Source organism: Salvia splendens, chromosome 16 (assembly GCF_004379255.2).
Source record: "Salvia splendens isolate huo1 chromosome 16, SspV2, whole genome shotgun sequence".
Taxonomy (NCBI): domain Eukaryota; kingdom Viridiplantae; phylum Streptophyta; class Magnoliopsida; order Lamiales; family Lamiaceae; genus Salvia; species Salvia splendens.
The window spans coordinates 11822902-11893557 of NC_056047.1; the positions used below are offsets into that span (position 1 = coordinate 11822902).

General features: G+C 38.4%; 6 protein-coding genes and 2 long non-coding RNA genes across 15 annotated transcripts in view; 7 read left to right on the forward strand and 1 right to left on the reverse strand.

Annotated features, from left to right (window-relative positions):
• Positions 1 to 4807: 4807 nt before the first annotated feature.
• Positions 4808 to 5505, forward strand: LOC121770185 (CASP-like protein 4D1). The gene is made up of 2 exons (XM_042166966.1): positions 4808 to 5164; positions 5251 to 5505. Exons 1-2 carry the CDS (start codon positions 4808 to 4810, stop codon positions 5503 to 5505), a joined length of 612 nt encoding a protein of 203 aa, XP_042022900.1.
• A 2491-nt stretch (positions 5506 to 7996) lies between these two features.
• Positions 7997 to 10028, forward strand: LOC121771826 (protein BASIC PENTACYSTEINE2-like). The gene is made up of 2 exons (XM_042168718.1): positions 7997 to 8119; positions 8857 to 10028. The coding sequence occupies exon 2, from the start codon at positions 8862 to 8864 to the stop codon at positions 9741 to 9743; it is 882 nt and encodes a 293-aa protein (XP_042024652.1). The 5' UTR covers positions 7997 to 8119; positions 8857 to 8861; the 3' UTR covers positions 9744 to 10028.
• A 1325-nt stretch (positions 10029 to 11353) lies between these two features.
• On the forward strand, positions 11354 to 11948 carry LOC121769865. The gene is made up of 2 exons (XR_006043711.1): positions 11354 to 11693; positions 11791 to 11948. It is a non-coding gene; the product is annotated as an uncharacterized LOC121769865 (long non-coding RNA).
• Positions 11949 to 12447: 499 nt separating this feature from the next.
• On the reverse strand, positions 12448 to 18073 carry LOC121769864 (IAA-alanine resistance protein 1-like). Its single transcript, XM_042166629.1, has 11 exons — positions 17472 to 18073; positions 16999 to 17082; positions 16847 to 16896; positions 16212 to 16263; positions 15029 to 15145; positions 13947 to 14200; positions 13458 to 13601; positions 13230 to 13337; positions 12940 to 13041; positions 12817 to 12861; positions 12448 to 12741 (listed from the first exon to the last, which is right to left on the reverse strand). Exons 1-11 carry the CDS (start codon positions 17776 to 17778, stop codon positions 12589 to 12591), a joined length of 1416 nt encoding a protein of 471 aa, XP_042022563.1. The 5' UTR covers positions 17779 to 18073; the 3' UTR covers positions 12448 to 12588.
• Positions 18074 to 23899: 5826 nt separating this feature from the next.
• LOC121771560 lies at positions 23900 to 25786 on the forward strand. 2 transcript variants are annotated; one of them, XR_006044081.1, is made up of 3 exons: positions 23900 to 24266; positions 25243 to 25293; positions 25449 to 25786. It is a non-coding gene; the product is annotated as an uncharacterized LOC121771560 (long non-coding RNA). The 2 variants fall into 2 exon arrangements; XR_006044082.1 differs by having other exon boundaries at positions 25243 to 25786.
• Positions 25787 to 48548: 22762 nt separating this feature from the next.
• LOC121770186 lies at positions 48549 to 50457 on the forward strand. The gene is made up of 6 exons (XM_042166967.1): positions 48549 to 48711; positions 48847 to 48927; positions 49191 to 49322; positions 49534 to 49752; positions 49822 to 49944; positions 50041 to 50457. The coding sequence occupies exons 1-6, from the start codon at positions 48549 to 48551 to the stop codon at positions 50241 to 50243; spliced, it is 921 nt and encodes a 306-aa protein (XP_042022901.1). The 3' UTR covers positions 50244 to 50457.
• Positions 50458 to 51152: 695 nt separating this feature from the next.
• On the forward strand, positions 51153 to 59955 carry LOC121771559 (sodium/hydrogen exchanger 7-like). 2 transcript variants are annotated; one of them, XM_042168373.1, is made up of 10 exons: positions 51163 to 51779; positions 53028 to 53212; positions 54318 to 54365; positions 55065 to 55172; positions 56026 to 56257; positions 56874 to 57010; positions 57099 to 57317; positions 57417 to 57593; positions 57840 to 58101; positions 59504 to 59955. In XM_042168373.1, exons 2-10 carry the CDS (start codon positions 53111 to 53113, stop codon positions 59563 to 59565), a joined length of 1347 nt encoding a protein of 448 aa, XP_042024307.1. In that variant the 5' UTR covers positions 51163 to 51779; positions 53028 to 53110; the 3' UTR covers positions 59566 to 59955. The 2 variants fall into 2 exon arrangements, with proteins under 2 accessions (XP_042024308.1, XP_042024307.1); XM_042168374.1 differs by lacking the exon at positions 59504 to 59955 and having other exon boundaries at positions 51153 to 51779; positions 57417 to 57589; positions 57840 to 58085.
• Positions 59956 to 61614: 1659 nt separating this feature from the next.
• Positions 61615 to 70656, forward strand: part of LOC121770600 (sodium/hydrogen exchanger 8-like) — a 14897-nt gene continuing 5855 nt past the window's right edge. For 3 of the 6 annotated variants that reach the window (XM_042167351.1, XM_042167354.1, XM_042167353.1), the window contains exons 1-12: positions 61796 to 62186; positions 63287 to 63337; positions 63490 to 63581; positions 65400 to 65477; positions 65547 to 65704; positions 65846 to 65947; positions 66026 to 66143; positions 67634 to 67686; positions 67762 to 67827; positions 68492 to 68536; positions 69087 to 69142; positions 69877 to 70061. In XM_042167351.1, the coding sequence (XP_042023285.1) occupies positions 61979 to 62186; positions 63287 to 63337; positions 63490 to 63581; positions 65400 to 65477; positions 65547 to 65704; positions 65846 to 65947; positions 66026 to 66143; positions 67634 to 67686; positions 67762 to 67827; positions 68492 to 68536; positions 69087 to 69142; positions 69877 to 70061 (1212 nt within the window). In that variant the 5' untranslated portion in view covers positions 61796 to 61978. Of the gene's footprint in view, positions 61761 to 61795; positions 62187 to 63286; positions 63338 to 63489; positions 63582 to 65386; positions 65478 to 65546; positions 65705 to 65845; positions 65948 to 66025; positions 66144 to 67633; positions 67687 to 67761; positions 67828 to 68491; positions 68537 to 69086; positions 69143 to 69876; positions 70062 to 70656 lie in introns of those variants that run through there. The other 3 variants (XM_042167352.1, XM_042167355.1, XM_042167356.1) reach the window with 3 other exon arrangements.

Below are 70656 nucleotides of genomic sequence, written 5' to 3' on the forward strand. Positions count from 1 at the left end.
CGCCTCTACTCCCGCCGGTCTCCCTCCGTGCCGCCTCCAAATCCTCCTGCATGCTCAAGAGCAATGTTTGAAGCAAACTCTTCTCCACGGGGTCCACCGCCGCCCACCATTCGGCCATCGTCTTGACCATCTGATTGCGCGTTTGTTGACGCGCGAAGAATTTGAGATCCGCTGTGGATTGGCCAAGGGAGGATGCCGACTGGACCTCCTGTGAACCCTCGGCTACCCCCCCCCGGCCTCCCGTTGAGCCCGCTTGTGCCCAACCGGGCGAGTTCGGCGAGCGAACGAACGAGGGGTCGGGACCTCCTGGGCCGTCTCGGGGAGGTCGTGGGAACCACCGCTGCTGTCGCTGAAATCACCGGATAGTTCAGTCATTGCTTCTTCGGCCAGCCAGCGTCAACACCTACTCGGAACTTCTTGGAGTCGTTCAGCACAAGATAGCAGTTCCAGTAGGTGAAGTCCTGATACAACCCGGGCTAGGGGAAGGCTTTCTCCGCTATCCTCCTGCAGTCTTCCTCCGTTTGGCCACTGCTCTGCATGCGGAGGGCGTTGGCATACAAAGCAGAAAATCGGGAGACGGCAGCCCTGATTCGGTCCCACCCCTTCCAGCAATCCTCCCCGTTGCGTCGCCTCCCCTCCGGGCAAAATCTCTGGTAGGCTGCTTCTATCTTGCCCCACAAGTTGACGAACCTCTGGTTGTTAGAAACGAGAGGATCGTCGCAAACAATCACCCACGCCTTGGACAGCGCAACGTTCTCCGCATTCGTCCACCTTCTCCGTACCGAGCCGTCGTCCTCACCCGGCTGCGATGACTCCCCGACCTTCTTCCCCTTGCCCTTCTTCTTTGGGGCACCACGACCCTGCACTGCTCCCCCCGTTTGAATGGGAGTATCCGGAACTCTGAGAATATCAAACCCCAACTCCTCTAAGGAAAAAGCATCAAATTGTGTGAACTGCGCATCCGTTGGGGTCGATGTGTGCGAAGAAGCAGTCGAAAAATCAAAACTAGGGCGATAGACGTCCCACTCCCCCGGTGTCCCCTGCGTCGCCGGTACCCCCCTGTCGGGGGCTGTGTCGTCGTCCCCCCTCCCCCCGCGGCATCATCTGCATCCCGGGCACCCCGCGGCATCATCTGCATCCCGGGCACCCCCCGGCATTCTCTGCATCTCGGGCGCCCACCCCGGCATCATCTGCATACCGGGTTGCATCCCCGGTACCCCCTGCCACGCCGGCATACTCTGCATCCCAGGCACCCCCCGGCATCATCTGCATCCCGGGCGCCCACCCCCCGGCATCATCTGCATCCCGGGCGCCCACCCTTTCCTCACCCGGCTGCGACGACTCCCCGACCTTCTTCCCCTTGCCCTTCTTCTTTGGGGCGCCACGACTCTGCACTGCTCCCCCCGTTTGAATGGGAGTATCCGGAACTCTGAGAATATCAAACCCCAACTCCTCTAAGGAAAAAGCATCAAATTGCGTGGACTGCGCATCCGTTGGGGTCGATGTGTGCGAAGAAGCAGTCGAAAAATCAAAACTAGGGTGATAGACGTCCCCCTCCCCCGGTGTCCCCTGCGTCGCCGGTACCCCCCCTGTCGGGGGCTGCGTCGTCGTCCCCCCTCTCCCCCCTGCGGCATCATCTGCATCCCGGGCGCCCACCCTGGCATTATCTGCATACCGGGTTGCATCCCCGGTACCCCCTGCCACGCCGACATACTCCCCCCAGCTGCCATCCCGGGCATATTCCCCCCGGCTGCCATTCCGGGCATCATCCCCTGCCACGGGTACATGTTGTAGTACCCTGGCATCGGACCCCATCCACCTCCCACGGGTACCGGGGGAGTTTGAGACCCTCTCGTCACTGGAGTACCTTCGTTGGTGTTCTCCATTTCTCGGTGTTGATTTTGTACAGAAATTAAGATAGAGAAAGTACTCGTTAAAACAAGTGGTGCGAATGAAAATGACGTGCAAACCGCGTATATATAGTGTTTCGAAAATAAAAAAAATAAAAAATTTCGCTCGGCCGTGCGCTAGGCGATCCGGGGGCTGCAATAGCGCCGAGCGGATCGCCTAGCGCCACGAAATCGCCGAGCGCTCGGCGGTTTTTAATTCTGAAATCCGCTGGGCGGTTGCAATGGATCGCCTGGCGGACCGCCTGGCGCCGGCGCTCGGCTAGACGGTGCGCTAGGCGCCATTGCGGATGGCCTTAGTGAGAGATCGAAAATCACTTGTAAGAGCATCCACAATAGCGCCCAGCGCACCGCCTAGCCGAGCGCCGGCGCTAGGCGATCTATTGCAGCCGCCTAGCGGATTTCGCGAAAAAAAACCGCCTAGCTCTCGGCGGTTCCGCGGCGCTAGGCGGTGCTCTAGGCGATCCGCTAGGCGCTATTGCAGCGTCCGGATCGCCTAGCGCACCGCCTAGAGCGAATTTTTAATTTTTTTTGTTTCCGAAACACGGAGGAGACGTCGACGGCGACGAGGAGTGAATTATTGTACTTTTTTCAAAATTGTTGTAATTTTTTTTTAATTATTATACATTTTTTAAATTATTGTACTTTTTAAAATTTTAATAGTATTATTAATGTTTCCCGTATATGTCTCGTAAATTAAATTTCGTATATTGTGTGATTGTTAATTATTTCATTTTGTATATATTTGTTAATAGTGATGTGGATATTATGTGGCTAGGCTATGGTTGGGCTATTGCTGGGCTATTTGCTTATTTTGATGATGTGGCAGGAGGATTTTTAGTGCTGATGATGTGGCAGTGGCTAGGCTATGGCTGGGCTAGTGTAAAGCTATGCCTACTATTGTGGATGGTCTATAAAGGATACAAATATATTCCGACCTTTGGGCTTTGAGCACTTTTGTGTATGAATTGAGTCAAAATCGTGACACTTTTCATTCAAGGAAATACTAATAAACATGATCCTACAAAACCTAGTTTTTTAGGTTTGTGCAAACAACAATAAATCGTTATAAATATTCCCTTTCTGTGGCTGACGTACAAGAAAACCACGGGCGGATGTCTGTGGTGGAGAGTAGACCCTTTGAGCCCCCAACAATTTTGAATTTTTTAAAAATGTTTTAACATTTTAATTTTTAGTTAAAATTATACTAGTAATTTATAAATATATCTTAGTGTTAGTTAAGTATTTAAATTCAAACTCATGAATTTGTTTCATGTCGTAGTTTTAATATGAATAATTCATATTTATATCTTTTGTTATTCTTCGTTTTACTACTCCATAAAATTACCATGCATCAAGAAATTATAATCAATTATAACTTTCAAAGAAATATAGATGGAAAGTACACAGCCTTTGGAAACATCAACATTGATTTGACAAAAGTGCAGAGCTAATGTATGCAAAAGTGTAGTTGTATAGAGTAGGCCTGCAATAAAGGGTAATATGACTGAAATACCTGCAAGGCATAATGGTCTTTTAGTCCAAAAATTGGCTACAAAAACATGATATGTGATTATGTTTAAGGTCAGAGTCTTGTAGCGATATTTTTTTGTCAGGGGCCTGCAGTGTAACAAATGGAAACGTCAGAGACTTTTTATGTAGTTTACTCTTAATTTAATGTATGTTTTCTTACAATTATATATTTATCTTTTTATTAAACAACTAGCGTGTGCTTCGTCGAAATTCGACAAATAACTGCTTTATGTCATGATTTATAATCAATTCGACGGATAATCAGTTTGCGTCATGATTTATAAGCGATTTACTTAATTTTTTACCTTCATAATATGTGAATATGTGTAAATTTAGGAAAATAAAATAATTTGAAGTCTGCCATTTTACTACTCTATCCTCATAAAAGATCTTTTTTATCCACTAAAAATGTTATATTTTCATTTCTGAGAAAAATTCTCTATCATATTAGTATAAAATTTATTTTATCTTTTCACTTAACACATAAAACAAAACTTCCTAAAATCTAATATCTATCTCATAAATAGGGGAGTATCATATCATATGGTTACCAGATCATTCTCAGTACCATCATCTCATCTGTAGGTTGGAATTAATATCACAATTTGTGATAATTAACTATCTCATCAAGAGTTTGCAAAGTCCGAATTAATTTTTGAGCATTATCAAGTTAGAAATACCATGTCGAATTATATAGGATTGTATTCAAATCCTTTTTCCATATTTTCTCCTATTTCCTTCTTGATCTCAGCCCCACGATTTTGTCATCCGACGGTTAGATTGATGTCACGTGTCATTTAATAATGCAGATTTTCAGTTAAATAATGCACACCGACTAATAATGCACCGTTATAGTGTAATAATGCAGATTTTCAGTTGAATAATGCACACCGACTAATAATGCACCATTATAGTGTAATAATGCAGATCATCTGGACCGTTGATGAATGAGATCTAACGGTCCAGATTAAGAAGGAACTTAAATCTAAGGGGAGAAAAGGAGTTTAACACTACCCTATATATATGCATCATTCTGTCTGGTGTTTTAATTTTGTAAATGAATTAGAAGCCTAAAAAATAATTTAAAAAATATAAGTATATTACAACAGTTCATGGGCTAAATTAGTTTGACAGTCCATCTCAAAAAATATTGTCTGGATCTCTAAAGGTGTATACGATATCATCAAATATGGTTGGCCTAAGATTCCTCAAAAGAAAGTATTCTTGTAACTGTTACAAGGAGATGATATTTCCAAACTCCCAAAATCCAATAATCATAGATTCACATGTCAAAAATCAACTCTATATATGAGGTGTAACTAGCAATCACATACATATACATCATCAGTGTAATTTAATTAGCAAACATGGCTCGTGTAACGGTCCGAACCGTAGACGAGGCTGCTCAACCACCTGAAGCCGCTCCACCGCCACCACTCCTATCGATTGCTCGAATAGCGATGATTGTTCGGATCATCACATTAATTTCTCTCATATTTTCAATCAGCCTCCTATGTTCCAATTCGACCACCATCACACTCAACAACTCCACCTTCCTTTTCAACCTCAACGACGTCTACGCCTACAAGTACGCTTTAAGCACTGCCGTCACAGCATCGTCCTACACCATATATCGCCTTCGTTATTCGGTCAAGCAACTCAAATCAGGCACATTCCATGTCACCAATCCCAAAAATCTTTTCTACGAGTTCCTTGGTGATAAGGTGAATTAATTAATTGTACTACATATTAATTACATCAAATAAATTTTGTAGTACTACTACTATTTAATGATGTATAAATGTGATAGGTGGTTGTGATAATAGTAGCAACGGGTGTGGGTGCTGCATTTGCTGCGACGGTGGAGCTGAAGTCGAAGGTTCATGAATTGGAAGATGCAGTTGAAGTGTATCTAGACACGACCTTATTTGCCTCGAACGTCCCAAAATTCGATTATTTTTTTAACAAGGCTTATTTGCCGAATATATTCCTCCTCATTGCTCTTTTTACCGTTGGAATTTCATCACTTCTCTCATCCTTGGCTCTTATGAACAAGACCACTTAATTAGCTTTTAACAGTGTAGTTCCTAACTAATTTATTAACGACCATTTTCTGTCCATTTGCACGATGAAGTACGTAGTCATTACAGAGTAAATAGAGATTCATTATTGATGACTTTTTAGGAAAAAAAGAAGACATGATTTCCTTCCACAAAATAAACTATTGGTACTAATTTATAAATTATTGAAAAACACAATCTAGAAATGGATTGTTGTAGTACGTGATCAAATCATTCAAGATTTGGTCATTCGAATATAAGTGACATTAATTGGTAGTATATCAATTGTCGATCTTCATCTCCTTTTTATTTTTCGATTTCTCATTTTGAGATTATCTTCTTTGTTTTTCAGTAACAACAAGATAATTTCAAAAGTGTCCATTCTCTTAACTTGTACCAGCCCAAAGGCCCAATAAACTCTGTGAAGAGAGCCCATTTAAAAACATGATCGACTACAACCGAATAAGGAATTCCCTCTTTCGTTTTTAGGTAACAAAAAGCGGGCAAAACCCGAATACAAAGGCAAAATCAACTAATATAAGCAACACATAGTCTGTCATGCAAGATCAATTCACTAGCTGAAAACGCATGAAATAGAAATTGTTCAAATTTTTCAAATTATTTTACATTAATTGTGTGGTGAATTTTAAATCCGAGTTTACAATTATTATAGATATAACATATATATGTTGTTATTAAAATTTATGGCCAAAAAAAGTTGACAATGTATTATTGGAAGTTCATTTGATAACATTGTCTTTTTCTACAACAGCACAGCATTCACATTCAATAAATTAGTATTCGGCGTCATTCATCGGCTTTAGTTAGCTGAAAATTTTCAAATTAAATTATAAAGTCAACAATGAATATATGTAGAAGTTATATTTATAATAGGAACATTCATTAAAACAGCCTTGACTTATGTATACCCATTAGTAAATTGTTTTGTCTGAATTTATAATAATGACAAAAATAAATTGGAGTACTTATCTTCATTAATCATCATTCATTTTATAGCTCGTGTTAAAATTCCGTCCCATTCATACAAAATACTTTTCTTTTATAATTTTTAATTAACAATATCGATATATGATGTATTATTATTTTAACTTACTGTCAATTCAGCTTTTCTAATTGAATATAGTAGTGTCCGTTGATCGCAATTTAGTTAAAGCTATAAAACGAAGAACATAGAGAAATATAAATTGTATTTGTAATTAAGTATACATTCAAGATAAATATAGATCGTATTTTTTTATAAGTAAACATTCAAACTAAAAAATAACCATGGATCAAAGTTAGAGATAACACGAAAAAATATTATTGATAAATATCAATCTTTTTTCACCTAAATGAGGTATTTATATTGACAAAAAAATATTATTAAAATATAAGAAAATTAAAATTAAAAGGAAATCTTAATTGCTAAGAGGAAAGACTATCATAATCAATTACGCAAGATTTTTATCTGTTTATTCTTCTAACTAGGAAAACAAATTACTACCAAAACAACTTGAAAGCTTCCAAAAAGACAATTTTTATTTTTTTAATGATGCCCTAATTTCATTGGATTTTGATTTTCACCAAACATGTATATCTTCTTCAAATTGTGATCCACTTGCATAGAATTAAGTTATTGCAACTTTGGGCTACTCAAATCATCATATCCATTGACCCTCTTAAGTAATTCCTGAGTCCAACATTGTGAACAAATGATGATATACATCTTTGAACTTTTTGGCTCCATCTCTTGTAATCGATCCAACATGCATTTCACTAAGTCTTGAATTGTTGATCTTTGTTATTCTTGTTTTAGTCTAGGTTATTCACAAACGTATTTTTCAAATCATTCATGGATCTCAGAACATTTTTTACCATATTCTTTATTTTAGAAACAACACTTACAATTCACCGTTCATTTCTTTAACTATTCATGGATCTCATAATTTTTTTATTTTTAATCACTTTCTTAATCAATTTATTTATTACATGTTCTATTCAAATTATTTAAGAAAAAAAATTAAAATAACCAGCAAAACAAATTGTTGGGAAGTGGTTCCACTCGATATGGTTGGATGCCCACTACTGCGAATGCCCTTATAATAAGGGTCTTATATGAGGCGCGATGGACTTAAATATGGTTCCTCAATAAACTCTCGTACAAATAGTCAAATACGGAAAACATACTATACGTTTGAAAATTGTAAGTGTAGGTTAATGCAGTGGTCTATTCATTATTTCTGTATATTGGATATAATTACTTCTTTCTCATAGTATAAAAGTATGGAGACTGAAGAATAATGGGTTTCCATTAAATGTGACAAATTTATTCTCCCATATAGATTATAGTAGAACATTATAGCCTTACGTGGAATATTCAATTTTGAAAATGGATAAAAACATTATTTATGGCATAGCTGTATTAATCGAGTTTAATTAGCATATTTTTAATTCATAGTAATGTTTTTTAATATTAAATGCCCGAAACCTATTTGATGAAAACTCAATTTTGAGTGCCTCTCTCTGTCTCTCTCTGGTTTCTATCTTCTCTCTCATCTCACCGAATTCTCTCTCCTCTCTCCAGAAGGGAAAAAACCTAAAAGAGCTGTTTACCCACAAGTAAGTTCTCTCTCTCTCTCTCCCCCCCGTCTCTCTCCCTCCCTCTCTCTATATATCTTTCAAAATATATTATCTGGGCCTTTTCTCTTTCCGCCTTCCTCTATATCTATTGGAATATTTAATGTGCTTAAACTTTTAATTTGGAAAATCTATAGGCGATTCTTGTTCTGATTTGCGTTGATGCATTAATTGTTATTGTAGATCTGTTGTTGTGCGACTTTGTGTTCAGATCTGTGCAAAATGTCAAAGATTGAATCTTTTTTATTAGGGTTCCCGATTTTTCACGGGTTGTGTTTTCTTTGTGGTTTCTTTTATGGTAATTGTTGATTTGGAGGATCTATTTGAATACACATTTTCTGAATTTTAAATTAATTTTATTCAATTAGACGAAGAATAGTTGTTTTGCCCTTTGCTTGTATGTTCAAACGCTTTTGCATTTCTTGTTCGATCGCCCCAAAAAATGGTAGAGTTTTAGGTGGAATACAGTTGAAAGGTGCACAATTTGAATTTTGGATTGAATAGATTTTGATTAGTTCAATTCTGCATATGGATGTTGTTTTGCTCTTGTTGTATGACATGTTCAGGCATTTTAAAGTTTGCTGCTTTTATATTGATCACATTTGCTCAGCCGATTTGTTGATCTTTTTGGTTGCCATATTAGAAAATGCATCTACGGTGATAAAATGGAATATTTGGGACTTAAATTAATGTGTATTGTTACTTGCGTGGATCTGTAGATTATATGGACGACGACAGTCTAAGGAATTGGGGTTATTATGAACCTCCCCTTAAAGGGCTCGGTCTCCAGCTCATGTCGTCTCTGACAGAGCGAGACACGAAGCCTTTCCTAACCGGGCGTGACAATCCTGTAATGGTTTCAGCGAATGGCTCCTTCCATCCCCGGGATTGTGTTGTTACTGAACCATCGGTCACACACATGGACTATGTTAGGGATAGCTGGATAAACCACAGGGAGAAGTTCTTGCATATGTTCCCGGGGAACCCTTACAGTTCTGTTCTTCCTGAGTCTTCCGTTGGCCACCATCAGATGCAGATGGTGCAGCAGCCGCCTCCCCAGCAGCAACCAGAAACAGCCAAAGAGACGAGGGCAAGCATTGAAGAGCCAGCCGTGAAGAAGGAGGGCGGCCCTGCCAAAAAGAGGGCGGCTGCTGCAACCCCCAAAACCCCGAAAGCAAAGAAGACTAAGAAAAACCCTGCCCCCAAGGAAAATGGTAATGGTAATGGTAATGGTAATGGTAATCCTTCTGCTCAACGTGCCAAAACAGCTAAGAAGAATGTTGAAGTTGTTATCAATGGAATGGATATGGATATTACTGGGATACCGATTCCTGTTTGCTCTTGCACCGGCAGTCCACAGCAGTGTTATAGATGGGGATGTGGGGGCTGGCAGTCGGCATGCTGCACCACAACTATATCAATGTATCCATTGCCAATGAGCCAGAAAAGGCGTGGAGCCAGGATTGCTGGACGGAAGATGAGTCAGGGCGCGTTCAAGAAGGTTTTGGAAAAACTTGCTACTGATGGCTATAACTTTGCTAACCCCATTGACCTGAGGACTTACTGGGCAAAACATGGCACCAACAAGTTTGTGATAATCAGATAGAGCGAAGTATCGGCATGGCCTCAACCGCATGTGGTCCGCTTTTCATGTATATATTCTGTGGCCTCTTGCTGTTATTTCGTTGGTATTTTGTAGGCCTTGAATTTTCATATTCATGATACATGTTTGAAATCCTTGACTGTGCAACATGTTTCCTCACAAACAAGTTAATTAATTCCTCCTATGTTTACTTGAAAGGCTAGCAACATTTTTCTGGCCTTCCCAGGATAGGATAATGGATTATTTCTTTTGTTCCATTTTCAGATTAATATCACTACTTTCCCTCTACTATTGGCTTTCTCATCTGTCTTATTTGCTACCTATGCTTACTCATTTTTACATTATAGACCATCAAACATTCCTATAGAATGTCTGTTTGATTCTTAGATTTTTGACAGTGAAACTTGGCCTTCTCTATTTCTCAAACTCCTATATAGTAGGAGTATACTAAGTCAAAAAATGTAATGTACTGTACTAACTTATTGATAAATTAGAAGTTAAAAAAAGTGAGATGCATTCTCGAAAATGTAATCGATTTTGTAGATTTTCGAAAATTAGAAGTAAAAATATAGAAAGTGTTGAGAGATGCATTCTCTCTCCTATGCCTAGTAGTCTAGTAGACTAGTACTGATGATTCATGCTCTGATGTACGATTATGACTTATCGCTGTGGCCTAGAAATAGAGGACCCCACCATTATTATTTCCTTTTTATGATAAAGTGTGACTGACCTGAATTACATTTCAATATGTTAGATGTCGCTGTCAATATCAGTAATTTTTTTTGATTTTTAAATAAATACTCACTTGGTCCAAATATAGATTAAAAAAAAAGGAAGAGAAAAAAAAGCAAGTGAAAATAAAAAAAGGATTAAATATGAGGAAAAGTTATTATTTTTGAAATGCGACTCTTTTTAGGTAACATTCTGAAATGATAAAATATGATTATTTATAAATGAGTATATAAAAATGAGTATGTAAAGTATGAGAAAAAGTTGATAAAATAGGACTATTTTAACTACGTTTAAGGTGGGGGTAAAAACATATAGTCATCCTTTCCACTCAAAGTGACTATATTCTTGAGTGACACAAAATTTTAGGAAGAGTTGTTAGGTATTTTTTTTAATGAGGAGAGAAGAGAGTCAGATATATTTATTTCCAAAAATAGAAAGTGAATATCTTGAGTGATACAAATTACTCCCTCCGTCTCAGTTTAAGAGTCCTGTTTTGGCATTTTCGTCCGTCCCAATTTAAGAGTTTCATTTACCATTTATCATATTTGGACATAAAATTTAACCTCATTATTGATGAAATTTACACTCAAATGTCGGTAATTTCATAAAAATAAAACAAAAGAAACAACTTTTACATACAAAAATTCAAAAGGGTCTCACTTTCCACTACCTCACTTCAATTATTACACACTCCAACAACCAATAGCGCACCTTAATTATTACATACTCCAACAATTTTTTAAAACTTGTGCATAAACTAAATTGCACTCATAAACTAGGACGGATGAAGTAAAAAGGAAATGTGGACATCCTGTGTAGGGAGTACTATATATTTATTGAATTCTCTTCTCGTCCTAGGTCGATAAATTGGTGATCTTCATTCCACTATAAATGAGTGGATAGCCCTCCCCCACCCAACACACACACACATAGGCCCTATAAATGGTGAGTCACCCCATTTACAACATGGTATTAGATCGGGACTGAGTCGGTGATGAGTTTCTTTATTGCAAGTGTGGGAGTCCGATGATGATCTTGGCATATACATTGGGGGGGCGTATTGAACTCCCTTCTTGTCAGTGGCTCATTTCTAAACGTATGCACCTCCTCTCCTTTATGGTAACAAGCAAAGCCGAACCAAACCATCGAAATTGCACTCCGGTCCCATAAGGGTGTCCAAGGCTCGCTTCCATAGCCTCATTTTCCATTGCGGTGACGATGGTATGCTTGATTTCCTTTTTTAATTTTATCCCTAGGTGGGAAGTTAGCTATTTTGCATCTTTGATTGTTCTTGTTTGGTTATTTTTTCGTTTTTTAGTTTGGAAATTGTAAACGGAGTTGGAGAGGAGAGGTGGACCGACTTCTGCAGTTGGGGAGTATGCACATACCCTCGACCAATTGTGCCATATATTTTTGTCCATCTATCAAAATAGTTTTATTTTTTCATTTTGAACAGTCCATTAAAATTAATTTTTATCTTCTTTTTAAGTTACTTTTGCTAATGAGGCCGGAGTTATTTTTCATTAAAAATATTCCAATCATTTTTTTTTCTCTCTAATTTTATGAACTTTGTCGTCCCCAAGTATTTATTTGTTCATAAGCCATTAAAGTTTGATCCACCTAGTATAGATGTAACACAAATATTATCCCCCCACACTCCACACATACAACTCATAAAAAAAGGAAAAAACATATTGAAACACAAAATATTACTTACTCCGTAATTGACAAGACTTTTCGTGAGGTTATGATGTTGCTTGTTAGAAAAAAGTTGTAGACTAGTTTTTAATGGCATTTGAAACATTATCATGTACACGAGGTGCATGCCATGTTTGTTGAAAAAACTATCTAGAGAATTAAATTAGTTGGCAAGTCTATATAGGTTGAAAACACACAAATATATAGAGTAATTTAGTATGCAACGTTGCATGCTTTCATTTGTGTCCCATCTCAACATGGACTACAATCAATATCATTTCGATCAAGGTAAATAGCATAAATCGAGCGCAACATTTTGTCCAGATGTGTATTCTTGTATACAAGTTGTGATAATTGAAGGAATAATTCATATTTTTGACATTCTACATTCCTCAAGAAGAAAAAACTATAATCTCTATCATTCTACAAGTGATATACAAAGGGCTACAGCCATACCCATTACCAACGATACTAATTGTATCGCTGTGTTCCTCAAAGCTGTTGTGCCGTTGTTCATCTCAGCCAAAACACCGGCGAGGGCAATATATATAAAACCACCAGCGGTAAAACCCTGCATTTTTCACAATAACACGAGATTAGAGAGTTGAATATGCAGCGTGTAGTTGCTTGGCCGAGGAACTATTACCTCCATCAAAGATGACTGCCCAGGATCTTTTCCCCACATCAAAGCCTGTAAAACAGCGACCCTCAAATTAGTAAAATACCATCTTAGGTTTTGTTATAAACAGAGGTATACGAGACTACAAACCAGAGCAGTTCCTGCCAGTGCCGCCAGTGCAGACAGAAAGTTAAAGAAGAGGGCTTTGGAGACGGTAAAACCAGATCTCACCAAAATTCCAAAATCACCTATCTGCAAAACGAAGAAACGCTAAGTATACATATATATGAGATCACCACAGAGATGCCCACTTGTCTTCCTTGGGCTATGATATAGTACCAAAACCCAAATACAAGACATGTCACCTATAAAATGGTGCTATACTCATTGAACCTATGGAAAACGAAAGGAAACTGCACGGCAAATTCAGAAAATCAAACCTCTTGAGGAAGCTCATGGGCAAGCAGAAACAGAGTTCTTGACCAGCCACCAACTGATCCATAGAGGAGGAAAGCACTTCCCAAAGCCATCCCATCGGTAAAATTATGCTGAGAAAGGTAAAGTGTCATGTGAAAATACATACACATTTTGTCCTAAATAAACTGACATAAATTCAGTTGCTGCAGAGTAACAGGCAACCAAGAAGACCTAGTTTTGAAATGACTTACCACTCCATCTGAAAAGAGGTTCAGGTAGCCAAACACCAAACTTGATTGTGACTTGATGGGTGTTTTTTTCTCAACGGAGTCAAGATTACCATTGGGGACTTTTTCAGCAAGTGTGTCTTCGGTAGCATTAGTACCAGTAGTTCTCTAGAAGGGACAGAATAATGGAGAAAATTTCAGCACGAAGAAGCATCTCTCAGTTATTCTTTACTTCACATACTTGACAGACTATCCACATTTCTCTGAAAAGCTCATCTCAATTCACTAATATATTTCACTGGAGAATTGAGATTTAATGTATTGTTTCAAGTTGCGATAAGGAAATGAGCATATTGCATCAAGTAAAAAGGGAACCAGCAAGTTGTATTTTTTTTTCAAAATATAAGGAAATGGGCAAATATACTTTCTGCAGATCATTATCTCAAGGGAGCATTAAGGAGGACCCTAACTGATTATACACGTTAATTATCATGGATAAACTTTTTACCCTACCTTTCGCAGAGAATCTTTTTCACTAGTTTTACCACTGCGAGCTTTTTTAGCAGGCTTATCCAATTCCTTTCCTTCAGATGATTTCTCATCATGTGACTGTGCCTGATGGTTTTCATCTACATGATCATCATCTTTCAATTTGTTAGAGTGTTTATGGTGGTGGTGGTGACCAGTATTCCAATCATTTTCTCCGCCAGAATATTCTTCAACGTACCTCACAACTTTCTCAACAATAAGAAACACCACAATTCCAGCTGTTACAAAAGAGTATGATTACAATGTACTCCACTGAATAAGTTGAGGGAAATAAGATGCATGAGGGAATTCAAATATCAAGATGAGCATCCTATGTGGTTCGTAGTGATGAAATTCTATTTAACTTCTTGACACACATAACAAGCATTGAGAAAAAAACAGTTCTCAAGAGAGCAAGGCTGTTAAGTGACAAAACTATCTTCAGTAAATGGATACATAAAATCACCTAATAGAACCATCCATGCAATACTGTATTCTCTTTAAAGAAACTTGCATTTTATACTATTAGGAGTAATAATTATATTAAAGACCGAGGAACATGTTAGTTTACCATTCCAACAGAAGTATCAGATTAGTACGTAGTTTCACATTTATAGCCATCAAGTTAAATCCACATATAATTAGACAAGCTGGGACAAATTTATTAATAGCGATGTGAATTTGATGATTCATCTGACAATGACTGATTTAACAGAAAATCCACAATTTAGTCAAATAAGAATTTCTAAAACCAACATAATTGATTGCCGAAAGCTAAGAAAAATAATTGAATTGTCAAAAGTCATCATGACATACATATTTATTGAAAAAATACTAGCCCTCCCTAAATTTAACATTACTATGTTAGACGTAAATGACTTCACTTTCACAAGGAAATCAATGCAAAATTATACTATAATTACTATTACAACTACGCTATAAAATATTAATAAAGGAAATGAAGAGAAAAACTAAACAAGCCCTATGTTTATCAGAATTTCAAAATTTAAGCATGCTTCCGCAGCAAAGCAAAATGCTTGCAGTAAATGTAAAAGCAAGTTACCCACCCAAAATTGACAAACCAATAGAAAGATCCTTCAATGAATGAGAATGTGAATGTGACTGTCCAGAATGCTCATGATGATGGTCGTCGTGGTGATCATGTGAATTGGCGTGCTCGCCTCCTGAAAACATAAAATTAAATGCACAAAAGTGAGAACAAAAGGTAGTACTTAACAACAGCATCACAGATAACGAGTACTGGTCTCAAGTTGGCTATGGTTAATTGTTAAACAAGCAAAGGCAGCAAAAAAAAAGGAAAAAGAAAGGACATTCGCATAACTAATACCCCCCCCCCCCATCCACGAAAAATGGTCACAATTTCCTGTTGGTCCGTAAAAAAAATTGCCTCTTTCCATCTATAGTGGCAGGATCCACACAGCTCACAACACCCACCGCACATTTACAGTGGGACCTTTACTCCAGTCACACACCAGCAACTATTTGATTGAAATTCGTGCCATCTACAATATGACAATTTTTTGTGGATGGAGGAAGTAGTTTGCTACTTTACCTAGTACATTTAAAACTTAGCACTAGATAATAAAAACATGGAAACGAAATCTAATCATAACATCACAAATGGACTCAGACAAGTTTATTTGCAAAGTTGGTGTCACTTTCTGCAGATCATTATCTCACTTTGGGTGTTCTGAATGAATGTGAGGATACCAACTTTTCTCCAAAGGTTACATCTCTCTTGTAATGCCCACATGGAAGAACAACTTTGGTTTCTTACTAAGACATGGACAAGAATCTTTGACCAGTGTTTCCAAGAGCTAAGATTAATGGAAATATGGCAACTGAAGCTGACAGATGCACAAATTTTGGTGAAGGAACACATGTTGGCAATGCCCCAAAACATAATGTCCATTCGCTAAAAATAGACAAAGGAAATCTTCCAAGCAATTTCTCTTCTAGATAACTGATCTATGATAAGCATGCAAAGGTCTTGCCAGCCAAAGAAATATGATCATCATAAAAAAAACTTTAGCTTACAATTTCAAAACCTAGTCCAGCCTCAATTTCCAGGAAAAAAATTATTCTAAAAGACAGCTGAAAATGCTAAAAAGAAACAACAAAGAAAAAGGGAATAGGGGGGAGAGAGAGAAAGATGGATCACGAGCAATAGACAAAGTCCCAAAATAACCACAAAAGCTCTCTTTCATTCCTTTCAAAGGGTATACATACCGAAAGCATGTGGCAACTGATGAAGAAAAGCATCACCTAGCATAGCTCCCGCCTGCATAAGAGATGTTCATATAAATAAAGATAGGACAACTACTGATAATTTTGTATTCTAGCTTTTAGCAGCCAAACAAACAAAGTCACTATTTTTCTTAGATATATTGGTATGCTGCAAAACCAAATAGCATGAAAGCACTCAACAAATTAGCTTATTCTTATTTATGAGGTAGGAATACAGTTAATCTGCAGAACACCCAAAGTGACAACATATGACCTTAAAGTAGCAATTCTCAGGATAATATATCAATATTAACCCCTCCCCTAACGGTAAACACACTATACGGTAGCATTTTAGAAATCATAATTAATCTGATTTCCCAGCAACCTAATGAAAATTTATATATAATCTACTCTTATGCTGAATTTTACCAAATTTTTAATCTTCTCTTAGACTAACATTAATAAATTATTCTTTCTTTGAACAGAAGATATATTAGCATAATACAAGCTACCAAAAATAAAGCAGTAGCTTTTCAAGCCAAAGAAAACAATGTAATTCACTATAATCCTAAATAAAGTAACAAACTTTTGACAGTGAATGTGTTAAGAAAGAGTGGACAGAGAAACAAGAAACTGACCCCAAATAATGCTAGAGAATCAACAAAAACCTTTGATGGCTTCCCCTGTACTGCAGGAAAATTAAATCCGACCTTTGTTAGCTAGCTGTAAGCATATTGATATCTTTCCGAAAGCTATAAAAAGAGCATGCAAGGATATTTAGAGTACTTACTAAATATGAAAGGCAACATAATGAGGCAAATAAGAGAAGCCAAGCTAACCAACAGAGAGCAACCCATGGCATTGATCCAGAGACCTGCCAAATCGAATAACCCAATTAGTACTGCACTAACCATGACTCTAAAATCTTCTTGCGTGTCATTTTTCTGAAATGCTTCTACAACATTAAGACCAAGAACTCTTGTAATCATACTAGGTTAGACACTGCAGCAATGTCTAATTGATTGAGTTATTCCAACAGAACCATATAGAAACTAAAGATATTGCTATTCATAGCAACAAAATGCAGTAACATTGACAGCCTTATCAGCAGAAAGTGAATCCCATTACTGTAAATTACATTAACCACTTCAACACAGGGCCTCACAAACAAAAACATTTTTTAGTGGCAAAAATGAAGGAATAAGAAAGGCAAATTAAATTGAATATGAGTACAACAAATTAAATGAACAATAAATTATTTACCAAGCCCAGCAAGCTCCACATCGCCATCATGCTCATGATGCCCGTGCCCACAATCATGATGATCATCATCATTGCCCCACATCATCTTCAGATCTTCCTCTTCCGCAATTTCCTCGGGAAGAAGCGTCTGCCGCCCCTGATTCTTCTCTATCAACCCCACATGATCGTCATCATGTACATGGTGGTGGTGGTGGTGTTCGTGGCTGCACTGGTGAGCCGCCGCCGCAGACAATCCAAACCCTGCCACCGCCAAAACACCCAACATACAGTAGTAGATCTGCCGCCGGCTAACTGAAACGGGCCCCATTTCCCCCAACTAAAGGCGCGTTTGGATTGGAGTAAGACGAGAGACAGAGTGAGGGTTTAAGAGTGGGCGCTTCTTCGCTTGCAGGTGCCTTCGATTGTGATAAAACAAACGGCGCAAAAAAAGAGGATTATGATACCCACGATGATCCCGAACGTTATTACATCCATTTTACGGTTTCTACATTTAATTTTTTTTTAAATAATTTTGGATTTTCTTATTGTGAAATGGAGAAATGAAACTGGGCTGGGGAATTGAATAGGAATAGGAATAGGAATAGGAATAGGAGTATAAATTATGACTATATCAGGAAAAAAGAAGAAAGAATAGGATAAGGAATTCCATGATTATTTTATTTTTATCTGCATACTTTAATTTAATAAACTAAATTTATGAATTTGTACCCATTCATAGTTGAATGTTGACTATGATATTTTTGCTTACTGTGTACTTAGTTTGATGCCTGTGGTGTGAAATTAATATGTTATCTCACCAAAAACATCTACTATAAATCGTAATTTAATCTCTAGTTTTGATGTTGTGTTATCCTTAAGTAAGCATAAAAATGATAATGGTGTTGGGGTAGATGAAAAGCTAACAAGTAGAGCATAAGTTATCTTATCTATGTGTCCTCCAAAAAAGAAAAATTATGGTTCTTCACTGTCTTCTAGCTTGTGTTGTCTGTCATTTGCTTTTCTTTCCCACTTGGGATTGGACTTTGCATCTGCTTATCAATCTTTTTGTCAAAAGTGAAACAATACAAAGTGCATGGTGGTCTAGTGAAGAATGTGTTACCAGGAAGCTAAGCCTCTTGCTCTTGCTCTTGCACAGTGTTCATTTACAAGAATTACATATGTTGCTAGTTTTCAATCTCTTTGTGATGTGTATGCTTTTGGAACCCCATATAAATTTCCTTGAATAATGAGTGGTAAATTTTGAATCCAGCAATATTCAATGCCCTGAAAAAAATAGGAGACTTGCAATGAGATTCTATACATCAGTTATTATTGTCCTGTGGCTTTTTATCCAAAAATTCCAGGAAAAATACTCCATATCATTTTTACGTGCATGGTGTGTGAATAAATAAAATGGTAAATTTATCAAATAAATCACCAAATTTTATCGAATTTTGGTGAGAACTTTATCTTTTTTTAAGAATGAAACTATCAATTGAAAATTTCGCAATTATCTCATATTTATAATTTGAGCATAATCGATGTTAATGTCTCAATTGAAAATTTGAAAATATGATATGTGAATAAAACGATACTGTCAATTATCACTTTTCCAAATACTCCCAAATCACTAAGTTTAGTTAACTTATAATTGACCACACTCTTTAGTCCATCAGTAACGTTGTCTATTATCCGTCTCTTAACCGTCTTATCTCTTCACTATTTATGAGCTCCACTGTACTTTTCATCCCATCTCTTAACTAAGAGACATCACCTGCAACCCTCAATCTATTAACCATCTCATCCCTTAACTATTCATTCAATTTCATTTTTTATTTTTATTTCCAACAAATTCAATTAATAAAAACACACTTCATTAAATAACATAAAATTACAACTCAAAATAAAAAAAACACATAATTAAAATCCTAAAAAATAAAAATTACATAATTTAAAATATAATTTTATAGAAATTATAAAAACTACTCCGCCGGCAAATCATCCCCCGAAGGTGGTGGCGGTGCATTCAAGCTACCTAGAGGCGGAATACCAATTTGTCTTGCCATAAACTCAATTCCGGCAAGATGGACTTGATATTGGGGAGGCGTCATGCGGGAAGTGTCAGCCATCGTGGCAGTCAAGTACATGGACAATAGGGTGTTCGAGCCGGAGCCCGTCTGGCTTGATTCGCCTCGGCCCCTCCTCCCTCTAGCCGCCTTGGTCCCTTGCGGCCGACGGCGCCCACGGGAGGATCCCCTGCATCGGTGGCCGTGCCCTCAACCTCTTGTGAGACAAACTCTTGTGAGGCGTTGCCTGACCCGCCCACACTAGACGAGTAATGGCCACCCGCTGTGTGCTTCGTGCGTTTCGAGCCCGTGCCAGACTAGACACCGCCAGCCCACCTTTCAACGTCTCTGGCTGCCTCCCAAACATCGATATGTTTGAATTCTTTGCAGTTGTCGTAAAAAAAGACTCGCAAAGGCGCTCTCAGAATGTCGGCTCCAGTGGCTCCGCTTTGGTAATTCGCCGCTTCATTCTTGTAGATTCCGCAAAAAATTTTGACATCTCTGTCGACTCGGTCAAAATGACTGCAAAACATCTTCATGGTGCGGCAGCGGGCCCCTTCAGCTTATTCTCGTTGTAGGCGTCAGTGACCTTTTCCCAAAAACACTTGCGGGTTTGTTGATTTCCGACGATGGGATCGTACGAGACGCTGACCCAAGCGTTGAACATAGTCATCGTCTCCTTGCGGCTGTATGGATGACGGCCGATATCCTCCTCCTCCTCGTTATCCTCCTCCTCTTCCTCCACGGCGTCGAATGCGCGACCCCCAGAGCTTCCACAGCCTCGTGCTCCTTCTGGAGTGGGTTCATCCAGAAAATTCTCCTTAATTTGGGATAATCCTTGCGAATACCTCGGGGCGGAGGGACGAGCGTATGCATCCACATCAAAATGGGGTGGTTGGTACGCCGCCGACGTCGACGAGCCTTGGGTGCCCGGCGTCGACGAACCGGAACCACCCAAGATATTGTACATGCCCCCCAGTCGCCAAACGTGTTCAAGTCATATCCGCCGGAGCCGCCAGAGTTTCCGTCGCCGGACATTTTGATATGAAAATTGGAGAGGAAAGAGAGATGATTTGAGAAGAATAGATGTATGTTTGTGTGTATAATGAGGATGAAAGAGGAGTATTTATAGAGTAAAAAATAGAAAAAAAATAAAAAATAAAAAAATACCGTTGAACGGTAAAAAATGGTAACATTACCGTTTTAATATATATATTTTTTATTAAAATCAATTTTTTTTAAATGATTTATTGTGTTAGCGTGACGACGCCCACTCGCGGGCTGACGAGTGGGCGTCACGCCTAGCGCCAGCGCGCCACGTGACTCTGGCGCGTGGCGAGACGTCTCGCCTGCCCACCCTTAGGGACGAGATGCCCACCGAGATGAGACCGAGATGGAGGGTTGCAACGCCGTCTCGCTGCCGCCTCGTCTCTCTGAGACGAGATAGAGACAGCAACGAGACGCGTTGTGGATGGCCTTACTCTTTTCAAACATGGAGCTATCAGCTATGAATGACAAGTTTGAAAATTTTGTAATCATCTTATATTTCTCAATTTGAGCAAAATAACGATCATATGTCAATTGAAAATATCTAAGTGAACAAAATGACGAGATGAAATAAGAAACGACGTGTTCGCGTAGATATTTACACTTGATACATCAACATCAATTTTGTCCAAAATTAAGAAATACTCCCTCCGTCCCCAAATAATATGCACTTTGAGGACGACACGAATTTTAATGTAAAATTGGTAAAGAAGAAAGAGCTAGAGAGAAAAAATAATTAAAGTATTGTTAGTAGAGAATGAGTCTCACCTCATTAGAGAGAAATGACTTTCCAAAATTAGAAATTGCATATTCTTGTGGGGCGGATGGAGTACTATGAGATGATTGAGAAATTTTCAAACCTTAAGATTTATTATTTCGTTGCGTAAATTATAATAGCGATCATAATTTGATCAAATTAATGATTTATATAACAATTTGGCTAGACAAATTGGAATCACAAGACACAATGTATCGTCTTGACTAGTTTCATACTATAATCATACTAGACTTATGAGATGTGGTACCGGATTAATTAAATTGTCGTTGTTTCTCCAAAATGTGTGTTGTTCATTAAGCAATGAGGAGCTCACCATAGTACTATGATCAGATGAACATCACGTGTATTGATAGTTGATAATTAAGTAATGAACAAGTTCATCATAGTAACAGAGTAGATCAAGACCAGCACACTTCCAAATTGATACCTATGTCCTATCTAATTAAATACTCTATGTTTATATTCGTTCGATTACCACTTTTTTTTTTAATTTATCTTAATTAAATACTCTCTGTCTATAAAAATATTCATAGAAAAGGCAATGAATTGCATCATTTCCACCCACTTGGCAATTGCCAACCTCACTCTAGTTTAGCTGATAAAATCTTAGTCCTATTAATCTGTACTCTGAGAGCATACACAACGGTGAACGTTGACACTGCGTCCGTCCGCGCCGCTGCGCTCGCGTCGAGCAACGCCGTGCCAGCGAGCAGGCGACGTGGCGGCACGCTATTGGGCAACGGCATAGCCGTTGCCTTTGAAATTTTTTTTATTTAAAATTCGTTATTTAATTTTTAAAAATGATAAAAAAAAATAAAAAAAATATTTTCCAAATCACAAAAATATGGCCGTTTTTTTGCCCATTTTTCTATTTTTTTTATTTTTTCCCCCAAAATCATCTATAAATACACACATTCATCATCCATTTATCACTCCAAATAATCTCTCATTCATCTCTCATTCACAATTCTCATACAAACTATCAACACATTCATCCATCACTCAAAACCTCAAATGAATTTCACCCATCTTATGGCGGAAGCGGAGCACGAAGAACAAGAATACTACGAACAACATCGGGCCGCTTACGAAGCATATGTCGTGGCGAATACCGTCGCTCCTCCTCCTCAACGAACTAGATCAACTCGCCGCGGTTTCTGGCAGATTACTTAAGGCGCCGTTTTCGCATGTCAAAGCGCTTGTTCATGCGAATTGTCAACACATTGTCCGCACGTGTTGAATTCTTCCAAACAGGTCCAGATGCAACCGGCCGGCAAAGTATCACGCCGTTGCAGAAGTGTACGTGTGCCATCCGACAACTCGCTACTGGGCAAACGGCCGACCTCTTCGACGAGTATTTGCATGTCGGTGAGTCCACTGGAATCCTTTGTCTAAAGAATTTTTGCGAAGGCGTTCGTTCAGCTTTCGGTGATGAATTCCTTCGGGTACCCACCACCGATGATTGCCAATGGTTGCTTCGTCTTCACGAATCAGTCAATGGCTTTCCCGGAATGCTTGGCAGCATTGACTGCATGCATTGGGGGTGGAAGAATTGCCCGACTGCTTGGAGGGGGCAACACTTAAACGGTCACAAAGGCGGCGGCCCAACACTTATCCTTGAGGCGGTAGCCGACTACCGCCTATGGATTTGGCATGCATATTTCGGCGTTGCCGGATCCAACAACGACTTGAACGTGCTCTATTCTTCACCACTCTTCAATGATGTGATGAATGGTGTAGCATCGGCGATCGACTTCACCGTCAACGGAACTACATACCACATGGGTTACTATCTCGCCGATGGTATCTACCCAAGGTGGTCGACTTTCGTGAAGACGCTCAGCAACCCGCATGACCCGAGACAGGTTCTTTTTGCGCAGCTTCAAGAGCCCGCACGGAAAGACGTCGAAAGAGCCTTCGGGGTCCTTCAAGCCCGATTCAACATTGTGAAGGCCCCGGCTCGGCTGTGGTACGTGAATAATATCGCCGACATCATGTTCACGTGTATTATCTTACACAACATGATTATAGCCGACGAAGGACCGAGGGCGGTTAGCTTCTACGACGAGGATGAAGCCGAAAGCTCAACCGCGAGGTCTCCCCCACGCCAAGGTGTGCATACGACGGTTGGCCAGAGGATCGAGACAAGGCACACAATGCGCGATACCCGAACTCACATTCAGCTACAAGAAGACCTAATCAAACACATGTGGGCGAAATTCGGCAACGAGTAGTGGTTTTTTTAATTTTAGGATTTTAATTATGTAATTTTTAATTTTTAGGATTTTAATTACGTCTTTTTAAATTTATTTGTAATTTGTAATGTTATTTCGGTTTTTTTAATGAATTTTCATATTATGAAAATGTTTTTGTTTAATTGAATTTTAAATTGAATTGTGCTCGTCTTTGCAGAAGAGCACGGCTGTGGGGGTTGTGCTCTTGCCAGAGAGCAAACAGTAATAGTGGCACCGGGCCCATAACCGTACTCGCTGGCAAGAGTAGTTGTAGATGTTCTGATGTTTGCAACTTGGATATTTGAATAAGATCATCCACAATAAATGGCCTAGCTAAAAACTTCTTCCGCCATATTATCAAGGATAGTAATTTGGTCTGAGCTGAAAATTGATTTAAACATTTTAAATAGCGACAACAATCTCTGAATAGGCCTGTAGAGCACAAGTTCAATTGGCCTAGAGTTGGTGATTGCGTAAGAGGAGGATTCCCTCTCCAAGTGTGAGCGATGGCGTCGATGTCGGCCTGTGGAACGGCGTCGTTGCGGCTGACAGTGCTGGAAGAGGACTCTGCATCGGAGGTGCTGTTCGTCGGGATCAGCTTAGTGTTGGGGATTGCGTGTAGGCAGGCCCTCGGAGGGACGCGTGTGCCCTACACTGTCGCTTTACTTGTTCTCGGCATTGCCCGCCTTAGGTTTCTCACTGCCACTCTGTCTTTTTCTCTACTCAATTGAACTCTACGTGCCGCGTTATGTTTGTCACTATGCAACATGATTTTTATTTGCACGAGTTGGAGCTACAGTGGTTACTCTTCCTGTGCTTGTGTTGTTATGCAAAAGGAGATTATTAGTATGCCTTTATCTAGTTTTATACTACTACTATGCATGTGAGTTTTTGTTGCTCATAGACAAGCGCTTATGCGTTAGTATATCTTTCATGCCAAGTTAGAAATGCACTGAAATCAAGACTTTCAAGTTCTTTTAATTTGTTGAAAATTTTGTTGCTGTTACGAATATGTGTTTTGTTTTGTGTGAATAAACAGGTAGAAGAGTAAGATTGGTATTTGAGTAAGTACTAGAGTTTGACTGTAAGAAGATTCCTCATTCCAAATGATTTTTCTTGCTGGTGATATGGCCAGGCCACTCATGTATGGGCCATTCCATGGTAATGGATTTTAGCAGTTGAGTAATTGTTAAGGATGAAGTTCCTTAACTCGTAGATTTTGCGTCGAACGTCGCGGGAGCTTTTGCCCGTCGATCAATCCGACGTCAAAATTAAGGTTTTGTGTGTTTTGCACGTTTGAAAGGAAAGAGAGTAAGAGAAAATAAAATAGAATGATAATTGATATTTCTTGAATGATCAAAATGACTAACAATGTCCACTATTTATAATAGTGGATACTAACTTAATGAGCAAGACAAAAGATATAAAAAGATATGCAAATCCATAATTAACTAACTAAATAATAATAATAATAATCGTATCAGTAATTTTCCTTGTTACTCTCTTTTCATGCCTTTCTTCGAGTGGAAATAATCTTCATGCTTGCAAGGTAGTTTTATGTGAATAAGTGAATCATGGTTCACTGAAAGCTTTTATTGTTATGAACTACCAATACTCCATCAAAGATAGGAAAAGTCAGGTTTTTAATTATACACATTTTTCTGCAGAATATGGAACACACCATAGGTTGGGAAAGATTGGCGATGGGATCCGTCTTTGTAAGTGAATATTCTCTGAACTATCATTAAAGCCTCTAAATATGCCTGCACCAAAACGAAAAAAAGATATTTATTGCAGGTTTTGTTAAAACATATTTTATGAACATTATAATCTGTCAGCTATATACGAAAAGTTTCTTGTGCTCCTTGTGTAGGGGCTAATATTCATCCTGAACTTCTCTTGGTTGTGTTCCTTCCTGCACTTCTCTTTGAGAGTTCATTTTCAATGGAAGTGCACCAGATAAAGGTCTGCAGAAATTCTTCCTTATTTTGTATCTTTGCATTTCTTTAATAATTCAACAATTTACTAGTCTCTTGATACATAACTCTGCCTCCCTAACATTGCATCTATATCTGGATGTTTTCACAATGTTATTATTATCTGCCATAAACCGATAAACCGCCGTATGCCATTGTCAACATTGTGAATGTTATAAGTATTCCTTCTCTACCGTATTTGGTAATGTGAAAAGAATCAGCCAGATAAATGATATGTCAATGAGTGTCAGATTCTAGCATATAGTTAGCCTTATTTTTATTTCACCATCTTTCAAAGTTTTTTTTGAAGTTTTATCCAAACAGATAAGGAATCCATATCACCTATTGTTTGTGTCAGCCTCTCTGGCTTAGACTACAATCCTTTTCCTGAGTTGTTTTCTACTGAAAGTCACTCAGATTTAAAATTTTTCCATTTGGATGAGTTGCTAAATTTTCTCATTTTCTGCTTTTCCAGTTCTAACCTTCCTTGTGCCCCCTCTCTCTTTTCTGCATTCAGCTTTAACTATTCTCAGTTTTTCACTTTCTGGTAGTAAGTCAATATCATTCAATATAATGGGTATTATTATGACCCTTGAACCAGATTCAGCAAGACATTACTATTTTCCAAGCTAGTGATTGTGAGAAATACCCTAAGTTTGAGCTAACATTAGATAAATCAAAATATTGTGAGTTGCAATTGCGACGTAGAACTCGCATGGCACTTCAATATGATTATATGAAACCAGAAAAGTCCTAATGGTAAAATGTTACAGAGGACAAGGAATTCCCGACAAAAAAACAGACATCTGAAATGATTCATTGTTTGAGTAATTCAGAAACGTGTTATCATATTGCTTGTTTCTGCGAAAAATCAAACACATTAATTATATATATATATATATATATATATAGGGTCTTGTTAGGTTGAGATTTTTTAGCTTAATTGAGAATTGAGATGCATTTTCAGCCACTCATTTTGAAATGTCAACTACAAGTAGATTATGTCAACTAAGGGGTATTATCGTCATTTCATTTCAATAGCCAGAATATTAAATGTCAACAACTCGTATTAAAATGTCAACAACTAAAAAAAATTTAATTTTTTTAATTTTTTTAATTTTTTTTAATTTTTTTTAAATTTTTTTAAAATTTTCGCGCGATGTCAACTACTGAGACATTATGTCAACTACGATGTGTAGTCTGCACATCAAATGTCAATAGCTCTGCACATCAAATGTCAACAGCTTATAATTGACATTATATATGTGTAGTTGACATGAATTGTATATGTAGTTGACATTATATGTGTGTAGTTGACATGAATTGTATATGTAGTTGACATTACATGTGTGTAGTTGACATGAATTGTATATGTAGTTGACAAAAAAAAAATTAAATAAATAAAATAAATAAAAAAATAAAAAATCGAAAAAAAAATAATTTTTTAAAAAAAAATAAAAAAAATATTTATTAAATAAAATATATGATGAAATTACAAATATGCCCTTTCATAATTAATTAATGTAAAAATATTTTCCATGTGGCAAATTCTGGACCACTCATTTAATAAAAATGAGTGGCTTATAATGCATCTCAATTCTCAATTAGGCTAAAAAATCTCAATTGATCACAACCCTATATATATATATATATATATATATATATATATATATATATATATATATATAGGGAGATGATCAAAATAAGTATCTGTTTAAATCCAGAAATGCAGACCAAATCTTGGCCCTAGGATTAGATGATCTAATGGTCAATAATTAACCAAAAATACGGAAGGTCTTAATTAAGCAATTTTAGGTCATATTATAATATTTGGGTTTAATGTCATGCTAAGATCGTTTTAGGTCATGCTTTGTTAGCATGACCTAAAAATTACCTAATTATGACCTAAAAGTGCCCTAATTATGATATTGTTCTGCGTTTCTGTATTTAAATCTAGTTTTGCATAGATCAAAACCCTATATATATATATATATATATATATATATATATAGGGGTGTGATAAAATACAAACTCTCTAAAATACAAACTATACAAACTTTAATCATACTCACTTAATACAATTAATCAACGGTTAATATAAGAGATTTTTCTAATGTCAACATTTTGACATCGAAAAATCAGAATTTGGACACCCCCGTCGACAGAATTTGTACACTCCGTACATCCCCCGGTGACATAATTTGTACATTCTGTTGACATCGACCCCCGGTGACAGAATTTGTACAGTCCGTTGACATAATTTGTACACTCCGGTGACAGAATTTGTACACTCCGGTGACATAGTTTGTATAGTTTGTATTTTAGAGAGTTTGTATTTGATCACACCTCTATATATATATATATATATATATATATATATATATATATATATATATATATATATAGAGTCCCATTATTCACAAATCCACTCTTAAAGACCGAACCGCCGAACCATACTAAATTAGGGTTTTTAGATCTACTTTTTTATGGATGAGAGACACAAATTTATCATTTATTTTCGCCTTCATCACGAGCCTATTTTAATTCATCCGAAGGTAAATAAGTCATACAAACATGTTACAAAGATTTAACTTCATTCCAGTAGGTTTTTACTTCATTCCAGTAGGTTTTTACTTCATTCCAGTACGTAAATGCGGTTTCACCGCCGCGTGCCGTTCTTTCTCTCTACAATATCTATCACCGCCGCCACAACGCTGATATGGTGTAATAAACACATGGAATGATGTGATAAATTATTGGAATGAAGTATGTGTAGAAGCATTTGAAGTCCTACTGGAATGAAGTAAAAACCTTATCAAATGAAGTAATAACGTTTCTGAATGAAGTAATAAACACACTTGAATAAATTGCATTTTTTAATGTAAATAAAGTCAAAACGCGGGTCAATGAATTCAAATGAAACATATGTTGAATCATTTCAAAACCTACTGGAAGAAAGTAAAAACATGTTGTAGTTTCAAGGTATTACGTACGGAATGAAGTAATAAACCTATACAATGAAGTAAAATGGGCTTGTAATGAAGACCGAAAAATTTACACAGCAGCACATCTTATCAAAAAAACTAGATCTAATGGCCCAGATTTGGTCTCTAGTTCGGTCTTTAAAATTGGTTCGACATTGATCACAACTCTATATATATATAGGGTTGTGATCAATGTCGAACCAATTTTAAAGACCGATTTTACTTCATTGTATAGGTTTATTACTTCATTCCGTACGTAATACCTTGAAACTACAACATGTTTTTACTTTCTTCCAGTAGGTTTTGAAATGATTCAACATATGTTTCATTTGAATTCATTGACCTGAGTTTTACTTTATTTACATTAAAAAAATACAATTTATTCAAGTGCGTTTATTACTTCATTCAGAAACGTTATTACTTCATTGGATAAGGTTTTTACTTCATTCCAGTAGGACTTCACATACTTCATTCCAATAATTTATTGCATCATTCCATGTGTTTATTACACCATATCAGCGTTGTGGCGGTGGTGATAGATATTGTAGAAAGAAAGAACGGCACGCGACGGCGAAACCGCATTTACGTACTGGAATGAAGTAATAATCATACTGGAATGAAGTAAAAACCTACTGGAATGAAGTAAAAACCTACTGGAATGAAGTTAAATCTTTGTAACATGTTTGTATGACTTATTTACCTTCGGATGAATTAAAATAGGCTCGTGATGAAGGCGAAAATAAATGATAAATTTGTGCCTCTCATCCATAAAAAAACTAGATCAAAAAACCCTAATTTGGTATGGTTCGGTGGTTCGGTCTTTAAGAGTGGATTTGTGAATAATGGGACTCTATATATATATATATATATATATATATATATATATATATATATATATATATATATATCTTGACAAGTTCATCTTTTTCTCTCGCTAATATTATCAATTTTTGAAATCTTTAGATAAGCATATATTCGTTTCTTTTCTAGCATTGTCCATCATGTGAGTACAAATGCTGTTGACAAGCTCAAGAAGGCTTTGAAATTTCTGGAATTTTGGCTGTCAAGACTTTGGGGATGTAAGCTTTTGAATTTTTATAATTTGATCATACAACTTGCACAAACAGCTGATTTAAAGTCAGCAAAGTTTACATCATTTTTGGTACTCTGCTAATTAACTATTATTAGATGTCTTTTCATGTCTGTCCTTTTTGGTAGATCAAATATAGTAAGATTTGTTTATGTGATATAGCTGTCTGGATGTAGAATTGAATATTTCAGCCATTGATAAAGTATTTATACGAATAACTGGCGTCGAAAAATTTACTTTCAGTCTTTTTCTCTGTCAGAAATGAGAATTTCTAAAAATTTACAAAGTCAGCAGAAGCTTGAGATAAGCATTAAATGACATTAAAAGTCTTTTCCCTTGTGCAATCTAACATATTTACAGAATAAAAATAAAATCCGGTGATCAACTGTTGAATAAGGTTGCCATCTCAAAGATCATTCAGTTTAATTAGTTTCTCATTTGACTTTAGTTTTTATGGTTGTGTTCATTACTTCCTAATTCTTACATTTATAATTACAATATAATGGCTCCTGCTGGATTTTTCATTAAAAGTCAAATATATTATTGCATATTATTTTTTCTGAATTTATATGAAGTGGAAGATTGCGGATTTTGACATTCTTAAAGCTACTATATAACTAAGCAATCTGGTTTATGCTGTCCATTGTTTTCTGACTGTTGCAATTTCTCTGATAATTAACTCAAAAGGTTCAGCATCAGTGACGTACAATAATAGCTAACCTGAAAAAATAATATCTTGATTTACTTCAACGGTGATTAGCATGTGTGCATCCTCCAACAGTAGTCCACTGAAAGATTCTTATTTTGAACACTAAATATGTGTAGTTACTTTACCTTGGCAAGTGATACAGTTAAATCTGATATTGATTTTTGAAGCTTTTATGAGAGCTTCTTGTGGTAGTCCTGCTAAGCAATATTACTGGAGGATGTTTCTAAAGTGACACTAGGAAATAATCAGCAGGTGAACCATTTAATAGGTTCTTTCCGAAAATCTGTTTGGTTTTTCCAAGCATATCCAAGAATAACTGAAATTTGGCTCTTCTAAGAGCATCTCCAATGGCGGACGTCCGGTCGGACATCCGCGACGGACGACCGGGACGTCCGCCATTGTAACGAAGCAACTCGGATACGGATGTCCCGTATGGACGTCGCATGTCCTCGGATATCCGGGCGACGTGTGGGCGGACGTCCGCCATTGTGGCGTGGGTCGGACGTCCGGTATTAATTTTTTTATTTTTTTTTAAAACTCTATATATACGGCTCGTTGAACTTCATTTCATTCGCACCACTTGTGTTAACAAGTTTCTCTCTTCTTTTACTACAAAATTCATTTCTACTTAATAGAGAACGACAGGAACTCCCCCGCCACGAGCGAGTCGCAGACTCCGGCGTTTCCCGCCGAACTGGAGGGAAACTCTAGCCGAAATGCGACAACGGTTCCAGCAATATCGGGGATGCAGTCCCAAATGGTGTGTGGGATGGGTGGAATGGATGGGATGGGTGGAATGGATAGGATGGGTGGTATGATGTCCACGTACTTCAATATGTACAATTGGATGGGTGGGATGGGTGGTATGGGTGGTATGATGCCCAGGGCAGCGGGGATGGGGGGCATGACCCCAAATATGATGGGGATGGGGGGTATGACCCCAAATATGATGGGGATGGGTAGGATGATGCCGGGGATGATGCAGACCATGCCTAGGGGAGGGGGTGGCAGGGGCCCTGAACCACTTGCGGAGAATGTCTATTGCCCAGTTATCGATATGCTGTCTACTGATTCCCCCTCCAGTTTTGTTCCGGAGACTCAGTTCACCGGCATGGAAACTTTCTCTTTTGAGGAGTTGGGGCTATCTCCAGTCAGGGAGACTCCCGATGATGTGGGGACAGCGGCAAGGGGCAGGGGCAGGGGCAGGGGCAGGGGCAAGTGATGCATTATTTATTAGCACTAAAAATACATACAAGCATACATGGTAGATCTAGTATAGCTAAAGGTCAGTACCGGGATATCGAACACAGGGAATAAGATTGCAACTGGCTATCATATACTAAGCGTCATATACTATTTAGAGACACAGAGATTTTGATTTTGGATTTTATAAACTAGACAGAAATAAATAAACAAATAACAAAAAAAATAAAAAGAAATAATAAAAAGCAGGCTAAAGAATGTAGAATTTTAGGATCCAAAAACACAATCGACTTCCTTGAATTACGGTCTCCAGAGCTATTAAGTCGATCACAATTATAGATTAAACCCCCTCCCGAGGTGAGAAACCTGTAGATTATGTGATAGGATTGAAGTCCCCTTCTAACCCTTGAACCCCTAACTCCTAAAAGCATATAAGATCAAAGACCTCACTCAAAACCTCAACTCTCCCGAGTTCTATTGAATTAAGGTGTGAATTGTCCCTTTTTTCCAAGTCAATTATTTCGTCTCCCGAGTACTCTAATCAACTCTAACATGTATTCAAGAGGTAGCTAATCAATTGAACATAGAAAGCACCAGATAAATCAAATAACTGCAAGAGCTAACAAGGAAAAGCAATCGAATATCTTTACCAAAAATTCTACAAAAGATGTTCTACTCATAGACAAATAAAACTACAATTAAAGTACGAGACATGAAAGGAATTGATAAAACCCAAGGTTGAATCTTCAATCTTCAGTCTTCTCTTGCCTGGATCTGCAAAGCTCCGCTCCAATGGAAGATGGATGAATTATGTGTGGATTATGGAATGGAAAGAGGTGTAGAGATGGAGAAGGATTGTAGGCTCTGAGATAAAGATTATGAATTAGGTTCATAGGTATTTATAGGCTCGAAAAAAGGTTTATTTTTGATAAATTTCGTGCCCTACAAGAAATAGGAGAGATTTGGCTTCACAATATAATAATTTCTTTTCTTCCGTGAATTTCCGCCAGATTTTGACTACACTGTGCGATGTTTGTAAAATGGCCACAACTTTCTCCACAGAACTCCGATTTAGATGTTTAAGGTATCCACGCGAAAGTCTTTCGAAGACGAAGAGACTGGTATCTAGTAGGCACTGATTGGACTTCAAAATCGCTTCCAGAATGGGCTCGAACAGAGGCTGCTGCACTTTGGCCTTTTTCACATTTTTCTATCTTTTTCTATCATTTATCAACCAACATTTAAAAAGACCAAATGTATAACATATGCAATTTAAGAACATAATTTGCATGATTGACATTTAAAACAAGTCAAATCTAGTCCTTAAAAACATGTAAAATCTGTGTTTGTCAACTCCCCCAAACTTAATTATTTGTTTGTCCTCAAACAAAACAAGAGAAAAACTACTAAAGAAACACGAATGCTAAGAACTAGACTTCATAGTTGCCTCAAAAATTGTAACAAGAAATAAAGAGTTTGACAAGAATACAAATCAAATCAAGCAAAGCTTATTAGTGCATATTCATTACTAGCTCGTTGATCACCTTGAAGTACATGCGCTCACAAGTGTTTAGAAGTGTGTTTATCACCCACTCTCAAAGTGTATAAGGTAAAGAATATATGCTCTCAGATCATGCAACATGCAAAGTTTACCATAGGATTGTTCGATGTCTAATCCATCTTCTACTTTATGTGATTAAAATTAAAAATCCGAAAGGTCTTTATTTTCGGTTTTAATGTAGGCTCTTTGGTAAGGTGAAGAAATATGGCTAAAAAGTGACTAATCTCAAACATAGCAAAAGTGATCAATTTCTACTACATCAAACATAGCACCGCACCAACAATTCGAATCTCAGTAACATCTAGACTTTGTCTAAATTTCTTCTCACTTCCCAAATTCCTTTGATTTTTTTTTCTTTTCATTTTTTTTTCTTTTGTACATCTTTTCGTTTTTTTCCTTTCTATGCACAACCAATTATCTCATTCAAACCACAAATGTCTATGCACTTTTCACAAGTAAGCACACTACTTTTCTTTCTACCTTATCTCTCCAACTCTTTTCACAAAATATAAACTAAAATTCACCAAGAGTGTATGGATATTCCCTTTTATTTAGCTTCCAAAGAAAAAAGCTTTAAAGGCTCAAAGTGGCTAGCTAGGGAAAATTTTTTTGAATAAGGTCATAAATTTGGATATATAAAGTAGCTAAGAAGGATGACCTAACGTCCTCTTTTATCATTTAAATACTATGTAAACTTAGGCAGACTAGGAGCAAGTTCTAGAAACAAATACATGAATGCAGATAAATCACACAAGAAATAAATTTATGGCTCGAGTCTTACAAGGTATAAGCATGATTTAAGGCAAACAAGCAATTCATTATTTATGCACCTTTTCACTAAACCTTCAAATCAATGCATCAAGTCAACTCAACCAACACATAAACAAAATTTTTATCATAGGCAACTCAGTCTGATGTTCCTAAACATGAGTATTTCTAAATTTTCTATGTTATGCTCATGACAAGATTCACCTCGGGTTTATTTAAAAAAACAAATAAAAACAAACAAAAACAACTAAACTCACGGTCCACCACTTCATCCCCCAAACTTATTCAAAACTACGTTAAGAATAAGTTTGAAAAGTCGGTGGAGATGTGAGTAAACTAAGAAAACAAATCAAACTAAATAAAAAAGATACCAATGTTGGGTTGCCTCCCAACAAGCGCTTGGTTAACGTCTTTGACGTTATTTGAAGCTCATAAATTATCCCCCATTCTCGGGATTTTCTTTGGGATGCCTTATGTACCTACAATTTCGCAATGTGAGCATAGAATGAAGAAAATTATAGTAGAGTACTATGCAAAACATGTGGCAATCCTCTAAACTTTAATCATATCAAGACATAAAATATGCAAATCAAATTATCTACCTTAACATGATCATTTTTCATCCTCCGTAATCTTCTCTATCCCCCAATTAATTGCAAAAATTTTCAACAATAGACTAAGATCAAGCAAAAAAAAATTTAAGCTCTAGAAATATACACAATTCATGCAAGATAAAATAGCCTCGCAATGCTATGAACATGAACTATGTGTATCAACAATCAAACCAAAGTGATATTCAAATTTCATCCAACAAGATCAACATACTCAAGCACACCCAACAATAATTAATTCCAAAAATCCAAGACTCACAAATTCATCATCCTCTATCAAACTCTAATCCAAACTTCCAATATATAAATCAACAACAAGGCCATTCAAGGAAAAAATTCAAAATCAAAGCTCAGAAATTAAAAGAAGAACATACCTTGGTTGGTTGACAATTGAGCATAATAATGAGTGGAATCCAAAAAATGTGATTAAGTGGTGTGAATTTGGAGCATGAGTGTGTGAATTGTGTGGAGAAAATAAAATATAAAGAGGGGAAAGAGTTTTTTTTAAAAGTTTTTTTTAAGAAAAAAAAGAAAATCAGATGTAAAAGAATAAAAAGCAAAAAAACTAAAAAAAACAACGAGAAAGAAAAGTTAAAAGAAAAGATTTTTTATAAATTTTCTTTTAAACTTCAACTATACGGAGAAACATCAGCTTTACGGAGGAGAAAACTAAAGAAGAAAACTAATAAAAATAAGGGAGCATTCAAATGTATATATCTCACCCACGCTCTAGGGAGCATATCAAGTGTTGTAGCAAATAATTCTATCTTGTATTGGAGCGTAGGTAATCCATTGTTATGCTTCGTGCTCCTTGCAAAACAAATAAAACAAAAAAACTAAAATAAAACTATACAAAATATTACACTCTAAATTAGTATTATCAACCGTTCTACAATATCAGCTTAAAGCAATAATATTCCCCGACAACGGCGCCAAAAACTTGATGCACTATTTATTAGCACTAAAAATACCTACAAGCATACAGGGTAGATCTAGTATAGCTAAATGTCAGTACCGGGATATCGAACACAGGGAATAAGATTGCAACTGGCTATCATATACTAAGCGTCATATACTATTTAGAGACACAGAGATTTTGATTTTGGATTTTATAAACTAGACAGAAATAAATAAACAAATAACAAAAAAAATAAAAATAAATAATAAAAAGCAGGCTAAAGAATGTAGAATTTTAGAATCCAAAAACACAATCGACTTCCTTGAATTACGGTCTCCAGAGCTATTAAGTCGATCACAATTATAGATTAAACCCCCTCCCGAGGTGAGAAACCTGTAGATTATGTGATAGGATTGAAGTCCCCTTCTAACCCTTGAACCCCTAACTCCTAAAAGCATATAAGATCAAAGACCTCACTCAAAACCTCAACTCTCCCGAGTTCTATTGAATTAAGGTGTGAATTGTCCCTTTTTCCAAGTCAATTATTTCGTCTCCCGAGTACTCTAATCAACTCTAACATGTATTCAAGAAGTAGCTAATCAATTGAACATAGAAAGCACCAGATAAATCAAATAACTGCAAGAGCTAACAAGAAAAATCAATCGAATATCTTTACCAAAAATTCTACAAAAGATGTTCTACTCATAGACAAGTAAAACTACAATTAAAGTACGAGACATGAAAGGAATTGATAAAACCCAATGTTGAATCTTCAATCTTCAGTCTTCTCTTGCCTGGATCTGCAAAGCTCCGCTCCAATGGAAGATGGATGAATTATGTGTGGATTATGGAATGGAAAGAGGTGTAGAGATGAAGAAGGATTGGAGGCTCTGAGATAAATATTATGAATTAGGTTCAGAGGTATTTATAGGCTGGAAAAAGGTTTATTTTTGATAAATTTCGTGCCCTACAAGAAATAGGTGAGATTTGGCTTCACAATATAATAATTTCTTTTCTTCCGTGAATTTCCGCCTAATTTCCGCCAGATTTTGACTGCACTGTGCGATGTTTGTAAAATGACCATAACTTTTTCCACAGAACTCCGATTTAGATATTATCTAGTAGGCACTGATTGGACTTCAATAGCGCTTCCAGAATGGGCTCGAACAGAGGCTGCTGCACTTTGGCCTTTTTTCACCTTTTTCTAACTTTTTCTATCATTTATCAACAAACACGTCAAAAAGACCAAATGTATAACATATGCAATTTAAGAACATAATTTGCATGATTGACATTTAAAACAAGTCAAATCTAGTCCTTAAAAACATGCAAAATCTGTGTTTGTCAGCAAGGGCCGTGGCAGGGGCAAGGGCAAGGGGAAAGCCACGGGCTCTTCCTCGCGAACGGTGGCAGAGGAGGAGGATGAGGAGGAGACGGGAAAGAGGACGGTCTGGAGCGTGTGGGAAAACGTCGCGCTTGCGAAGGCTTGGGTTTCAATAGTCGAGGATCCCTATATCGGTGCTAACCAGCATATTGACAGACTGTGGCATCGCATCGCTGAAGCCTACCTCACACACAAACCGGCTGGGGTGAAGAGTCGCATTCCCTAACAATGCCGCAAACAGTGGAAGCGGTTGAGGCCAAAGCTTAGTCGATTTACCGGCCTCTACCAAAACAATCTCCGCCAGGCAACTAGCGGTATGTCCGAGGAGGATGTGAAGAACCGTGCCTTTGCGCAGTACCCCGACAAAGCATTGGAGTTCAAAGATTTCGACCAGTGGGAGGCCTATCTCGTGGTGAAGGATTCCCAAAAGTTTTGTAGGGGTGTCGAAGCGGGTTGGCCGAAGCGGACGAAGATCAACGGTTCCGGTGAATACAACAGCAGTGCTGGTTCGCACGACCTCCCAGAAGCTGAGGAAGTGGCCTCACTACCTCAATCAGACTCCCGCCGTCGTCGTCGCCCGATTGGGCAAAAGGCTGCGCAGCGGAAGGCTAGGGGAAGCAGCAGCGGTAGCGGGTCGTTCGAGGTCCAATCGGAGGCCCCTGCTCCCCCAGAAGAGTACGACCGTCTCGCCCGCGCGTATATAACGGCTAGCTTGGTCCTGACCATGCATAGTTGGCATAGCACGACCGATCCGGTGTACAAAAGGATGTTGAAGGATGTCATCGATGGATGTCGGCGCGATTTGGGGATGCCACCCATTGGAGATGATGGCGCCGAGATTAGCAGCGGGGACGACGGGGGCGGCACGGGCGACGAGGACAACGCGGAGTGAGCCGAGAATGTATGACTATGTATTTTTTCTTTTTTGTATGACTATGTATTTTTTCTTTTTTGTATGACTATGTATTTTTCCTTTTTTTTATGACTATGTATTTTTTCTTTTTTATTATGTAATTTTCCCGTATTCCGTGTCAAAATTACAATTCCGTTATGTAATTAAATAATTGTGATTTTTTTATTGCAGGAAGTCCTAGTGGGAAGGGCGGATTGTGCAGGGGAAGTTCTAGTGACTTGGTAGGAGGTGTTTTTGGGAAGTCCTAGTGGATATCCGAGTGGGACATCCGTGCATTGGAGATGCTCTAACTCAACTCCGAGTGCATGTGCATATTTTATAGTAAAATTATCTATTTGCCGGTTATCACATTGAATCAATAAACAATTGTCCGGAAAGTGGCCTGAAAGAGGCATTTTCTATAGCGAAACACGGATCTCATATATAGAAACGTGTAAGGGCACCCGCAACGCGTTGAGGCGCCCCGTCTCGTCCCCAGCCCGTCACCATCTCGTCCCGTTCCGCCGTGACTCGGAACGAGACGTCTCGCCACGCGCCGAGGTGACGTGGCGCGCTCCGGGGCGATGCGTGACGCCCACTCGCCGGCCAGCGAATGGGTTTCGTCACGCTGACGCAATAATTCATTTTTTTAAATGAATTTTAAAAAAATATTTTTTATTTATAAAAATAATTTTTACAAATAAATGAATACAATAGAGACATCCTTGAATGTTTTATATTCCACTTTCGATGTGGGACAAACTCATTTTTAGTTGTTTCTCTTTTATAGAGACATCTTTGAATGTTTTATATTCCACTTTCGATGTGGGACAAACTCATTCTTGGTTGTTTCTATTTATAGAGACATCCTTGAATGTTTTATGTTCCACTTTCGATGTGAGATTTTAATTATGTCTTTTTCTATTTTTTTAAATTATGTTATTTTTATTTTTTTAGTTTTAATGAAGTGTGTTTTTTTAATTGAATTTGTTGGAAAAAAAATAAAAAAATGAAATTGAATGAATAGTAATTTAAGGGACGGTTAAGGGACGGAGGGTTGCAGGTTCCGTCCCTTAATTAAGGGATGGAGTAAAAAAGTACAGTGAGGCCCGCAAATAATGTTTTAAAGGACGGTTAAGGGACGATATAGTGACAGTGTTGTGGATAGCCTAAAGGTGGTTATGTTTAGGACTTGTTGATGTAATAACGTTCCACCTATTCATTAATGGAACTCCAATTGGTGATTTGATTTTCTATTAAGTCAAAAGCTTTTAAGAAATTTTAGCATCGTCTTGGATTTTGAATTCCCATCTCTCTCCATTTTTATTTCTGGGGCTGGTACTTGCACATTTTTTGAATGCTTAGCTGTCTATAGCAATTCCGGGATTGCTTTTTTATTTGTGTAAATTTTGTTCAGGGAAATGGTTGCCTATATTGCTAATACTTTAGTCTTCATCTGTCACGACCACCCATACTAGGGTTACTATAAACACGGTGATCGTGATACAACATGCAAGGATAGCGTTTTATTTGAAAACTTAATTAACTTAAAAGAATGAAAAACATTTTGGTTTAAAGAAGTTTAAAGTTATAACTTTTCTATTAAATAAAAACGACTCATAACAAATACCTTTAAAAGAAAGCAGAGGAGAAAATTAATTATTAAAAACCCAAACAACTTCTAAGAAAAACATTTAGTTTACTTTGCGGGAAACATCATTTTCAAGTAACATTGTAAATACTCGTTTAAAACATAACACAACCAAACATACTCAAAAACAGTACGGAAAAGATTAAAGTATTGGAACATAGTTCAAGATATAGCAACGGAAATAAGGTTCAAAGAGAGAGTCAAGGATAACGCCTATGTATGGAGACACATCGCATCATGAGTTCTTGGGCCGACTCAACATCCTCTGCAACATCCCGCTCAACCTGCACATAAGAAAAATAATATGCAGGGCTAAGTACTTGTTGTACCCAATGGGCTCATGCCGAAAACATTTTATATTAGTTATGTCATCCATACTAGTGATCTCGAGTTTTATGTAGTAAGAAATATCACGAGAACACAAAACATTTTAAGTCTGGCCAGACAATTTATCTCCCCACTTTCCACATCATTCCATCAATCACAATCATCATATCACAGTGCGACGAAAGTGTGGCCACACTATTCGCCCACGAGACCGACCGACTAGCAATGACGGCTCACGATCCCACCAGTGTACACAGCCTGATAGGGTTTGCGGCCCTACTCAGACCCGAATTCGTTTCACAACACAGCCATATAGCCTAACGGAGCAAGCTCAGACGAACTAGGCATCACGCAACAATCTCATAACAAAAACAACATGGCATGGCATAACAAGTTAAACCACCCTTATAACACCACAAGAGATTTAAAAAGAAAGCCCACCTCGTTCGCTTAACAAATCAAAATCCAACTTATAGCAACTCTCGTTCCTCGAGCTCACGTATACACAATCACCCTTGTCAACGACAACACAATCAGCCTTCCATAAGTTTATATTATCATGCATGTCCTATTGTCCTTTTTATCGTTCTCTTACCCATCCCGACATTCACCAACACAAAGAAGACATGTCATAATATTTCTCAACGTGTCACACATAATCATGTCATAGGATACTTTCTCAAATCATACATGCATCAAATAATTCATCAAAACTTAGCAACAAGTGATATTTTCACATAATAACAAAACTGGCAGAACTGCGCGGTTGGTTTGTAAAAATCACCAAAAATTCATCCGACCTCATATGAAGCTAAAATTTGGTCACAACACATTAGACACATTCAAGTTCATTCAGGTAAAGTTTCACACTCAAATCATGTCATTTGGTCAGTCAAAACATTAATACCACTCTTTGGTCGGAATATAAAAATTCTGGCAGTATTGCGCAGTTCATTTGAAAAATTCACCATAAATTCATCCGATGTCCAATGAGGCTGAAATTTTTACATGACTCAGAAGACACTTAAAAATTTCATCTAGTTCAATAATCACATCAAACGGAGGTCATTTGGTCGGTCAAACAGAATACGAAACTTTCTGGGCGAGAACACAAGTTTCTGGCAGAACTGCGCAGTCAACTTCAAACATTTTTAAAAAATTCATTTTTCGACAAAAAAGGGCTGAAATTCACACGAGACATAGAAAACACCTTGAAATTTACTCAGTAAAATTGTCATATCAAAATTCGATCGTTTGATAGGTCAATTAAACATCAGAAACCGTTGTTCGAACGTCACAGATTTCAGGCTCACAAATTCGAAATTAGGGTTTCTTCCTCAATCATCCAAATACAATTTTTCATGCTTATAACACACAATCATGCTTAAAAAGGTTCTCATAATCATGTTTGCACATAAACTCACATCATTCACCAAAGATTCAAATCAAACTTCACATAAACTCAATCAAAATCGCATAATTATCAAAGTTCTCATGCAACCACACTTTCCCACCGATTAATTTTGCGATCTATCATTCCTACACTCACTATATGCATGTAGGGTTCAAGAACAAGGATTATATGAAAAGATTGAGGGAAAGTGAATCAAATATACCTTTTTTGAAGAAAACGAATCGGTAGAAACAAGAATGGATGCTATTCGTCGGAGACTCTTGAAAATAAACTTCAACGGATGCAAGAACAAGGATTGGAAGGAATTTTGGAGAGGGTGAAGAGAGGGAGGAAAAATGTGTGGGGGAGGATGGAGGAGGCGTGTGAATTGCGGGAGAGATTAGGGTTAGTTTTTTTATTTATAATCAAGGATTTATTCCTCCACAAAAAAAAAACAATTAAAAATTGTTGAAGGAGAATAGAAATTAAGAAGCAGGCGTGTACTTTTGAGAGGAAAGGGGTTGTGGGATTTTTTTTACTAATTAATTAGATATATGGTTCAAATCAAATTTATTTGGAGAGAAAGAATCCCACAAAATAGGAACAAAATATTAATCCCTTTAAAATATAGGGAGGGGTCAAAAATTATGATTATTTCCACAAGGAAATAATTTAAATCTTAATTTAAATAGGCTAAGGAAATATTTGGCAAGATATGGTAAGATTTAATTGGATTTTAATTCAAGGAAATAAACAAAGTACCAATTAAATCTACAAAACAATTCCTTCTCCTACATAATAGGAGAATTTAAAAAATTTCAAGGGATGGACAAGTGGTCGAAAATCATGTAGAATAACATAGGGACAATTTGGTTTGAATTTAATTTGGATAAATATCCCAAAGCAATTAATTAAATCCAAGAAAGAGAATATAATTTCCAATAATTGAAGGGATCGACAATTTTCAATAATTTGGCTAGAGCAAAAATGCATGATATCATTTATTTAATTCCCCACATTGGAAAATGTATATAACACTGCGTTCCACATCACTCGTGCCAATTTATTTCACATAACACTACTAGAAAATTGGCTTATAATGACACTTAAAATTGTCACTAGAAAATTACTGTGCTGACACTTCATCTATAATGACACTTGATGAAGTGCAGCACCGAGTACCTGTAGTAAGAGGTAGTGTGTAGATAGTACATCTATGATGACACTTTTTATGTTGAAGTGCAGTAACAATATATTATAAAGTGCAGTGAAAAGCTAGTGTGTAGATAGTACATCTATGCTGGCACTTTTTATAAAGTGTGATAAAAAAAAGTGTAGTGAGAAGCAATTTTTCTAGTAGTGTAACCAACTCGATCACATAGAAACAAATACATTTCATAAAAGAAATTTTTATTCGACATCCATATTAAAATAAAAGTCGCAAAAATTTTTGGGGTGTTACATCATCTTAAGGTAAGAATGCACTTTACCATCCTTATATAATTATTATTCCCGTCCTCTTCTTTTTATTTTTGGCTGTATGTCCCTCACCAGTCACAACTATAAGTCAGTAGAAATCGAAAGTTTTAAGGGCATCCGCAATGGGCGGACGATGGCACGTCCGATGGCGCGCATCGTCCGCGCCATCCATCGTCCGCACCCATTGCGGGTGCGCGCCATAGGGCGCGGACGATAGTCGCGCCCTATACTTCGGTCGCGGAGGATAGCGCGGACGATGGCCATCGTCCGCGCCATCGTCCGCCCCATTGTGGAGGTCGCGGACGATCAACCGCGGACGATGGCACGCGGTTTCGTTTTTTATAAATACCGTTCATTTGTAACATTTCATTTCACTCGATTTCATTTTCGAAACTTACAATTACATAATTACTACGAAATGGATTCAAGCCCCAATAGTCCTACGTTTAGCGCAGGGGCGCATAGGCCGGGTACCGAACCCGGCGATTATCGTTCGTTCGACACCAACGCCCATTACGATCCCGATTTCAGTACGGAATCGTATGGGTTGTCTGACATGGAGCCGTCTCCGCACCGCCCAACCGCTGCTGCCGATCCCGACCCCGCCGCGACCGCTTCCGCCCCAGCCAGAAAGAAGCGGAACCGGCAGCGGGCGCAGAAGTTGCCGCCTCCCGGTGATTGCGATGAGTACGCCCCCGGGCGTACGAACTACAACGACGACGAAACTCGCACCTTGGCCCAGTGTTAGGTAGATATATCGGAAGATCCGGTATTCACGAACAACCAGCGACAGATCGCGTACTGGGAATGCATCGTGGACCTCTACAATTCGGTGAAGCAGCCGACCGCGTACAAGCACAAGCGTGAGCAACTCCGCAAGCACTGAGATCAAGTCAAGAAGCAAGTGAACTTGTACGCGGCGGAGTTCGAGAAGTTCACGCGGTCACAGGGGAGCGCGAGAGCGCGAGCGACGTGCGCGCTAAAGCGCTGTTGTCGTACCGGTCGATGTACGGCGACTTCAAGCACGAGGCCATCTGGGCGCTCTTGAGGGACAAGCAGAAGTTCCAAGGTGGAATTCTGCACACTGGTGCGCCGAAGAGGACGAAGACCACTGAAGCTGGTGATTACACGGGCAGCGGCAGCGGCAACCACACGGTTGTCCTCAACCGGACGTACGTGGATGAAGGGAGTTCGGGCACACCGGTGTCCTTCCGGCGTCCTCCCGGCGTCAAGGCTGCGAAGGCCAAGGGGAAGGCGACCGCGACCTCATCGTCGACCGCTGCAACCCAAGCTCCGGTCCCGGTAGAGCTCCCGACCCAGACGGCCACCGCGTTTGAGTCGTTAGCAACAGCGTCGATGGCAAGGACGATGTTGCAGACGCACAGGACCCTCAAGAAGTGTACCGACCCCAACGAAGCCGAATATCTCCGGGCGTTACTCGATGAGCTGCGTCGGAAGTTGGGAATTGGTCCGACTTAGTTTTTTTTTTATTAGTTCAATGATGTAACTTTTTTTTATTAAAACTTCACCGTTTGTTATTTAGACCGTTTTTTATTTACTTGTTACTTGTTATTTGAAAACAGTAAATTAATTAAATAAAATAATAAAATGATGATGTGGCGCGCCATAGGGCGCGCCTTAGGGCGCCTCACTGCAGGTGGGGAGGTAAGAAGATAAAACTGCTGACGTGACGCGCCGAATGCTCTAATCTTTGGACAATAGGCTGATTGTCAATTTGGGGGGGGGTCAGTGGTACCTTCTTTTAAGGGGGGGCATTGTTCAGATAAACCAATGACAGTGATTAAGAGCGTCCACTATAAGGTGGACGCGGCTATAGCCGCGAGCGGGGTGGAAGCGGTGCGGTAGGCGCGGCTATTATAGTGGAGGGGGTGTCCGCCGCGAGGGTGGACGCGGCTGGTGGGGGGAGGAGGGCGGCGGACGAGGCTTCGCCGCGAGTGGGGCGAGGACGCGGCGGTGGGTGTATAGGCGCGGCTATAGCCGCGGCTATTATAGTGGCGGATATCCGCCGCGGCTATAGCCGCATTTTTTGAATTTTTTTTTTCGTTTTTTTCATCTATAAATACCACTCCCCCTCTTCCCCCACTCCCATTTTCACAAAATCCATACACCCACTTTCTACAAAAACACTCTCTACAAAATGCACCGAGGAGACGATGAATCACCCGACACTGAGGAATCAGGATAAGACAGCAATCCATCTCAGCCATCGGCCCATCATTCGCCGCCATCGGGTATTGGCGGATATGCTTCTCAGCCGTCGGGATTTGGCGGATATGCGGCTCCGTCACAGCCTTGGAGTTGGAATCAATCTCCACCACCGTGGGCATCGAGTCCACCCCTTCCTCCATCTCAGTCGTGGAGATCCTCACCAACGCCGCCCGCTTTACATCGGAATCTGAGTCGTTCCGCTTTTGGAGATTACCGACCCAACCTAGACGCGCTTCACCTGCCGCGGCCGGGTTCCCCTTTCCAAGCCAGCCAATCTCCGATCACCGAAGCAGATCAAGACGCATTTGATACTATGCTGGGTCTGCTCAGTTCCGGCATCCCAGATACGCCGGCAGCGCGGGTGGAAACACCCGTTCCGACCCGAGGAGGTAGCGGCAGTCGGGGCTCTGGTGGCGGTAGGGGCAGAGGCCCTATGGGCGGAGGCGGCAGTCGTGGCACCGGCAACGTCGGTGGACACTCGGGCAGCTGCCCCGGCATTGCGAGTAGCGAGGGCAGTGGCGCCGGCGGTAGCGGTGATCAGCCCGAGCGGTCCAGCCGCGGCAAGCATACAGCAAAGACGAGAGCATTGCCGTGGCGAAGGCGTGGGATTCTATCACTTCGGACCCCGTGGTGGGTACCGATCAGGAGTCGGGGAGTTTTTGGAGGCGCGTCATGTTGGCATACGAGGAATTGAAGCCCGACGGCGCCGAGAAGCGCGACCCAGAACAGATCTGAAAAAAGTTCGGTAGGATACTGCGGGCTACCAAGCTGTTCGCGTCCATATACGAGAACAACCTTCGCCACGCCGAGAGTGGCCGAAGCGTAGCAGATGTTAAGACCCTGTCGGAGGGCCAATACCACAAGACGGGCCAGCCGAAGTTCACCTTGTGGGAGGAGTATCTTGTCCTCGCGGATTGTCCGAAATTCAGGTCGATCGTGGCGAACGAGGTGGAAACAGCTCCTGGCCCGAAGCGCACATGGCACAACCTTGCCCGGGAATACAGCAGTGGGAGCGGCTCGCACGAGTTCGAGCAGTCCGACGAGCAAGTCGAAGAGCCAGCCGCGACTCACATTAGGCGACGACTGCCCATGGGACAACAGGCCGCTATCCGCAAAGCCAGAGGGGGTAGAAGTGCCTCACGCCAAACGGCGGCAGCGTCCGGATCGCGCATCCCCCAGTCTGCCCCAATCCCACAGCCCACGGTGCAACCCCACGAGGTATTGGCCAATAGCATAGACGTAACGTTGATGCAACATCTGCAAGACGTATGCAGGTCATACGCAGGTGAAACTGACCCGTACGTCAGGAACGTCTACAAGAGGCTCATCAATCGGCTTGAGAGTCGACTGGGGTTGGTTGATAATGCGCCTGGAGATACCGAGGCCGGCAGCAGCGAGAGAGGAGGAGGAGGAGAAGAAGAGGAAGACGAGGAAGCCGACTCCGACACCGAGTAGACGGTGCCGGAGTTTTGTAGTTGTATTTTATTTTAATTATTCATTGTATAATTTTACCGGTTTGCAATACAACGAATATTAGGGCCTAATTACCTCGTATTCTAGTTATTTATACTGCGATTATTTAAATTACACTTGATTGAAACTAAAAAATATTTAAAAATGAAAATTGATTATAAAATTTGGGGGTTATTGGAGTTGTCCACTATAGTGGCGGAAATAGAATTTTGAGGCTATGGACTATGGACAAAAATTGGAGCGGGGCTATTGGGCGTGTCCGCCTTATAGTGGACACCCTTATAAATGCTGAGTGGTGTGAAGCTTTTATTGGGGAAGCCTAAAAGTAAAATCACTCACGCACATAATACAATGTGGAGTCCGTTGTGTATAGAAGGTGATCGTGCATAAGGCTATCCACAATGGCGCCTAGCGCACCGCCTAGCCGAGCGCCGGCGCTAGGCGGTTGCTAGGCGAACCATTGCAGCTTCCGAAAACCGCCGAGCGGTTTTTCGGAATTAAAAATCGCCTAGCGCTAGGCGGTCGACGGGCGCTGGGCGATGCGCTGGGCGATCCGCTCGACGCCATTGCAGCGTCGGGATCGCCCAGCGCATCGCCCAGCGGTTTTTTTGTTTTTTTTTTTAAATTTTCGAGACACTATATATACGCGATTTGCATTTCATTTTCATTCGCACCACTTGTATTAACGAGTACTCACTCTATCTTAATTTCTATACAAGATCAACACCGAGAAATGGATCTAAACAACGAGCCTAGTTCAGGGACGAGTGGTTCTCAAACTCCCCCAATCCCCGTTGGAGGCGGATGAAATCAGATGCCCGGGTACTACAACATGTACCCGTAGCAGCAGATGCTACCCGGGATGCCGACCGGAGGGAGTCCGCCGGGGGGGTTCCCGGCGATGCCGGGTTGGGGACCCAATATGCAGATGATGCCGGGGTGGGCACCCAATATGCAGATGATGCCCGGGGGAGGTTCGGCGACGCAGGGGACGCCGGGGGGAGTACCTGCGACGCAGGGGACGCCGGGGGGAGTACCTGCGACGCAGGGGACGCCGGGGGGAGTACCGGCGATGTAGGTGACGCGGGGGAACGTCTATCGCCCCAGTTTTGATTTCAGCACTGCTTCGTCGCACACATCGACCCCAACGGATGCGCAGTTCACGCCGAGCGGTTTTGATGAATTTTTGTTGGCGGATTTGGGGTTTGATAGTCTCGGAGTTCCGGAAACTCCCGTTCAAACGGGGGTAGCAGTGCAGGGTAGTGGCGCCCCAAAGAAGAAGGGCAAGGGAAAGAAGGTCGGGGAGTCGTCGCAGCCGGGTGGGGATGACCCCACGGCACGGAGAAGGTGGACGGACGAGGAGAACGTTGCCCTGTCAAGGGCGTGGGTGAGTGTTTGCGACGATCCTCTTGTTTCTAATAACCAGAGGATCGTCAACATGTGGGGCAAGGTAGCAGCAGCCTACCAGCGATTTTGCCCAGAGGGGAGGCCACACAACGGGGAGGATTGCCAGGTGCTCCCCAACCCTCGTTCGTTCGGCAGCCGACCTCGCCCCGTTGGGCAAAAGCGGGTGCAACGGGCGGCGAGGGGGGTCGCCGGGGGTTCCCAGGAGGTCCAGTCGGCATCCCCCTTTGACCGCCAGTCTACAGAGGATCTCAAGTACTTCGCGCGTCAACAAACGCGCCAGATGATGGTGAAGACGTTAGCCGAATGGCGAGCGGCGACGGACCCCCAGGAGAAGAGATTTCTCTTCACATTGCTCGAGAGCATGGATGACGATCTGCGTGGAGGCGGCAGCGGCGGTGGCAGCGGAGGCGGCGGAGGCGGTGGCGACGGAGACGGCGGTGACGGTGGCGACGGCGACGGCGGTGACGGTGGCGACGGCGACGGCGACGACGGAATCGAGGGAGCCACCGAGTGATTTTTTTTAAGTAATGTACTTTTTTTTAATGTAATTTTTATTATTAATGTACTTTTTTAAAATTTTAGTACTTTTTTAAATTTATTATACTTTTTAAATTTATTGTACTTTTTTTAAAATTAAAATAGTATTATTAATGTTTCCCGTATATGTCTCGTAAATTAAATTCCATATATTGTGTTATTAGTGATGTGGCTATTGATGTGGCTGGGCTATTTATGATATGGCTAGGCTATGGCTGGGCTATTTCTGATGTGGTTTGAGGATTTTTAGTATTGATGATGTGGCAGGAGGAGTTTGTGGCTGGGCTATGGCTGAGCTATTGCTGGGCTATCACCACTGTGGATACCCTAAAGATTTGATTTTTATTTCAAATAAAATAATAGTAGTATGTTTCTCCTACTGAATTGGATTCCTTTATAATATGCAGACTTGTGAAGAAGCTAAGGAGGCATTCTTCCGTGGTATTCCTGGGAGAACGAGATCCAACAGAGATGCGTACATAGGGGTGAATCCTTCGAGGTCTGCTAGCACAACAAAGAGGAAGAGACAAGAGATGCCAACTCCAGGCCAAACAAAAACACCAGGTGCTTTGATAAAGATGTACTATCATATAGGAGTATAAAACTTTTAATGGTTAATTGTTTGTTTATAAGATTAACAAAAAAAATGTTGTATAAGCTCATGTTGATTCATTAGTATTTACTTTCATATATATGCAGGCTTTTCTTGGCAAAAACCATTTGCATCTGTGGTAATATCCCGTGAGGATGTCAGCCATCGAAGAGTTCGTTTTGAAGAAGGTTAAGTATTAGTATATGGAATCCATTTTTATCTGCTTGCTAGTTCTAAAATCTGGCTTATTTTTACCTAATAGTAGTCCTTGCATTTGGAAATTTGAAACTATAAGCCTTGGCATAGTATTGGTATGCAGCACACATTAGCAATCAAAATGAACAATTTGTTGACTATGTTTTGCAAAATACTAGTGAATATGTTAAACATTAGCTTCGTCATAGCCTAGCCATGTAACTTAGCTGTTTCTCAGATTTCTCTAAAATTTCAGATATTGATGTTATCGATAAAGCTGAATTCATTAGTCGGAAATCATTTTCATCGACAAAGATAAGGTCATCCGGCAAGGGAAGTTTGAAGGGAGGTTCTTCGTCACACAAACCGATCTCCATTATCCTACTAGGTGTGATTATTTTTCAGACTTTTTCTTGGTCTTATCTTTCAGTTTTTCAGTGTCTAGCATAGCCATGATCCTCTTGATGTTTAATTAAAACCACATTAAGGTTTGTGAAATATGAAAAGTAAAGCTTCTTGATGTGTTGTTTGATTTAAAGTACATCAGTACAGTTGCAGAAACTCATGTGTTAAGATTCTGATCTTTTCGTCATGGTCAGCGAGTGACAGCGATGAAGATGTGATGGCTGAAGATATTGAGATCCCGACATTTTATGAAACCAAACTCGGCTCTGCTGCTCGTTTAAGCAAGGATGTTGGCGAGGCCAGTGCAAGAAAAGACGCTGTTTCTGCTCATCATTCTATGACCTTCACTCCTAGAGACTATTTCACTGATTATGACACATTAGCAGATGACTCGACTACATTGGCGGATAAAGGTGACAAAGTCATAGCTTTTTTTCTGTCTAGTAATGTCTAATTTCTTACATCTTTGTGTTTTTGTTCAGCCAACAACAATGTAGGTAGGAGTTTCAAGGAGATTACAAGTAAGAGAAATATCGAAGGTCTGCTTAAGAAAAGCAAATCTCCATATTTACAAGCTGATGGGACTGGATCATCTGCACAAAAGGGTATGAATAAAATTTGTGGCTTTTCCTGCAAACCACTATTGTTTTAAAATTTAAATACTACTCCTATAATGGAAACTTGATGTTTTCTTTCTGTAGTGAACAGAGATGAAGATAGGAATTATGAAGAACTTGGAATTGAGAGAATAAGTGAATCAGATTTTAAGAAGAGGAAAATACTTTCAAAGAATGGATCCTCAACCAGTAAGCAACAAGATGAAGGTATTGCTACCACTTCTACAAAGAATGTCAGAAGAGAGAGTGAAAAGATACTATCTTTTCTCAACAATGATGGAAACTAGAGAAAAGATTTTGACTCATCATTGAAGCGAAGAGGTGATGCATGCAATCATAATGTTGTTGATGTTGATGATGTGCATGAAAGCTCGTATGAATTTCATTACACGCTACACTATGTAAGATATGCAGTATGCTTGCAAATGTTGTATTTGAAATTTATAGAGACATCCTTGAATGTTTTATGTTCCACTTTCAATGTGAGATTTTAATTATGTCTTTTTCTATTTTTTAAATTATGTCATTTTTATTTTTTTAGGATTTTAATTATGTCTTTTTCTATTTTTTTGAATTTTAAGTTGTAATGTTATTTTAATTTTAATGAAGTGTGTTTTTTTTATTGAATTTGTTGGGAAAAAAAAAGAAATTGAATGAATAGTAATTTAAGGGACGGAGGGTTGCAGGTTCTGTCCCTTAATTAAGGGATGAAGTAAAAAAGTACAGTGAGGCCCGCAAATAGTGTTTTAAAGGACTGTTAAGGGACGGTAAGTTCCACCTACCTATTCATTAATGGAACTCCAATTGGTGATTTGATTTTCTATTCAGTCAAAAGCATTTAAGAAATTCTAGCATCGTCTTGGATTTTGAATACCCATCTCTCTCCATTTTTATTTCTGGGGCATGGGCACATTTTTTGAATGCTTAACTGTCTATAGCAATCCCGGGATTGCTTTTTTATTTGTGTAAATTTTGTTTCAGGGAAATGGTTGCCTATATTGCTAATACTTTAGTCTCCATCTTAAGGTAAGAATGCACTTTACCATCCTTATATAATTATTATTCCCGTCTCTCTTCTTTTTATTTTTGGCTGTATGTCACTCACCAGTCACACAAATAAGTCACAGTAGAAATCGAAAGTTTTAATCTTTGGAAAATAGGTTGATTGTCAATTTGGGGGGGGTCAGTGGTACCTTCTTTTAAGGGGGGGGAGTGATTATAAATGCTGAGTGGTGTGAAACTTTTATTGGGGAAGCCCAAAAGTAAAATCACTCAAGCTTGCGCTTCAATCAATTTTGACAACATAATACAATGTGGAGTCCGGTAATTGTTTAAGTGATTGCAGGTCGCGAAAAGTTCAAAAGAATCAAACTCGTAAAATTGTGGAAGTGGAAGTATACATTTCTTTGTCGGAATGGGTTATGCACTTTTGTTCATGTTATTTGAGGTTACACCATTACAGCTGTAGTGCTGAACCCTGGAAAGCAAAAACACACAAAGGACTGCACAACCCTTTTGCAGTCCTTTTACATTTTGAGTGTCATTATAATATACTCCCTCCATTTGATTAGATTTAATTTATTTTACAATTTATATGTGAAAAATTGTAAGTGTACTCTCTCTATGATGTCCAATCTTGTTTGTCTGTCATATCAATGGTTTTCCGTGTGTAGGTAATCTTCATTAGACATCTTACCTAGCCTCACTAGCTTTACATGTTAATATACTGTCATGATCCTAATGGCATACTCTCTAGTCTCTATGCAGTGGTGTAGTTATAGCTGAAAGTGTTCTCAGCAGCGGCATCATATTTAAAACCCACGGTAAATATTTTCTTTCTTCTATGTTGCAGACAAAGCACATGCCGAATCCATGCTTCACAATTCCTTAGAAATCGAAGCTGTTTTTACACTTTTACTTAATTCTTTTGACACATGTAGTTGGAGGGCATACTTAGGCCAGTAATTAATCATGCTTGGAGTTTGTGAGTTGTGCACTTCTACATGTTTGTCATGAATAGCATCAAGGTGGTTCTTGAGCTTGCTCCTTTTTATTATAGCAATATAGCCTAAAAGAAAACCTAGAAAATAATGCTATGATGGCATTAGCAGTACTGAAATGATACTGCTGCTAGTTAAAGAAAAACGGCGATAAAGATCTTATATTAATTAAAGGAAAATTTGTGTTCTGATCATGCTAATACAAGTGGAAGCTCTCAGTAAATTTTCTTTTGTGAAACATATCCAATCCATTGGAGTGTAAATTCTTAATGGTATTGTTGATGGTCCATGTCAGAGGAAAAGGAATAAGATCGTTTATCAGTTGAAAGAAACTGCGTGCACGGTGGGTTTCCGATTCACGTGCTTAATATTGAAAAACATTTTGAATTAAAGTTCTCCTAATTGTAACATTTGAATTACAGAAATAAACTAACTGGATCATAAGGATCACCCTCTCTTTGAGTGTAGAATCAATATGTGCTTCCAGTTACCCCAATCATCCATCCCTTGCTTCTTCCTAAGAAAATGATGATTAATGAAAGCAGGACTCTTGGGATCTATAGTTATTTCATGTATGGGTAGTAAATTGACAGTTCCTTTTCGAACATGTAAATAATTTCAAGGCTGGGTGAGATGGATAGAGTCAATGTAACTCAGGCTGCACACTGTTGCTGATGATTGAATACATGCAAACAATATCTGGTCCATACTTTTATACTCCCTCCGTCCCATTCAACATGTCCACCTTTCTTTTTTAGTTTGTCTCACTCAAGATGTCCACTTTCTGCATTTGGAAATAAATCCCTCTCTCCTCATTAAAATATTCAGCTACCTTTTTTCACTCTACTTATTCCACCTAATAACTCCTAAAATCCCGTGGCACTCAAGAATGGGGACATATTGAGTGGGCCAGAGGCTAGTATTACGGAATGTACACAGTTGAAGTTCATTAGTTGAGTTTTCTTGAGTGGCAGTTCCACTGCCCATCTTTGTTAAACTTGTCTAAACTGTGAGCATCTATTCATCTATTTATATATTTAACTTATGCTAACTTCTGTTATTTTCTCACAGAAAATTCTTGGGGTTATCTGGTCCTTCTGTATGTGCTTGTTCTAGTAGCTAGAGCAATTGTGGTTGGAGTATTGTTTCCATTTATGCAATATTTTGGTTATGGTCTGGACTGGAGAGAAGCCATTGTTCTTTTCTGGTCTGGCCTGCGTGGGGCTGTAGCACTGGCGCTGTCACTCTCTGTTAAGGCAAGTTTCTGTCATCTTTGTCACAGCTTCACTTAACCCCTCCCAATCCAAGTAAAATATGTAGCCTCTCTCTTTTCAACATCTGAGGCTGTATAATTTACTTATGGCTCATAAGATTAAAAGTTAGTAAATGAAAATACTGCTAGTAGATTTTAAGGTAAAGGCAACTATACATTCTTACTCATTAATAAATTAAGTGAGAGATCTAGTTGGGCTTGTAGGAAAAAGTTTTAACTAGACTTCTATTTTAATGTGCCTTCTTATGATGATGTTTTTGTACTAAAATTAAATAAGGTGTGTATTTCAAGTCTAAAATACACATTTATCACATATAGAAGCTAAAATGCATGTTTTCGAGCTGAAAAATACAACAAAAATAAATCAACACTTATCAAGTCTATAATGCACAGTTAAAGTTCAATACAGCAAAAGTTGATTCTACTCTATATCCCAAAAAATAACACCTGTTTTAATAAAAGTTCGGTAGTGTGTTTTGTGATTGGAGAAAAGGGTCTCACAATTATTTTTTTTGTTAGTTAATGTAGATAATCATGGCTTTTGTCTGTTTTCTTATATAAATAGGCAAAATGATGGTATAATAATAGTATAAAGGAAATATGTCCAAAATAAAAAGTTAAAAAGTGTGCATGATTTTGTGGGACACCCCAAAGTGGCATTATTTTATTGGACGGAGTGGGTGTTATTATAAACTAACATGATAGAGAAAGTCTATATGATAAATCAATAATTGACTATGGGTAGGTAATTAAATCTGATAAATTACTATTGAGATGAATGATATGATAAATTGTTTGACAACAACTTTTAAAGTAGAAAAATAACATTATTGGTTAGTTTAGAAAACTTAGATAAAACCCACTGAATTGAGAAATTTCAAATGTTTCCAGTTTTTCTGATTTGTCTTTTCCTATTTTGAACCAATTTTCCAGTACATGTCGCAATATTACCAACTAACTATTTCTTAAATAGTAGTCATGGTTGCCTATTTTTTTCACAGCCCAATTCTCCAACTTCAATATGTATTATTGCGTCCCAAATCCCAAATTTGATTGTTTTCTAACTTTGAACATTATTGGTGTTTCAGCGTTCCAGTGATAATTCACCATATATCTCTCCCGATACTGGAGATTTGGTATGTCATATTAGAATTGTTGATTCAGTTGTAAATGCAGTGAAGAATGCACATAAAGTATCAGTTGATTGATCAACTAGAACGAGTAGATATACATATTTAGGGAGATTTTGAAATAAAAATCTTCTTATTGTCAGCCCTTCAATGGTGATGATCCACGATGGATGCATCTTGTTGGATGAATGCAACATCAGGGTTCAGTTCCCATTAGGGAAGGCCAAATTCAATTTTATTAAGTGCAGTTATTTTAACAACGCTCTATATAATAAATATGCAGATGTGTTCATTAAGAACTTATTGTGAGAACTGTGTGAACTCATGCACTGAGCCTATAAAGTAATTCCATTGAACTATATACCCAACAAATATTGCAAACCACATATAGATTAAGGGAAACTACTTTATAGATTCAGTGCAATAATTCTCATAATCCGCACAGTAGGAAATTTATATTTGAACCAAACCCATAATTTATAGGAACAGGATCAAGTAGAAACCTTTATTCCTGTAGCATGTAAAACCTAATTTGGATCATTGTTAATGTTTATGTATGTTCTACGTTTGTCATCAAAGGATGCATTGCAATAATAGAGAAAATGCATGATAACAACGATGACAACCCCGGATTATAGAAAGATCAATGGCCCAGGTTGAGTTTGAATGTGCACTTATATATCCTACCTTCTCATGCTTTTGCAGTTTGTCTTTTTGACAGGTGGAATCGTGTTTCTTACACTGATTGTGAATGGATCTACTACACAATTTATTTTACATTTTCTTAAGATGGATAATCTTTCGCCAGCAAAGGTACAGTTAACTCATCTATGTTAATTTGCATCTCTATTCAACGACTTTTCCATACTTAAAATGTATAAGCAGCTTTGTGACAAAATGATCAAAATATTTGTCATAATTAATATTACTAATTGATAGATGAAAGACATGATAGCCTCTTGTATGCTTTTTGGTGGGTGGGTGATACAATCCCATATCAGTTCTAACATGAACTGTGGAATAACGTATAAGTGGGAGTCAACCATTAACCTTTGGCCATGGTTTTGGATTAAGTTGGGGATCCCTAACTTACATGGTATCAATTTGGTGCGTTGAACGTGATCCAGACGACCTACAGAAAGAGGCTATTTGTAGGTGTGACCAAAAGGGTGCCACTGAAAATGTGGGCCCAAGGGAAAAGGGCAGAAAATGGATGGTGGGCCTGTGGCTTAGGGTTTTCCAACCAGTGTGTGCTGTCCGTGGATATCCTATTTGAAATAGGGATGGATTGATACGATCCCACATCGGTTCTGCACGAAAGTGTGGAATAGCATAAGTGGGAGTTAACCCTTTACCTTGACCATGGTTTTGGGTTATGCTAGGGCTCCATACATTATATGCTTATCAGTAGGTTTGTCTAACACTGAAAAAACAATTTATAACAATAGTGGACCAAGTAAATTCCCAAGTGAAATAGCAAACATTCTTAAGTCTGACTCCAACTAAATTACCATATGAGTTTTTCCTGAAAACTAAAGCAAAATAAAACCTAATTAACTTGAAAAGAACAGGTTCGGCAGTCAATATAAAAGTTTTGGCCTCCCACTGTAACGCCTCTTGATATGTTTACAGGGTTAACATTTTTTAATGTGCGTTATTGTTACAGAAACGGATATTGAATTACACAAAGTATGAAATGTTAAAGAAGGCACTGGAATCCTTTGGTGATCTTAGGGATGATGAAGAACTAGGACCAGCTGACTGGACTACTGTTAGAAGATACATAAAGAGCCTAAATGATGCGGATGGTGAACAGATACACCCTCATTCTCTATCTGAAAATAATAATATTCTGGACAGTATGAATTTGAAAGATATTCGAGTCCGCTTTTTAAATGGTAAGTAATTTGTGTCTTGATCTCCTTAATTCCTAAGTCTACCCTGATTTTGCTTTATTTTTCTTATAATCTAATTAAGGCTCACATGTGTTGTTTTCAACTCTTGTAGCCATTGTCAGCACATCACTTGATTCCTATAAGCTCATTCTGATCTTTTTTAAATTCTAAACAGATTATAGTAGCTGTTTTAGGCTTAAAGGTGTTGCTTTAGATTATGGCAAAGGTCTGTTCTGTGTGTGAAATAGATCATTGCAATTTAACCTACAACTGAAAAGCTCTCCAGATGCATCTTTGGTATAGAATCTTGAATTGTCATACTGTTGCCCTTCAACTAGCTTAACTTGTTTATTGCTTAAGAAAATTTTCTCTTGAGAAAATAATGAACTAATAACAGTAACTAATTAGTGTTGGGAAACACGTGCTCAAATTGATAATCTGAAATGGCAAGCAAGAAAGAAAATTCAACAACTTGAGATCGATAGAGATTATAAATGAATTGACAATTGTTATGCTTGAGCTAATGATGTGATGCTTGTAAATGTATTTTTAGTGAACTACGAATGCAATTTTTCATGTGCATAACATTCCTACCTGATCTAACTTTAAGAAATTGTAGGTGTTCAGGCAGCTTACTGGATCATGCTTGATGAGGGAAGGATCAACCAAACTACAGCTAATCTTCTAATGCGATCTGTTGAGAAGATAGGGTTACTAGAAAAAAAGGAGATGATTCACCTTCCTGATGCTGTCCAGGTAGATTATGATCACCAGTTTCTAATGCTTACCGTTGTATGATGTTTTGTTTGAAATCTTGATAAACACCTTTTAATATTCTGTACAGACTGACTTGAAAAAATTCCTAAGAAATCCACCTTTGGTGAAAACTCCCAAAATAAAGGATCTGATATCAGCAAATCCTCTGCTGGGAGCACTACCAGCCACAGCACGTGAGGCACTAGCAGGATCTACAAAAGAAATAATGAGACTATCTGAAACCACCCTTTATAAGGAGGGATCAAAGGCAACTGGTATCTGGTTATTGTCAAATGGAGTGGTGAAGGTATGTTGCAACTATTTTTGCTGTGTAATTGTTACCTGGCTTTCTTATGTTTATCCCTGACATATGAATGTAACACCTAAAGATACAAGTACTAAGCAGTTCCTGCACCCAACATTTACTCATGGGAGTACTCTGGGACTGTATGAAGTGCTTGCTGAAAAGCCCTACACCTGCGATATTGTTACCAACTCTGTGGTGATGTGCTTCTTTATTGAGACTGAAAAAATACTCTCTGTATTGAGATCTGATCCTGCCGTGGAAGATTTCTTTTGGTGGGTAGGTGTTAGTAGCCTTACTTTTTCTTTTTTCCTCCTGTTGCTTTTCACCTCACTTCCTTTACTTGCATGCTTCTACATGTTTAGCAGCGACAAAAATCGATAGGTCATCATCCTTATACTAGAAAATACTCCTGCGCATTGTTCATCTTCCATCTTAGCAGTGAAAATCTCTTAGCATCAAGTGGTAACCCAATTTATTGAGCTTCCCTTGCCCAATGTTCTAAGTAACCCCTTTTTTATGCAGGAAAGTACTATTATTCACGTTAAAATCATGCTTCCTCGTGTGTTTGAGAAAATGTCAATGCAAGACCTGCAAATGCTTATTGCTGAAAGATCAATATTGAATGTATACATCAGAGGGGAGAGTTTTGAGTTACTCCCTCAATCTGTCGGTTTCCTATTGGAAGGTTTCATAAGAAAACAAGGTGGGCAAGAAGAGATGCTTACAGCTCCCGCAGCTATTTTGCCGTGTCCAGATCAAAGTTTCTCTCAATCAGAAACATTAGGTACACTACTTGTCACTTGTCAGATATTCGCTTTGTTGATAGATATTTCATTGCTACAATTTCTAGCTTTGAACTATCTGTCACGCTTTCCGTCTTTGATTTTCCTTGAACTTTTTCTCATGATCTCCCAATTTGATATTCCGGTAGTCGTGTGCAGTATGATGCATGGAATTTAAATTATCATGGCACTGCAGCCCAATAGTGCAATACTGATAAAATGGAAAGAACCAACATGAACCCCTGAAACCGGAAAAAAACTGTAGAAATTAAAAACCCCCAGAATGGATTTTGTGATGAAATGCCATGAGAAAAATATGCATGTTGTGTTCAGTCAGTGCAAATCACGGCATTTGACCAATTTAATACCACTACCTTCTGACTTATAGAAAATTCAGCTTCCCCAATTTTTCAATGAAGTTTGCCACTGAAACTATGGTTCAGTTTTATTCTTAGAATGCTGTGAATAACATCAAAGCATAAGAACAGAACACAAACAAGCATTCTCCAAATACTTGCTGCTCTCTCCAGAGAGTTCATTCACTCATAATTTTTTCAATGCCTAACACTTTGTTACGATACGAATGAGGTATTTATCAGCTGAAGCTGGTGGAAATAACTGCTTCTTTAACAACCAATGCATCTAACTAACCTGTTTTACATTATCCACGCTTCTTTCTTCGTTCTTTACTTCTTTAGCTGCTTCCTTTCACTTCTTCTTAGCCTGCATTCGAGACTTCATCCTCAAGCTTCCTAGTCCTCAAGGAAGCAATTGTGGACTCGTGATCACATTAAACCCAATCTACATAAGCTGTTGCACTATCAAAATCTGATGCCATCAATGAACTAGCCTCTGCCAACATGCTGGAATTTGGATGCATATGATGAGTTATGGCTGCAGTCGTTACAGACATGCCCTCTTTGTGGAATGAGGATTCAGCAGCAGCGTCCAGTTCAAGAAGGATGAAAAGACAGCTTGAGCTTCATCTACACCATAGGCTTAGGAAACCCTGTTCACAGCTGTATCAAGCTATCCAAATTAGAATTTTCTTTGAACAAACTCAGGCAGTCTCCTATAACACCGATGTTCTGTGTTTTGTGTGTGTATTGAATCACTTGAAGTCTGGTCTTAGCTATTTATATCTGCTATTTTTAAATCCATCTAAAACCATAGGATTTTGCTTGCAAACATGGCCATTAGCTCATGATGCATGAAACTATAGATTCTTATGTATGTAACACTTTCGAGAAGCTCTAACTCGTAAGAACTCTGGTTTTCTAAAAGAAGCACATTTTTTTATTAAATTTTTTGAAACGATTGGTGAAGTTGCTTCAATATTTTACTCGAAACTTCAGGTAACATTCTATAATTCTCATAGCACTACTTCATCTACCTTGTGTTTAGCTGGCGCCGGAGCGGGAGGTTCCTATCATCAAGTGCCAGTATATCAAGTTGAGACGAGGTGATCATATTTGACATCGCAGGAGTTGAGGCTGGCAGAAGTCTTCAGAAGAGTACATCTTCGCATTTGGCTGATCGTCCCACTGGAACTTTCGGTAGAGAGCATAGTGGTCTTATGAATTGGCCTCTAACATCTTTTGAATTCTAGTCGCCGTGATGGGGAAACTTCATGTGACAATGCTGTTTGATCAGAAGTTCGAGTAAAGTCAGCTCACAGTCTTTCGAATCCAAGAGTTCCTTCAGTAAAGTCAGCTCACAGTCAACGAACGTCACAAGCAGATGTTGGTAGTTTGTGTATACGTAATCGTTTTCACAATACTGTTGATGTTTATGATTCACATTTCACATACTCCCATAGCATGGCATAATCTATACATATATCCTTTTTGTTGTTATGTTGGAACACCGTTATTCTCCAATTGCAATTATCAATGTCGATGCAGATGCATATAATTATTGTGCATGACTATTACTTCATTTATCCATGAAAAATGTGTCACAAAAATAGTAAACCGGGTCTGTTGAAATGGGATGGAGGGAGTAATAGTTTCCAAAATTAAAAAGTACACTCTTGTGGGACGGACTAAACAGGAAAAGATGCATACACTTGACGGAGGGAGTGTGGAAAAGAAGGTAAGGGAATTCGAGATGGATGCAGACGACAACGTGCCCCCTCGACACCAACATGGTAGTTGGGTGAAGGATTGTACGAGTGGATGAGATGGTGGAGGACCGAAATGGGAGGTGAAGTGATAGGGTCCTCGAGCATCTAAATCACGTCAAAGATCGCATCCAAATCTCCCTCAATATCTTTTAATAGTATTTGATTTTGCATATCTTTTGTATCTTTTTTATTTATTTATCTTACTTGCTTAGCAAGATATGTTTAGGTTTAGAATTCTATAATATTTTGATTCATTGAGAAATAAAGTTAAAACTTATTCTCATTCCGGTTCTGGCGGAAATCGCCCCCTAGCACCTCAACTAAGGTTTATCTTGTTGATTACGTAATCGTTCTTGTTCTTCGTAATCGTTCGAGTGCTCTATTGTTGATCGATATGATACAAAATCCTATCAATTGGTGCTTCCATTGTTTACTCTTCCTCCATCACCCATCGATTCTCTCAATTTTGCTCCAAGCACACGCCAGATTTTTCCTCCCACTCCAAAGTCACGGTTGTTTTCATCACATGCCCAAAACCCACTCTCATCCCAAATTCACACTATTTCCTTATCCCTCTCCATAAACACTCACCTATTCTCATCTCAAAACGGTGTCGACGGTTGTTTCTTGGTAGAAACAATTACTTTTGTTTCCATGGCTTTTGATACGCGCATATCTTTGGGAATATATCCTCTATATCTCTATTATTTAGTTAATTAGTGATTTTCTATATCTTTTCTATATAATTAGGATATTTATTTCTTGATCATTAAGTTAGGTTACTCCTATTATAAATAAGAGCATTTGTTATCTTTTGAATCATTCATTCAAGAAATATCAATTCAGTTTATCCTTTATTGTTACTTTATTTTTTCGCAAGTTCATCTCGCCACACCCTAATTGGTCGAGAATTCTAGGCTGCTCGACGGGAGGATCCTGCGAACGAACCTACCCATTCGCCGACAATCTTTCGCTGTCGGAACCGATACGAGTCCCCATGAAGTTCAAGAATTGGGAAAATTGAGGGAAAATGACGTTTTGAGAACCTCTTATTCTTTTGAACATTTGAATAGTCCATGCAGATTTTGATATGTCACATAAGATTTAATTTTGGAAAGATTTTGTTGCGGATAAAATTGGCTATAATGTCAAATTTCTTAACTTTTTAGTCCACTTTTTAAGTCTACAAGAGATAGAAAGACGGAGGGGATCACCTAAGGCATAAGCTAATCCACCACATACACTAATGAAAAATAGACATGTGGAATCTATTTGTAAAATTAAATAAGAGACTAAAAGTATAAATACGTTCGTTCACTATTTTAGTTAGAAAACCCCTTTCATCCAACCAAGAATTTTTATCAGCATCATGAGCAAATATTAACATTGACATCCCTAATTATGCGTATTTATACTTTTAGTCTTTTATTTAATTTTACAAATAGATTCCACCTGTCTATGAATCATTAGTGTATTATGTGGTGGATTAGCTTATGCCTTGGATGATCCCCTCCGGATGACGAGAGCCACCCACCTGTTGAGTGCTTTTATTTTATTCAGTGCTTTTTTGACATAAAATCATGCTTGCATAACTGAAGTAGGTCAATTCACATCTCAACGGCTTTAATCACACAGAAAAGGCGATGCGATTGATTCCACTCAGTGTGTAGAGCACTAGTTCGATTCGCCAAGTTGAAGTTGCTGACTGAATCTCTCTCGGAGATTGAACTGTGATCGACCGAGTTGACCGAATCATGGCTTCGATTTTGGCTAGTCGAGTCGTGTCGTTTCCGCTGAGATTGCTGGAAGAGGACTCTGCACCCGAGGCTGATCCCACCGCCGCGGTGCTATTCTTCGGGATCAGCTTAGTGTTGGGGATTGCTTGTAGGCACGCTCTCAGAGGGACGCGAGTGCCTTACACCGTCGCTTTGCTTCTTCTCGGCATTGGACTTGGCGCCTTAGGTTTGTTACTGTGTTTACTTTATTTTATTTTCAGGTGCTACATAATCCAACTCTGCAACATAGTGGAGTAGTAATTTTTATTTGCATGCAATGGGCCTATGTTTATGGTTAGTATGCTTTTTTAATTATCTAGTTTTATTTATGCATGCGAGTTTGTGTTGCTCATAGATAACTTGGAAATCTACTGAAATCAAGGCTATTGTTCTGTACTTATAAGAGATTGAGTAGTCTCAATCAGTAATTATTAGGATTTGTTGGTTCTCATTATTTAGGGACAAGCTGTTGAAACACAAATTGGTGCAACAGCACTCTCCGAATAAGGACCTTGAATTATTTCAGTTTCAGAAATGCAGCTACTCCTTAAGTACAAAGTTTCAAGCACTATTCACACTTGACAGTGACAGCAAGACAGAATCCGTGAATATGTAGTTGGCTTCTTGTGCTTGACAGAGACTGTGGAGCTATTATAACTGCATATACACTACTAGAACACATGCATAAAAGTATTCCTGATATTTAATTTTGCAGAGAATTGAAAAGGTGATATGGCCTCACCTTAAATTTTTCAACTTTCTGAATATCAAAATCACATGTGTCGTTATATGTCGATGATGGGCTGCACATATTCATCTACTTGCCCCAGCTGCAGTGATGTTATTTCTTTCAGTAAAAGATGCATATGCTTTATGCTAAAAACAAGTACATCTTTCAGGAAAGAGCCAACTGTTTCACTACTACAATAATTCTATACATATATGCATACTAATTCTTGTATGGGCAATGTGGCCACATGGGGACCAGACTCCAAAGTACCTTCCTAATTACAGCTAGTGGTACTTAGTGAACTTCACATACGATTTTTTATTTGGTTTATGTTTACTGAAATCTGATTTTGGGAAGCAAGCTCAAGCTGCTGATTTTTTTGATTTACGTCTATTTGCAGTTATTATACTAGTATATTTTTTTCACTCATGCTTGGGAGGTGGTTTTATGTGAATAAGTGAATTATGGTTCACTGAAAGCTTATCTTGTTATGAACTACCAATTGTCCATCAAGGATGGGCGAAGTCAGGTTTTTAACCATGCACATTTTTTTGCAGAATATGGAACACACCATAAATTTGGAAAGATTGGCGACGGGATCCGTCTTTGTAAGTGAAATTCTCTGCACTATCATTGAAGTCCCTAAAATGACTGCACCAAGAACAAAAACATATTTCTTGCAGTTTTTGGTAAAACATATTTTATGAACATTATAATCTGTTCGCTATTTATGAAATGTTTCTTGTTGCTCCTTTTGTAGGGGCTAATATTGATCCCGAACTTCTCTTGGCTGTATTCCTTCCCGCACTTCTCTTTGAGAGTTCATTTTTAATGGAAGTGCACCAGATAAAGGTCTGCAGAAATTCTTCTGTATTTTGTATCTTTGTAGTATTTCGTTAGTAATTTAACAATTTACTACTTTCCTGGTACAATACTCTGGCGTACTAATATTATATCTATATCTGATGCTTTCATGTGTCAAGGCATATATTGTCTTGGAAGGCGTTTCCAATACATAGCTGTAAGTGCTTAGTTTTTTAAGCTTAAAGTTCTAAAAGTGTGTGGGTTGTGATAAAGTGTCTATGTCTAGCAATCTGTATGACATTGACAATTAGGAAAAGTTACAATAGGTAATTTGGTGGTAAGTATTTCTTTTAATCATATGCATAAAAAATCCTTGTTCTCACCTCTTGGCATATGGTTTTCATTAACCTATGTTAATATTACTAGTAGTCCTGTAGTAGTAATTAGCATCCAAAGGTACTCTAGAAGGTCAAATTATATTTGAGCAATTTAGAATGAGAGTACATCTTACTGAAGAATTTAATTGATGTTAAATGGATAAGCTTTCAGATATCAGAGCCAAAACTCTTGCGACCACCTACTTATCGAAGTTTCTTAGTGCAAAGCCTTAACCCAAAGTAACCCACTTCACATGTGAGAGATTGTTGATAATAATACTTTTAATGTTACAATTATACTTTCTCGACCGTATTTGGTGTATTTGGTCATGTGAAAAGAATCGGCCAGATAAAGGAAGGACACTCCATATGAGTAAGAAGAAGAATTAAGAAGAAGTTCTTCAGAAAACCAGCTTTGAGGGTGTCAAGAAGCTGTCAGCCATATGCGAAGCCCATGCACAGCAATTCACCTAGACTGGATTTGCAGGCTCGTCACTCCTTCTGAAGTCGCCCTTCTGCGATTATGATGCCCTATAGTTCTCCATAGTTCACCCTTACCACGACATTGACTAGGCAATGGTTTACTTCAGTATCACTCATTACAGATTTTTGGATAAAACCCTTCCCTAAAAGCTATCTTGAAGTGAGTGATAGTGCCAGGAGGTAATAGCCACATCTGAAGCCTCAGTAATGCAGGACTTAAATAGGATAATAACAGTGATAGAAGTGTAGGTAATGTATTCTGGGTGTTGGACTGGGGGGGAGGGGTCAAGGGTTTGGTGACTAGAGTAGTTGCTGACTTGTGGGGAAGGGGCCCGTGGATTCGGCTGCTTGGTGGTTGCTACAGAAGAGACTGCTAGAGAATAGTTATGCAGAAAACAGGCCAGAGATTCGAGTTTTTGCTTTCTTTTGATGAGAGTGTTTTCAGTCTTGTTGCAACAGGGTATGTAATATTAACTGGATTTATTTCATATAAGGTCAAGGTTATAACCCAGTAGTGATCATATAAGGTCATGGTTAGTTACGTAAGATGAGATAGTAGATACAATACTGTATAATCTTAATCCAAATGAGGCCTCTTTTGTTTCCGCTTGTGATGTGAATGAGTGTCAGATTCCAGCCTTATATTTATTTCACCATCTTTCCAAGTTTCGTTTGAAGTTTTACCCAAACAGTTCCATATCACCTATTGTATGTCTCAAGCTTAGACTACAAATCCCTTTCCTGAGTTGTTTTCTAATGAAATTCATTTTTCAGAGTTAATTTTTGCCATTTGGATGAGTTTCTAAATTTTCTCATTTATTTATTTTCTAGTTATAACCTTACTTATGCTGCCCTCTATCTTTTCTACATTCAGCTTTAACTATTTTCAGTGTTTCACTTTTAGGTTGTAATTCAACATCATTCAATAAAATGGATGTTTATATGATTAGAATCATAGAACAAATTAACTTCTCTTTGCTTTTCTCACTCAAGTGACTCAATACAGAGGTGTATGATGCAAATGTTTCTACTTGCTGTTCCTGGAGTTCTCATTTCAACCTTTTGTCTTGGAGCTGCTCTTAAGGTTTGAAGATTTTGTTTACTTATTATTAACTTTTCATTCTTAAGTATTCTGAATAATATAAATATGCAGCTTGCTTTCCCGTATAACTGGAGCTGGAAAACATCACTACTGCTTGGTGGTCTCCTCAGTGCTACTGACCCCGTGGCTGTTGTAGCCCTCCTTAAAGAGCTGGGAGCTAGCAAAAAATTGAGTACAATAATTGAAGGAGAGTCTTTGATGAATGATGGGTATAGTCATCAATAAATTTCTTGAGCAATAACTATTGTCAAAGGAAATTTTTGCTTAGATGTCCTGACACTTCACGTGGTTAACAAATAAATATCAATGATTTGTTTTTCTCTCTTATTTGTCTGCTTATTTTATTTCAGGACAGCAATTGTTGTCTATCAATTGTTTTACCGGATGGTTCTTGGCTGGGATTTCAACTGGGGTGGCTTAGTCAAATTTTTGTCACAAGTCTCTCTTGGAGCGTACGTCCATAAACCTTTAGATTTATTAGACGCAAAACTTGATGCAAATAGCTTAATTGTTTTTATCTCATTTGACAGTGTGGCTATGGGTCTTGGTTTTGGAATAGCATCTGTCTTGTGGCTGGGATTTATATTCAATGACACTGTTATTGAGATTTCTCTCACACTGGCTGTGAGCTACCTAGCATTTTTCACTGTATGTACCGTTCTAAACCTGTATGTTATTCTTATGAGACACTTTGTTGTTGATCTGGGTATTATGTTGCATGAAGGTTCTTTTATCTTGCCCTTATAGATGAATTGTTGGTGTAATGTGCTCAAATGTGCTTTGATTTTGTATATTGTGAGACTATAATTGATTCTACACAATTCAACTCGCGTGTTCTTGAATCTGGACTAGTTATTAACTGCTAACTGAAACTGATAAGTGATAACATTCTACTGCTGCACATAAAGATCCTTCAGCTCAAGGCAGTCATGCATTAACCACTTGGTAATGTTATTTTTAGGTCATTCTGAAACATATATAGAAATGTATGATCTTCAGTCAAAAAATAGACTTTAAGCTCAAAGAGTGCAACCATTTTACACCATCTCATTGTTACTTTTTTCTTATAGCTTACTATTATATAGTCTATTATCCTGCTAATTCTACTCTCCTTTGAACCATAACCAGTTTTAAGAGATTTACATATACATCTTTTTGTCCTTTGTCTTGTTCTTATCATGTTGATGCGGTGATGCTGATAGGACTAGAATCCTATCAGAATGAATAGAGCACGCGAAAACAATGAACAAGGCAAAGCAAAAAAAACTTACTTGCACCAACTAAGGATCGAAACTTTTGGTTTCAAGAAAAGAATTTTTATTTCCTTAATCTTCAATGGTTTTTTTACTCTCTAATGAACTCTTTATATAGAGTTCGGACCCTGCTTGATTCGACTCTTCGATTCGGGAAAGAATCAAGAAGAAAACCCGAAAAGATTTAATAAACTAAACTAGGTAATTGTTCCAAAAATAACGCAAAAACAAATAAAAAATAATTAAATAAAAGTTGGTAAATTCTAATCCTAATATGACGTGAAATCCTTAAACTTCATGGGTCGAGAAGCATTCCTTCGTGGTCTCTCTTTCCTTGCATGTGCCGGATTCGCTCTCTCTCTACGCCGGCCTCTCTGTGGTTGTTCTTGGTCCTTCCTCACGATCGACGGAGGCTCGTCTTCCTTAGTTGGGTCCCTATCAGATGCTTTGACCATTGAACCAGATTCAGCAAAACATTACTAAAGAAGTGATTGAGAGAAATCCCATAAGTTTTTTCTAACATTAGATAAATCATAACATTTTTTCTTGGATTTTGAGTTCCCATTGCGACTAGAGAAGCATGAGACTTAGATATAATTATGTGAAACTGAAAATATAAAACACGCTAAATGTTACAAAGGGATAAGGAATCCCCGAATAAGGATCAGAAATCTGATAGAATTGATTGCTTGAGTAATTCTGAAACGTGTTATCATATTTCTCAATTCTACAAAAATATCAAACATGCCACATATATCCTCTTAATAAGTTCACCTTTTTTCTCTTGAGAATGTCATTAATTTTTGCAATCTCTGGATAACCATATATTCATTTATTTTCTTTATACTTCATGAGAGCATAAATGAGTACAAATGCTGTTGACAGGCTCAAGAAGGATTTGAAATTTCTGGAGTTTTGGCTGTCATGACTTTGGGGATGTACGCTTTTTTAATTTTCATAATTTAATCATACGACTTTCATAAACAGCTGCTTTAAAGCGAGACGTTGGACAGGTTCTACTCTGCTGTGGCTCGCACTGCCTTTAAGGGGGAAAGCCAGCAAAGTTTACATCATTTTTGGTATCCTGCTCAGTTACTCTAGTTACATATCTTTTCATGTCTACCATTTTTTGGTACATTACATATAGTAAGAATTGTTTATGTGATATAGCTGTCTGGATGTAGTATTGAATAATTCAGTCATTGTTAAAGTTTGTATGCATATTGTAGAACAGTAAAATATAGAGACATAGTGGAGAAAGTAGTTGTATATTTCATTAGTAAACATAGGCCACATATATATAGTACAAGAGACTAAGCTAGGCAATGTTACAAAGCCAGTCTTTTCTTTCAATGAGTCAGTCTTTTCTTTCAATGACTCAGTCTTTTCTCTGGCAGTAACGAGAATTTCCAAATTTTTACAAAGCCAGCAGAAGCTTGAGATAAGCATTAAATGACATATATGTCTCTTTGGCTTTTCCCCCCTACAATCTAACATACTTACAGAATCAAAATAAAAGACAGTGTGGTCAACTGTGAATATGGTTACCATCTCAAAGGTCATTCAGTTTAATTAGTTTCTCATTTGACTTTTGTCTTGATGGTTGTGCTCGTTACGTCACAGTTTTTACATGTATAATTTTGAATTACAATATAATGGCCCCTGCTGGATTTTTCATTAAAAGTCAAATATATTATTGCAGTTATGGGATTGCTTTCTTATTTAGTGTAAATTTTGTTTCAGGGAAATGGTTTCTTATATTGCTAATACTCTAATCTTCATCTTAAGGTAAGAATGAATTTTTCTATTTTCATGTAATTATTATTCTGTCCTCTTCTTTTTATTTGTTCTGCCTCATGTCCCTCACAACTATGATTCAGAAGAAATGGAAACTTTTAATTATTGGAAGCTGGGTTGATATGTCATTTGGGGGAGGGGGAGTGGGGCTTAATATTAAGGAAAGGATTTTTTCAGATCTGCCAATGAGAGTGATTATGAATTTTGACTGCGGGCTTTTGCAAGGTTCAGAAGAATAAAAATTATAAACCTGTGGAAGTATATGTTTCTTTGTAGGAGGGGGTAATGCAGTTTTGTTCACAATATTTTAGTTACAACAGAACTCTGGAAAGCAAAAAAGCAAAAGGGACTAAACGAACCTTTTCTAGTCCTTTTATGTTTATATGAGAAAAGTACACTTTCTACGATGTCCAACTTGATTGTCTGCCATATTAACAGTTTTTTTCTGTGTAGCCAATCTTGGTTAGAAATCTTACTTAGCTTCACTTGCTTTACATCCTAATTTATTTTCATGATCCTAATGGCATTTTACTCTATGCAGTGGTGTTGTTATAGCTGAGAGTGTTCTCAGCAGCGACAACATATTTGAAACCCACGGTAAATATATTCTTTCTTCTACGTTGCAGACAAAGCACATGCATGAATCCATGTTTAACAATTCCTAATTTGAAGTGGAACAAAACAGCTCACAATAAATTTTCTTTTTGTGAAATACATCCAATCCATTTGAGTGTAGATTCTTGATGGTCCATGTCAAAGGAAAAGGAATTAAGATTTGTATTACTTTAAGGAAACTGCATGCATGGTGTGTTTCAGATTTATGTGCTTAATGTTGAAAATAATTTTGGATTGAAGTCCTCCTAAATGACAAAATTTGTGCAATAGATCTAAAACTAACTGGATCATAAGGACCGCCCTCTCTTTAAGTAAGTAGAATCAATCTGTGCTTCCAGTTACCCCATCCTCCACCACTTACTTCTGTCCTTAGTAAATGATGATTGATGAAAGCAGGACTCTTGGGATCTAAAGTTATTTCATGTTTGGGTAGTAAATTGACAGTTACTTTCTGAACATGTAAATAACTTTAAGGTAGGGTGATAAGGAAAGAGTCAATAACTCGGACTGCACAGCTGTTGATGATGACTGAATGCTTGTAAACAGTATCCGGTCCATACTTTCATACTATTACGGAATGTACACAGTCGAAGTTTATTAGTTGAGTTTTCTTGAGTAGTAGTTCCACTGATCATTTTTGTCAAATTTGTTTAGACCGTGAGCATCTATTCTCCATATTTACGTAATTTATATTAACTTCTATTCTTTTCTCACAGAGCATTCTTGGGGTTATCTGGTCCTTCTGTATGTTTTTGTTCAAGCATCTAGAGTTGTTGTGGTTGGAGTATTGTATCCATTTCTGCAATACTTTGGTTATGGTCTGGACTGGAGAGAAGCCATTATTCTTATCTGGTCTGGCCTGCGTGGGGCTGTAGCACTCTCACTATCACTCTCTGTCAAGGCAAGTTTTTATCACCTTTGTTGCAGTTTCCTACCATGATCAATACTTCTAGCTCACATAATTTACTTTTGGTTCACCAAATTAAGAGCCGGTAAATGGAAAATACTGCAGTAGATTTTTTGATAAAGGCAGATACAATCTTAGTCAATCATTGTATTAAGTGAGGGATCCAATTGATGCTGGTAGGAAAAAGTTTTAACTAGACTTCTACATCAATGTGATGTTGTTTCTACTCTTTCAATGTTCTGGCATTGGGATGCACTAAAATTTAATAAAGTGTGTATTTCAAGTCTAAAACACACATCTATCATGTATAGAAGCTAAAATACATATTTCAAGCTAAAAAATACAACAATAATGAATCCACACATTTCAAGTCTATAATACACGGTTAAAGTTCAATACAACAAAAGGTGATATATTCCCTCTGTCCCATAAATAGTGCACACATGGAAGTGACAAACGTTTTAATAGAAGTTAGGTAGTGTGCTCTATTTTATGGGACAGAGTGATAAATTAACATGGTAGAAAGTCAATATGATAAATTGATAATTGACTACAGATAGACGATTAATATGATAATTTATTGGTTTGT

Coding starts and splice junctions, on each gene's coding strand:
- LOC121770185 (XM_042166966.1), top strand. CDS start 4,808: ATGGCTCGTGTAACGGTCCGAACCGTAGACGAGGCTGCTCAACCACCT. Junction 5,165..5,250: donor ACGAGTTCCTTGGTGATAAG/GTGAATTAATTA, acceptor TAAATGTGATAG/GTGGTTGTGATAATAGTAGC.
- LOC121771826 (XM_042168718.1), top strand. CDS start 8,862: ATGGACGACGACAGTCTAAGGAATTGGGGTTATTATGAACCTCCCCTT.
- LOC121769864 (XM_042166629.1), bottom strand. CDS start 17,778: ATGGGGCCCGTTTCAGTTAGCCGGCGGCAGATCTACTACTGTATGTTG. Junction 13,338..13,457: donor ACCTCTTTTCAGATGGAGTG/GTAAGTCATTTC, acceptor TACCTTTCTCAG/CATAATTTTACCGATGGGAT. Junction 12,862..12,939: donor CACTGGCAGGAACTGCTCTG/GTTTGTAGTCTC, acceptor GCTGTTTTACAG/GCTTTGATGTGGGGAAAAGA.
- LOC121770186 (XM_042166967.1), top strand. CDS start 48,549: ATGCAGACTTGTGAAGAAGCTAAGGAGGCATTCTTCCGTGGTATTCCT. Junction 48,712..48,846: donor AGGCCAAACAAAAACACCAG/GTGCTTTGATAA, acceptor ATATATATGCAG/GCTTTTCTTGGCAAAAACCA. Junction 49,945..50,040: donor TGGATCATCTGCACAAAAGG/GTATGAATAAAA, acceptor TTCTTTCTGTAG/TGAACAGAGATGAAGATAGG.
- LOC121771559 (XM_042168373.1), top strand. CDS start 53,111: ATGCAATATTTTGGTTATGGTCTGGACTGGAGAGAAGCCATTGTTCTT. Junction 54,366..55,064: donor CTCCCGATACTGGAGATTTG/GTATGTCATATT, acceptor ATGCTTTTGCAG/TTTGTCTTTTTGACAGGTGG. Junction 56,258..56,873: donor TCGAGTCCGCTTTTTAAATG/GTAAGTAATTTG, acceptor AAGAAATTGTAG/GTGTTCAGGCAGCTTACTGG.